This window comes from Danio aesculapii, chromosome 25 (assembly GCF_903798145.1).
Source record: "Danio aesculapii chromosome 25, fDanAes4.1, whole genome shotgun sequence".
In the NCBI taxonomy this organism is placed as follows: Eukaryota; Metazoa; Chordata; class Actinopteri; order Cypriniformes; family Danionidae; genus Danio; species Danio aesculapii.
The window spans coordinates 20,637,004-20,702,579 of NC_079459.1; the positions used below are offsets into that span (position 1 = coordinate 20,637,004).

The window sequence follows — 65,576 nt, forward strand, 5'->3', positions numbered from 1 at the left end:
GACAGAGCTGATTAATCGCATGTTGATTAAGTCTTGAGATGTGTCATCGTCATAAGCAGTCACAGAGGTGCGTCTTTTTCCAAAGGTGTGCATTTCCATGTGATGTGCTGCTGGGATATGTTAGATAAGGGAGCTCAGATCATTTGATGATATGATGGGATGAAAATTTGAGAGGTAGGATTAGTTATGTCATCAACTAAATGGCGATGATTTAATGTGGTTTTAAAAAGAGCTGTGTTTGGTTAATACAGGCCTGTCGATAGTTGTTCCAAACAGCATCATTTCGAACAAACTGAACTGGCCTTGAATATGTGGCCAGGAACAGACTGTTTCTGAAGATTTTGTGCCGTGTCTGTTACAAAGGAAGATCACCTTGTCTTCTGAATGATGTCACGTGCAGTCTCCAAGTGCCATAGACCAGTAAACAGTTTTGTAATAATACAACCTTTGGATCACATTATAACTTACATTTGGCATTGGATTACCATTTTATACAAGTTAATATAATTCTTTAGGGTCTTCCTAAAAAAATTTTAACTTACTATTTTCCAATGGTAAATAAACACCTCAGTCCAGAGTCCTGCCATTTCACTTTATGTCACTATAAATGCTAATTAGCTGCTGCTCACCCAACCTCTTTCTCAGGCGGAATCAGGAATGCCTTTGGTATCCTACTGAACCATTCTTAAGCAGCTAAACTAGAGTAACCAACTTAACTGACAAGTCCTAGCAGGCAAAATATGGCAACATGACATCAGATTGATGTTGTACCCCAATGTCGTGGTAATGAAAATTGGGTTGACGTCAGAACCCAACATCAGGCCGACATCAATGTCTAATTTTAAATCAAGCAAATATCACAACCCAGGCTCATTCTGAAAACATACCACTATATACATTTCTGGAGACTCCCAAATACGTCCCAGGAGCAGTGTTTCTTTTGCAGTTTTTCTTTTCACGAATGCACCAGAGGCCGCTGTGTACGCTTCTTGAGATCTCAAATTTCTCTCGCGAGTGCCATTCACACCTGCTGTTCTCACGTAAACCCACCAGAGGCCGCTTTCGACTGACTGAATGACTGACTGACTGACCGATCAACTGACCCACCCTCCTCTTTCCCTAAACCCAACCAATTGTATTGATTGACCCGCCCACTCACTTTCCTAAACCCAACCAACAATTTTCAAAAGCAATCCAGAAAAAGAAAAGCCCTCGCCTGATTTTTACCTCGTTTTCAGATTTTACCACATTCCGTTTATTTACCACCCTGTTATTTACTTGTTTATTAAATTTTTTTTGGATTCTGCTTTCTGGAACTTTTCTTCACTGGACTCGAACCCCATCGTCATGGTCAACTCCTCTCTGTGTCTCAAGTTTGCCGATGTACATGGCGAGCTAACAGGACAAACCCGTCTATACAGAGACAAGCAGTCAGATGGTAGGCATACTGCCCCCTAGCGTTCATTTTAAAAATTAAATGCAGCCATATGTACTTTTGGCTACATAATTCGCGATCTCCAGAAATTTATATAGGGCTACGTTTTCAGAATGAGCCTATGCTGAAATATCAACATCTAATGATATTACAGCTTGACGATGTGTAGACGTTACCACTATGACGTTAATCATACATTGGATTTTGGTTGCCATATCTGAAGAATAAATGTCAGTATTTGACGTCAATATGGCGTTGGTTTTAAGAAGTTGGCTCGATGTTGGATTTTGGTCACTTTCCATTACAACCTAAAAACCAACCAAATAAAATAACGTTTTCCATAGACCCTGGCTAGAGATTAAATTATAGTTACCTGACATCACGACCTAAATCTAAACTAATATTAACATCTTATGAAATTGTGTGCCTTCTAGGGTTTTTGAAACTGTTACCACATTATAATGACAAAATTGTAATTGTCCATCTCCCACGTATTGAATCGTTGCGTATAATTTATCATTGGTTGACATTGCAGCCCACCATTATCAATGTAAAATGTATTCAAACAAACATTTAAACATATTAAAAGTGGCAAATGCTCCACTGGACAGTGTGAACACCACAGCACCACAATGAAAACACAGCTCTGATCATGAATGAATTATATATATAAAAAAATTCAGGCAAATTATAGGTACAGCTACATCCTTTAAATGCAATTTTGATGTGAGTCTAGCTTTGTATTGCTCAAGGTCATAAGCAGTCCAGCAAATAAAGCTTTGAACCCTCTTTCTGGGAAATTGCCTTTAAAATGTGTGTATATTAAAATAATAGATTTTATCATAAAAATGCACAACATATAATGCAAAATATTTATGTAACAAATGTAAACATACACTATATGTGCTGTTTATTTATTTCTAAATCAAACTTTCAAAGTACTACGAAGATTTAGGTGTAAATAAGGTACTACGATTTACCTCTTAGCTTTTGCATCTTAGTGTAAGGTCCCAGTGGTTGTATTTTTTTAAGAGAGTGCACATCCAGGAAAAAATTGTCTGCAATAAAATTGCCACCGTGTTTACCTGAATGTGACTCTGACATTATGCAATGCGTTTCTAAAGAGCACACGAATGCGAGCGCAATATAACTGAATCTGGCGGATGGTATAAGATGAGCAATTGGAGGCCGGACTGCACCTGCTTCCATCACTCAGTGCCTTTTCGTCAGGTTCCTTGCCTGTCTGGGCCAGATATGTCAGCGCCAGCCGCCGGGCTCACTTGCTAGAGCTCCACAGCACCCAAACAGCATCTTCGCAGCCCACGCAGTAGCTGCTGTACATACTAGGACTGGATTTGTTATATAATTTGCTCCACGGATTCAGCAGAACAGTCTTGTCCTTCCTTGCCTGAGGTAAAAATGGGTCCGAGGGCAGAATCTGAAAGAGGGGAAGGAGAAAACAGAGAGAAGGTAAGACTTTGAATAGAATGATTTGGTTTGTGACGCTGTCAGACGGTTGTAATAAAATTCTGAGTTTTGATTTCTTTAGTGAATGAAAACAATAGTGTTGTTATGTACTAAGAGTGAAAGCGGGTAGTGTGTCTATTCCAAATGTGTAGCTCTCGGTTGTAGTGCCAAAATATCTGGATATTTATACCACACTAACCAATTGACTTTTTAAAAAGAAAACATAGAAAGTGCTTATTTCACATATATGCAATTCAGTTTAATATATATATACCTAATTCATGAGGGATTTTCTTTTTGCAATAACAAGACAGTCCCTTGCTTCTAGGGTATGAGGTTTCTCCCTTCTCTCAGGCAACCAGAGAACACTCAGTAACTAGTCTCTTGAGGTTAGTTAACTGATGCCCATAATCCCGTAAGATAAACATCTTTACCTGACGACTGTAAAATTTATGGCCAAACGCGAGTGTTGTTCTTGTAGCCTAAAAGTTGAAATGCAAGATCTTCACTAACATGAAATGTCTTTGAGGTTATGTCATTGCATTGAAATGGATCTGCATATTTCTTGCTTTGATTTAACGCTCAAGTTTAATCACTAGATCAAGTTCGAGATCGCTATTAGACAGCTGACTAAAACAGATGGGTTAGTTGCATTAGGATGAAATGGAGGACAGAAAGCTAGTAGATTCAACACTTTGCACCCTTCAATAACTTTAAAATTAATAAATCGAATACACTAAATGACTATATCATATTGAATCAAACAAAGAGCTTGTGTAAAAAGGCACTTGTGTAATATGTGTGCATCTCTATATATCTCATGTTTGTCTCTATAATCAAAACCTTAAACCTGTTATATTAGAAAACCTGTTATATTAGACAAATTATGCAGATTTGAGGTGCGTCTCTATCAAGTTCACAATGTAGTGGGCTGTTGCAATCGTCATTTTGGCTTCCATATTGTTGCTCTTATAGGAATCCTAGTCTTAATGTACACACAATAGTACAGATTTTGGATGTCCATGTCATCTGCCACAACCATTTCAGTTCTGGAAGTCCTAATTAATGAGCTGATGGGTTGAATCATGTATGCGCAGATTTGGTGGTATCTTTTGGGATTGGAATTGAATGGGAACTACTGGTCTAGCAGATTGCGACCAACATGAAAAATTTGGAAATGTGCTTTAGTTTCTCAAAGCGTCCTCTGTGGATTCTACATAATAATTGGAACATTCCTCATAGCAGCTAAAAATGTTTTGATAATTTTTACTTGGAAATTTAGAGCTGAAAGGCAAAGCTCTCGATTTACCGGTCAATCTACATTCCTACTCTCACCTATCGTCATGAGCTTTGGGTCATGACCGAAAGGACAAGATCTCGGATACAAGCAGCCGAAATGAGTTTCCTTCGCAGGGTGGCAGGGCGCACCCTTATAGATAGGGTGAGGAGCTCTGTCACCCAGGAGGAGCTCGGAGTAGAGCCACTGCTCCTCCACATCGAGAGAAGTCAGCTGACGTGGCTCAGGAATCTGTTTCAGATGCCTCCTAGACGTCTACCTAGGGAGGTTTTCTATGACATTTTATGTCCTACCGGGAGGAGGCCTCGGGGAAGACCTAGGACACGCTGGAGTGACTACGTCTCTTGGCTGGCCTGGGAATGCCTCGGGATTCACCCGGAGGAACTGGAGGTAGTGTCTGGGGAGAGGGAAGTCTGGGGTTCTGTCCTGAGACTGCTGCCCCCACGACCCAGCCCTGGAAAAGCAGATGAAAATGAATGAATGAATGAAATTTAGAGGTGAAAGTCGTTAATTTTGACTGTTTAATTATTGCTGTGTCATGGATAAGAAACAAAACAGACTTTTTGAAAGTTAACAAACAATGGCGTCATGTTTTTGTAACAGCTGTTTGGTCTGGAACTAACCCAATCCTTTTAACCAATTGTACAATTTCACCTACCAGCACCAATACAAACATTTGTAGTCCACTGAAACACAGTATAAGATGAAATGAAAAATTCATAAGTCTCGAAGCCCATTGTCAATTACGAATCCCCATAACACTCTATGTCCAATATTGTTTCTCGACCTAAAATAGCAATTTCAGTAAATCATGTTTTATTAGAATTAGCTTGCAGTTTCTGTTTACTGTGTTTTTAACTGAGGCATGCCACAAAATAGCAAGAAAACACATATTTGAAAGCACACAAAACAAACATGAAGCATCCATGACGTTGCTCAAAAACATGGGGTCATTTTGGCACAATCCTTGGCCTAGACAGTTTACCAGGGCATCTGTGCTCAAAGATTCGGCACATCCGAAGTCTAGGTCAAAGCCAAAATGAAATCCCTGACAACAAAAGCAGAGCTTCTCCGAGTAATTAGATGTCAGCTGCACTTGTAATTCAAACATGAATAGATGTTATCATTGCCATCTTGCCCTATCCTCTATGTGCATGCATATGGGTTTGTGTATTTGGGCATGTGATAAGGATTAGCCCGTGTGAGGCCTGTCCCAGACGGCTGACCTTGATAGATAATGTTACTCATTCTGTTCACGCTGGCATAAGTGAATGGGGCATTGTCAGTCTGTCTTTCTGCCCACTCACTGAACTACTCTAATGTTAAACATGGACATCTGTACTTCTCTAGCATCATTCATTAGGAGCAGCATTCATGAGAGATTCAAGTGTTGCTCTGATTCATTAGTTTATGTTCATTAACGGTGCTTGCAATGCTTTAAATAAAGCCCTATTCTTAAGTACTATGGTTTGACGCATTACTTGTCCCTGGTGTTAGTCCTACTGAGATGAGTCATACAGAAAAGGCTATTTTTTTGTCCACATGAACTCATAAAAACAAAATCTCAGCAGGTACAGGACGTCAACATGATGTCAGATTGACGTTGTACCCCAACGTTGTGGAGAATTTGTTTGGAAAGGAAAATCGGGTTGATGTCAGAACCCAACGTCCAACCTAAAATCAACCAAAGATAAACATCTAATGATGTTAGAGCTTGACGTTGTTGGGCCGTTACTACTATGATGTCTATCAGACATTGGAAGGTCAGTATTTAATGTCAATTTAACGTTGGTTTAAGATGTTGGCTCGACGTTGGGTTTTTGACACTTTCCAACACAACCTAAAATCAACCAAATATCAACGTCACTTTACGTCGTTATTGGACGTCAAAATAACGTTGTCCTTAGACGTTGGCTAAACAATGAATTGTGGTCACCAGCTGTCTCAACCTAAATCTAACCTAATATTAATGTCTTATGAAATTGTGTGCCTGCTAGGGTTTTTGAAGCTGTTAACACATTGTAATGAGACAATATGAGATTATGCTAGGCTGTCCTTCATGTGTTTAATCGTTGCATTTAATTTATCATTGCTTGACATTGCAGCCCACCATTATCAATCTAAAACAGATAAATCATATTTACTAACAATGATTTAATTAGCATGCTGAAATGTTTTAATGTTAGATAATCCGCAATGTTTATTGCCGGCAAAAAGTGGCAAGCCTAAATGCATCTTAAAAGCTGTGCTGTTTCAGCTAGATATATTAATGCTGACATATTTAGAATAGGCAAGAAGGCTTGTGTTATATTTTTGATCGTCATGCTGAGTGTTGCATTTTAGTATAGCATGTTACGTTAAAAATAGTTTAACATTTTAAAAGTGTCTATCATAACCCTCAAAACTTGCTAATTATCTGTCAGGGGCTTCCACAAGACATCCATTGATAAGCACATGTAGCTTTTGCTTGGTTACATTATTAAAAATGACTTGACTATTTGTCATCTAAATAACTTATGCTTATACAGTTTAATTAAAGTAGGCCAAGCACAGGCCTAAATTGGTCATCAACATAGTTGACCTGTTAAAATAGATCGCCATCTGTAGTTTCAATATGGCACACGTATATATGGTCATGTGCAAAAATAACGTCTTAGCAAAGGTGAAGACTCTACCTTATCTTTTGGCTTCGTAAATGTGTCACATGTGGTTAATCCATACAGCCTCTACACTGCAGCACCTGCTACTAGATGACCCTGTTCTCACCTGGACGACTTATATCTTGATCGCAGCATATGCTTAAGTTGCATATCTGCCAGCTAGGTCATTGGCTGTCAGTCTGTTGCATTCATTCATTTATAGATTGCTGAACATCTGTGGTTTCATGGATGATACAAACTTCATAACTACAACCATTTATACCATAAATATAAGTAGCTTGATTAGATGAGCTAGAAATATCAAGGTTAAAGTTGTAGAAGCCATTTGACTGATTATCTTCTCTAACAGTAATGCATTGTGTGGCTTAGAAGAACTTGCCATAGAAAGTTAAAATCTAGACAATGTCTATTTGCCATCATACTTCTTCAAATTATTTTTCTTTCTTGTGTATTTCTTCACTACTTGGACAACCTTAGACTAACTGCTAAACAACATGAGTGTTTTTATAAATTGAAATATAAAGATTTTTCCCAATTGTGTTTGCAACTGGTGAAACAACTAGGCATAAATCCCTTCGGTTTCGATCATACCTGCCAACAGTCTCATTTTTCCCATGGAGTCTCCAATATTTCATGCCCATCTCCCACCAACCCCTCCAAGTCTAGTTTTTAGATCCAACCATACATAAACCACGCCTAAACCAAACAATCAAAATTAAATCTCTAAATCTTCAGGCAGGTAAGTTCAACCAAGTTGCTTGAACTTTGCAAGAAGATTGATTTCTAGGACCAAAGATTATATAATGTCCCTTGTTCCATGGTCTGTTGAAATTGTTGATTCTGATTGGCTGGAGAGTTCCAGTCAGTTTTGATCACATTCAAAGACTATAGAATACACAAGACGTATAGCTTTGAATGGGGAAAAGTATAACTGTCAACATGGCGAATGAAGCCCCGCCTTTTAGTACAGGAGCCAATCAGAGATCGCTATAGACTGATACTCGATTGTTGCTAGATCGGATACAGTTGCGGCCTGAAGTTAACGAGAATTATTTATATTATTTATTGAATTTCCTATTTATTGTATTTTATTAACGTCTACCCCCACCCCAACCCTAAACCCAACGGTCACAGTAACGTAAAAACAGAAGTTTTACAGAGTATTATTTACGCTATCTATTAAAATACCCAATAAATTGTATTTTATTAATGCCTACCCCCACCCCAACCGTCACCGTTATTGGTATACAGTGTCATAAAAAATGCTGCTATATTGTTGTGCATATCGCACTACCGGCCATCCGCATATCCGATCTAGACTTTACCCTGATTCTCCAAGAGAGGAGCTCAGTCCAGCCTTTTTGTGTTTGTGTAATTCGAACGTTTAAAAATGAAACTAAAGACACAGTTGCTGTTTGATTTTATTGTTTATTACCTAATATGAAATTTAATCATAAACTTGACAAGCAATTTTGGAGAATTTGAATGCCTGAGCATACTGCCCGAGAGGCGCTTCAAGGATGGCCGCAGAGTGAAATGACTTTTCTTAAAGGGACTTTGTCACAGCTCGAAATAAATGGGCTTCCCCCAAATGTTTGTAGCTACCATAGCAACTCACACACATGCTGCACAGGAAAGCGATGAGCATGTTTAGTAATGGATGGTAAATCCGGAAAATTTGAAAAACACTCATAAATTATGCCACAAAATCAAGTTTTAAGAGGTTTTCAAGCGAGAATATGGTTATTTTAAAGTCAAATCGGCAGTTTATTTATAAGGATAGCACGTCTTTAAAAAATTTCGTAAGCTCCAGGCGGTCAGGGGCAGCGCCCTGAATGGCTCCCCCCAATCTAATTTTGTTAGATTAGTTCCATTTATTATACATGAGCGCTGACCTTTAAACTGTTATTCCTGCCAATCCAAAACAAACCATGTTCTCTTGGGTTCTGTGCGCATGTCTCAGTAAAACAAGGAGCTCTGACAGTATGCGGGGAACCAGGCACTTTTAAGTTCGGTTAGTCAATGTGTCTGCGTGAACATCTGCTCATGAAGGAGTTTACAGAGCATCAGATTCGTGGCTCATCTAGTGCACTGTTAAGACACGAAGAGCAAAACACATGTTCTCAGTCAGTCTGTTCAAGTTTTAATGTATCTGCACCAAATCTATTCTAAACCAAAGTTCTTATAGTCTCAGTCATCAGCAAAAAAAATCTAAGCAACCCCAAACCTTTTTTACAGATCTACATGATTCACATAAATGACCTATTTTAAGATGAAAATGATGAATTTTACTGAAAGGTGACAAGTTTGCACCCCTATAATTAAAGACATTTGAACCAAGACCTTTAGGATAGCTGGAAAAGACCAGGGCAGTGGGATGAAGCTTTGCAAGAAGGTTTGGACACCTCTGGGGTAGCGTATTTGTTTCAGATACTTTACAAATCTGATCCCAATCCAAATACCTCTCTGGAGAAATTTGAGAGAAGCTGTAAAGTTTTAACAATAGCTCCAGGCTGTTCTATTTTATAACCATTTTATTTCCAGAAGGCCTGTAATGTCACAGTAGATTGTCACATTGAAGACCCCAGTGGCCATGTGATTACAGGCAACACATCTGTTACATAGCCATTGAGTGACACGACTGATGTGATATGTCTAAGGTCTTCCAAATGTCACTTATAATGTAAACACTAAGTTGGTAAACACATTCCCATTCTCACAGCTGATGGCAGGTGCGCAAGATCCAATTTGTCCTCTCCTAAGTGGCGCTGAGAGATGTGGGTATACACATTAGACCCTAAGCCCCATGGATGAAACAGTCAGAAATATTATCCTCTATGGAGGCAAATGGTGGAGGTATCACTATGAAGGGCAGGGCTAGTTCTCCCACTCTCTCCGTGCTGTAGCAAGAGAAACCACAGCTTATGCGAGCATGCCGGGAGATAATATTTCCTCTCTGCACTTCACTGCTGTTTGTCAGCGTCCTGGGGGAATGTGAGCGGTGGAGGGGAGGAAATATCTCTGGCTCTGTCTCCAGGATACGGCCGCTGGGAGGGAGGAGTTACCACAGGTCCCAGCAGAATCTGCTTCTCCTGCCCCTGAGTGGAGATCCGCTGTCAGGGATCACTCCCCTGATGCTTCCCATAGAGGAAGAGGAAGATGGCACTGAGAGCCCCCGCTGCTCAGTCTCCGGCTCAGGATGGCTCCCTTGTGGAGTCTCGTCCACACGTCACCAATCTCTCCGTGTGAACCCCATGTTACCACCCATTTATCCCTGCCTGCAGCACACATCTCCGAGTAGAGATGCAGAGCTGGCATGTAAAATATGCTCCTAGATCTACTGCAAAGAGGCAAGTGTGACCACATCCTCTGTGATCTTCAATCAAGAGCTTGCACATCTGTTAGACAAGCACGTGTCTGAAGAACTTTGAGAGGGGAGGGATCCCTTTGGGTTGCTCAGTGTGAACCCTAGAGCTCTAGATCCTTGAAGAATGAAGAAGCATCTTGGGTAAATTCAGCGTTCTGTAAAGAACAGACTGAGGCCTGTGGTTACTGCAGCATGGAGAGATCCCATCATGGTTGGAGAAGGGACCACGCCATCTTGCTGTGGCTTTGAGATCCTCCAGAAATGCTGGGGTACCCGACAGAGTCACAGGAACCGGAGAGTTCAACCCAAGGTAAAGATTTCTGGAGTTCTGCCAACAGAATGTGCCGTCTCCTATAATGTCGGCCCCCTGGATTAGTTCTAATGAATCATAGATAAGTGTTTCTACAACTCTAGATCAGCTAGATTGCAATTCAACATCTTTCTAACATGTACATGTAACAGTAGATGCTTTAGAAAACACTTTGTTCACATGTCAGATTTTGTTAAAAGTTGAGAACTATGGGAATGTTGGATACATTTTGATGTAGGTCTTATTTCTTGTTTCTTAAAAGCATAGTTGTCCTGTTTTGCACCCAGTAGCTGGCAACAAGTATGGAAAAAGTGTGCAAATACTGAACTCATATACCTGTACACTAGGACTGTCCCCTTAATGGCACCCCTAAAAGGGGCACGTTGATTAGTATCCCTGCTGAAAAAAACAGCATATACTGGTAAGATATGTTTTGATGCTGGTATGCTGGTCTTGTGGGTTTAAATGCTAGTCTTGTGGGTTTAAATGCTGGTCTTGCTGGTTTCAATGCTGGTCTTGTGGGTCTCAATGCTGGTCTTGCTGGTTTCAATGCTGGTCTTGCTGGTTTCAATTCTGGTTTTGATTGTTTCAGTGCTGGTCTTTCTGGCCTCAATGCTGGCCTTGCTGGTCAGGAGCACTGCCACCAGCAAGACCTGCATTGAGACCACCATTGACAGCAGCAAAACCAGCATCAAAACATACCTTACTAGCATACAGTATGCAGTTTTGTTTCAGCAGGGATGTACCGTTAAAGACTGATTTATACTTCTGCATCGAGCAATTGGCGTGATTCATGGCACCTGCCTTGCGCATTGTCGTGCATTTATACTTTTGTGTGCTGTTTGTGTTACTCTGCAATAACACTTCCAAAATGCTAGCTGGCAGTAGGATTCTATGTTCCTCTGTCTTGCGTTTCTGAACGCTACCTTAATGTACAAGTAGCTCAAACTCGCTTCATCTGGCTCGCGGCTCTCAGCACCACCCACACTCGGCATCACTACCAAGCAACCAATCACAAGCTTGCGATATGCTTCATTTTAATATGTAGTTACATTTTTTAAGAGATGCGCGTCATTGTCGGCATCAGCTGCGGCGAGGGAGCTTGACGCACAATAATAAATCAGCCTTAAGGTACTGCTAATAAACTATGGTTTAAGTTTGTTGGACCCCTAAAATTGTAGCACTAAATGTATAATTATTTTACTTCTGCATTTGTCAACAAAACAAAAACACATTATTCTTCTGAATACTTTAAATACTGTATTGTACATGAATTACGTGGGTTACTTTTGTTTTGTATATTAGAGATCCTCAAGCAGGTCGCACACCGGAAGCGCCACTCGGCACCGCGACACAGCGCGCACATGACAGTTAAAAGTAGCACACACCAGACGCGGACATTTGCATGATATTTAACATGAAATTAATCAGATGGCGCTCTGTGGCGCGGCAGAGAAATGAACAGTGTCCTGAGTCGTGGCTGGGCGCTGCGGACAGCCGCCGACAGCCGCCAACTTGCGGCGCCGGTGTGTGTACCCTGATAGAAACCTATGTTTAGAATTCTGAACTGTATGGCGCTGCGTGCCGAGCGGTGCTTCTGGTGTGCGACCTGCTTTACACTTTCTGATAACCCTGCTACCATTTGTACTGCTTCATGTTCCATGGAAAAAGGCAACATTAAGTAGAATGGATGATCACAGTTTTCATTTTCAGATGAGTTTACTCAGCCGAGTTCACAAAATCCTGATCAGTTATTTCTATCATCTCCTTGTTCTATCTAAGCCCTTCATGGTCATATATTAAACATGTAAGCTAATGAAATAATTTCTTAAATGGTGTAAATGCTACTTCAGATGGCTCATTATTAAATGCAAATAAGAAGTCTATCGCCTTGCAATCATTACTACATCTACAGCAGTGACTGTGCGTGAATTTACCTAACATGTTTCCATGACTGGCTTCAGTCATGCAGAGTTGTTATTTACTTAATAAAGAAGCTTTGAATGGGATGCTGGCAGGCTGATGGGGATTGGGCTGGGAAAGAGGTGTCATGCGTGTGCCCTCTCTGAGCTCCATTGTGCTGAACAAGCGCTCCCATCAGAACAGTTCATCCCCATAGCTCACCATGATTACTAGAGTGGCTCTGTGTTACATAACATAACACTAATCATAATCAGGCCTCCTTCCCCACGTCCTGTCACAGCAGGTGTGTTGGTTCTTCTTCCCCACACCTTTGTGTCTATACCGATCTGTCCTTGCTTCAGTAGACAATCAAGAGTTAATTGGTTATCATGGAACTCAATAGTCCATTCATACTGAATACTCTTTAGCAATAGGGTAGGTATGTACAGAAATAAAACCCAAATATGGTTATATGACGCTCTGCCTGTTTGTTCAAATATCCCCAGGATCAAAATAAAATTCTCATCTGTATTTTGTCTAACATGTCACTCGTTTTAAGAACTAAGGGCGTTATTTGTCTTATGCCTACATTCGTATAGACACGGGCTGCCTGAGTCTGACATTTTAAAAAGATGGTTTAGTAATAAGCCTACATAGTGAGTCACGTTGTATCAGCAGCAGCACACAGCTTCTTCCTCTGCTGCGCTTGTTACATATTAACAGTGCAGTCCATAGGGAATAGGTGTGAAAAAAAGTGTTAACTTGCTACCTTCTATATTTGCCATTCATGACTGCTTGAAGATTTTTGTGTAACTAGGATAAGTCCAATCAAGTCTAGTTAAAGGGACTCTCTTGGTCATCTGGTGATCATTCAATAGATGTTACCAAATGCAATTTAAATATTGCGACTTAAATCTTTTATCGCTAGTTTACTGACTAAAGTTGACTTATGAGCTATTCGAACACATTCTTGCTATGGCCCTGTCCTCAAGGCAATGGATTTAGGTCAATATGCAAAAGTTTAATGTCATTTCGGCCTTTCATTCACACAACATCAGTGTTGTTCGAATTACATTGCAGTTGTACACGTGTACACAAATTACATTGCATTACGGGTTACAGATAGGAAAATACAACGCAATCCCATGCCAATTCGTAACCTTTTAATTTAGAGGCTAATTCATATTCATTTATATGATCTCATTCATACATTTTAGTACCATTTGATCATCCCCCAATTAGGGTTATGGGGTGGAGGTATTTGGGGTACACCTCCTTTTAAAAATCATATGTTATATACTAATTAAATTGTATTGTATTTGTATGAATTAGCCACTTTTATTAACATACATAAAATAGCTACATTTCCCAAAGAGACCAGGCTGAGAAATCTCATAATGCTTCAATTTTCATAGTCTTGTGGATAAGCAAAATGCTAGTTTTGGAAACAATGACATCACAGATATGAAGAAAAAGGAACGCCGCACGTAACAACCGATGACAACAACAATAGCGGATTACAGAGCTGCGTTTGTGCTGCAGGCGCTGCTAAGTATATTAGCACTATTAAAACAAAACCTGTTAATGTTGTCTCAACTAGACGACCAGTGAAGATGCATTAACAGTTACACTCGTTAGATATTTTTAAATCCACCATGGTGTCCAGTTTATGTCAGTATACTCATCACGCTAAAGAAGGACTTCATGCGCATGCTCACTGCATTCTTCTGTGATTTTAGTGTATACTGCAGCCTTGTCTGATGTTTACCTCCCACATAGCATATGTATTACAACCTTTTAACCCAGTTTTCTCATTTCCATGTGGACACAGACATTTATTGAAACGATAAATATAGAATATTGCAAGAGGCTAGGAGTATAATTATTATCAATAGTTTTTTGCATGTATATACTTATTTGACAGATATTTTCAAGTGATGTTACTCGCGACTTTTGTCTTGGATTTAATGCATCACCAAGACGCACAGTTTTAGCTAAGTGAACATAATCTCTGTTTAAGTTTTTAAGCATTTTAGACAGTGTTCAGACTGCTTTACAACATGTCAACTAACTCACACTATAGCATAAGTAGAGTATTAACACTTATTTTTAGATTTAGGGTTAGTAGAATAAGCCGACATGTAGTTAATCAACTTATAATCAACAGAATGGCTGTTGGGGGTCCTTTAAAATCAAGTATTTGCAGACAAACAACAAGCTGACATTTAATTGCAGTTTCTTATAGTTAGTAGAATGTCTAAAGTGGACCATTCAGTTTATTTCATTCATACAGACATGCAGTATTTCTCACCAATAATACATGTATTTTGTCAGCAAATGAGTCCTTTAATTTAATTAAGCACAGTGTTGATGTGAGTAGCTTTGGGCGATTTGACCTAAAATCAAAATCTTGATTATTTTAATATTTTAACTCGATTATGATTAATGAACGATTATTTTATTTATTTATTTTATTTCTTTGGCCTCACAGTTCACTGACAGGTTTGTATAGTAATTATGTTCACATATTACAAGTGAGAGATTTTTGAATGAAGGGTGCATTACTTGATTTTAAAAGGCTGCGGCTTACCATACCTATACGTTCGACGCAGAAGTACATTGTAAAACATAAATCTGTAAAATTTACGGTAAAAAACCTGCAGCTGTGGTTACCAGTATTTCACCGTTAAAAATACGGTACAAACCATAAAAGTAATTTCTCATTTTTACAGTAAACTACCGTATTTCATTAATTTATAGATGTAATATGTCTGTATTTTGAATTACCAACATCTTCACATCTTTTGTTACACAGTTAGACATGTTAGCACAGCCATATGCAGGTGGTGATGAGAAAGTTACATAATGAACCAAAGCTCATCACAATCAACTTTTCCCTCAAGCAGAGAAGTGAATCAGTATTAAGAAGGTGCTCAGTGTCATTCACAGAGCTACTAAACACCAGTATGGTAACATGCATAAAATTAAAGTCATGAAATAAACATTGTTAATCAACATTCGATGTAAGATAAACCTCTAATGTACATAACCGATGGGGAATCAGTTCTATAGTAATGTCAACAAAAAGCAAAAAGTGATGCAGGGAATTCTGGGAAAGTCAATTTACGGTTATTTAGCGTAAATATTAAGAAAACATACTGTTGAGCAAGTTATGGATTTTTACTGTAGCATTTTTACAGTTTTTTACCATTAAAATTATGGGCATTTTTTACAGTGTATAAATCAGCCTTAACAGAGCGGGGTCATGTGACTCCACACGTGGTAGGAAAAGTAATTGAAAAAAGTTACCTGGAAAAATTTGATCGATTTTAGGTTCTGAATGTCGATTTTAATTACTTTTCAATTAATCGCCCAGCCCTAGTTGTGAGATCTCAAAATGGTCTCTGTCACAAGAAGATACCACCTAAAGTACGCATGAAATGGATTTCTTTTACCCCTATGGTGACGTACAGTACATCTACTTGAAAGGGCATCTGAAATGAATTTTACAGATGGGATCTTACTATATTTGTTCAAACTACTGCCTCCCACTATGGCAGAAATGACATATGCAATGATAGCCCTGTTGTAAAAACTGATGTGACTGGAAGTGAAGAAAATTGTTTCGAGGGGGAGGGAAGGTTAGGATATACAGCTCAGTGGTTAGCATTGTCACCTCACAGCAAGAAGTTTGCTGGTTCGAGTCCTGGCTGGGCCAGGTGCCATATCTGTTTGGAGTTTGCATATCTTGCCTTGTTCGCATGGGTTTCCTTGTTCTGGGTTTTGTTTTCCCCACAGTCCAAGCACACGGAGTATAGTTGAATTGGGTAAACTAAATTAACTGTAGGCGACGCGGTGGCACAGTGAGTAGCACGTTCGTCTTACAGCAAAAAGGTCTCCCCTGCATGTTCTCTCCGTATTTGCGTGGGTTTCCTTCAAGTGCTCCGCTTTCCCTCACAATTCCAAAGACATGCGCTATAGGTGAATTGGGTATGCTAAAAATTGACCGTAGTGTATGTGTGTGAATGAGTGTGTATGGATGTTTCCCAGTGATGGGTTGCGGCTGGAAGGACATTCGGTGCGTAAAACATATGCTGTATAAGTTGGTGGTTCATTCCGCTGTGGCGACCCCATATTAATAAAGGGACTAAGCCAAAAAGAAAATGAATGAATGAATGAAATTAACTGTAGTGAATGCTTATGTGTGTGAATGAGAGAGTTGGGTAGTTCCCAGAGAGTTAGGTGCTGGGTTGCAGCTGAAAGGCCAACTGTTGATTCATTCCGCTGTGGCAAAGCTGATAAATAGTGAGAGAGTGAGATACGGTGCATATAAATAGAAGAAAAGTACATGTTGATTTCATGCTGACTTTAAGTGCAATCAACAGTCGAATCTTTGATTTTTCCCAGAGGAACTACACATTTTAGAATAAAATATCACTTTTTTTCCACAATTTGATTTTTCAAATCAAAGCCCACGCAATCACTGAGCTAATAATTTCAACCCAGGCTCATTCTGAGAATGCATAATTTTGAATGAGGGGCGTTTTCAGCTTTTGGCTCGCCCACTGCTCCTCTGACACTTTGAAATACACAGCGCTTTGCGAATGACGATGTACTGATAGGCGTTATTTATTAGGGTCCCGTCGTTCGTTGACAGATGGAAACTTAAAGAGAGGGCAGTAAACAGATAGTGGCAAAGGCGCTGCTGTTCATACCCAAAGCTCGTGTCAAAGCGAGGAAATTGTCAGCGAAGGCAAGTACACGCTAAAAAACTAAACTTCGCTCGTGTTATTAGAGCTCGTCTTGTACAGCTGCACATTCGGACATTGTGCCATAACTGTCCTGGATTACCACTTTAGGAGCGCCATGACTTGGCAAACAAACGCTGCGCGCTAGGATGGCAGGAATATGGGTTCAGTGATAGGTAAGCGCACGTAAACAAATCTATATAGAGTGCAGTCGAGGCTGGAAAACCTGAACAGGTGGCATATCTCGGGACATACACGTCAAGTGGAGCAGACCGACAGCTTGCCTCTTTTCGTTAATCCTCTGCTGACGACGCTTTTCAGCCCCTCTCCTCCTCGCCGGAGAAAGACTTCATTTCGTGAAGTTCTCGCCGCGGTTTAGCAGTGCTGACAGGACGGGCTCCGGTGTCTTACAGGATTCTGGAGATGCGCGTGCAAGTTTTCTGCTGGATTTAACAACAAGCGCATTCTTTCTTTCTCACTCCTTATGCCTTATGACTTGGATGTGTTGAATATACACGTGTCAAAAAGCGACATGTTTCCTGAAATTAATAACAAGGTAATGTATTATATCACTTTACGCTCTCCTACGGATGCGCTCTTGTAAATAAGTTAATTTTCTATGTGCAGCATAGTATTTGCTTGTTCTGGCTGCACTGGAGTATGAGCCTTTAATACGTTTAAATAATATGTTTAATATTTAAATGTTATTTTATATACATGACAATGTATTATACTTCACAGGTATTTGATTAATGATTCAATATTAACTATTAGTTTTAAAGTTTAACTTACACGGTGTATTTATTACCATACAGCCTATATAAAATACATACAGCTTATATATGTAAAAAAGCTTATTGTTTATTAAAAGGAAGGAATAAAGTAAGTTAACCACAAGATTGAAGTATTCAAACATAAGTCTGATACACTTATATTATTATACCTAAAAATATATCTTACTATTATTTACATATATTATAATTTAGCATATATGATGTGAGTATATAATACAGCTAAATAACTCTTTACAACTGCCAGTTTAACTGCATTTATGATTTATAGTTTGAGTAAAATTCCATTTTTGCTTTATTCTGCAAACAAATAACATGTCTTCCTAATTTAAAATAGATATGTTGTAATTTAGAGCATTGAAATAACATAAACCTGACATAATTTATAAAAATTTTAAACAAAATATCAATGTTTGAACCTTAGAATAATTATAAAAGTGAAACAATCCTGTTTTTCAATAACAACAAATAAAGGCATTTGTTATTCTGACCAATTTCTATGTGCATTGTTGACTTATTCAATTATATGTGTGTATAATCTATATAAAAGTATACTTTTCAGAAGCAGAAACTCTATTTACCATGCCAATTATTGCCGGGTACTAAACAACTGTCTCACGTTGTTTGTTTTTTGGTTGCTTTCTCAAATTTCATTGCATTTTACCTTCTAAGAAACTTAACTCACAGTAACACGAGAGCGCTTGATTGCGTTCTGTTCTGAGTATTTTCAGTTTTATTAGTATAATGCTATAGTGCAAGGTTACAAATAAATGATGTAAGTCCCAATCCTCTGTTCATCCCACCAGTCCATCATTGAGATTTTATTTTGCAGCTCTGTATAATGAAATAAACTGCACTGACAGCTGTATATTGTCAGAGATTGATGTTATTAGCACGCCTTGTAACTGCATGAGTATATTTGGTCTGAACATGTGATGGTTCGCTTGGTTTAAAATCCCCAGTGCCTAAGTATGAACTTAAGGCAATTGAACTTCAAGTTACTATGAAAGGCACAGAGAGTTCTGAGTATTAATATATATTAAAGGCATATGATGTATTTTTGATCCTTTCAGGGTGTGGTTTGAATTTTGCTCATGTCCATATTCTTTTTCAATGCAGTGACCCAAATTGGTCTGTCTTAGTATGAGCTACTAAAATGTGTAGGCATTGGCGTAGCTTAAATATCAATTAATCTGTTAAATAGCATAAGGGATGTAGGATTTGGGGAAATTCTAAAGTGAAAGTCATTTAGATATAAGTATCAGAGTAAACTAACACTAAAACCTAAAGTCAAATTTGTTTCATGAAATAAAATAAATATTTCCTGCAAAAAATAATAATAATAAAAAAAGTATGCTTTATTTTATTTAAGCTAGTTTGAAAAGTCAGTTAAAACAACAATAAATATAAAAATATACAAAAAAAATTCAAACAACAAAACACACTACTAGATTATAAACTAAAATTAAAATAAAAAATCAATGATATAAAATTTTAGAAAAATTAAGGATTCACTTGAAAACAAATAATTTTATGATGTGGCCAATATAAATTTTATATTTAGATAATAAAATAAAAATGTATTACTGTCAAAAATGTTCAAATTATATTGCAAATATAATGTATTTCATTTTTTTAGATTTGCTAAAAATTCTATTTTAGAGTATTGCATTTTAAAGCAAGTGTTTTAAATGCTAAAACATTTGTTTTAAAAGTCCCATGACAATGGGAGTCTTACTGAATTATTAGGTTTTTACATTTTTATTAGTTTATTTTGTTATCAGTTGTTAATTTTTAAAACTTTGTTAGGGATTACTAATAGAATACATTTAAGTGAGCGTTTGATAGTGAAATGATCATGCACAATTTGATATCTGATATCAACCAACACCAATAAATAAACAATAATGCAGACTGATAATCCTTTATGAAGAAGCAAACATATTTTCACCTATTTCATTGGCGAATGAACCTGACTGATTAATTTTCTTAAGAAAAGCGCTGACCCACAAATTGTAACACAAACCCTTTGGTCCCGAACATAGAAACTCAAAGGTGTTAATATTTGAATGAGTCTTTTAAAGCCAGAGGCTCACATTGCACATCTGACCGCACGCAGTCTAAATGCAACAAATTTTTACTGCCTGTTTTCTAAATACTTCTCTTTGTTGCTGTCTGTGTCCTCTCTGATCCCCCTCTAAGCCTGTACAGTGAATGAATCCAGATAAGACCCGACACATCTGCATAGCTAAACCCTCCGATTCTCTCTGCCAAAAACCACCATATGTTTTAGACTGACCCCTGTGGATTAAGGGTGTGAGAGAGCCATATTAGTTTGTATTTGGGTGTATTGTCTGTGTTTCTTGGTCAGCCTGTTTGACTTCTGCTCTATACTGTATTCACCAAATGAAACAAGTATTTTTACTCAAATATTACTTAAAGTTGGTTGTACTTGGGAAAAAAAGTTATGGGAACTCAGTAACTCAATTCATTAAGCAGAATCCAAATAGAATGAGTTAACGCTAATGCACAGTTCCAATCATGCTTTTATTTGGACTCTTACAGGAGATCAAATGTTAAAATTAAGTGTATTTTCTTGTGTTTTAGAGGGAGTGTTATATAGGGAGTTTTTTAGTGTTTAACAGTGTTATGTTGACACTAAAGGGATTTTGTTTGAGTTTTAAAGGTTTCCATTGTGCAGATGAGGAGAGCTTGTGGTGACAGTTGACCGAAGATCATTAGGATCATTTTTACTTCATTTTGAGGGCAATGAATGTGCACACATTAGCACAATTATAGTCTATTTTATGAGTAATTTAATGGAGTTTTATAAAACGAAACTAAGATCCAGAAACTCAATTCAATTAAATGTAAAAATGTACTTCGACATGCATTTCTAGGTCAAATGAATGCTACGGTGCAGTAGGATGGCAACAACTTTTGTTCCTTTTCACATCAATGATATTTACAGGAACATATTTTGGACGAATATAGGATTATTTCTGTGTAGCTTTTTTGCACATCACCAAATAAATACCACAAATCAACTAAACATTAGCTATGTTTAAAAAAACATGATGGAAACGCCAACATGCGGATCAATTTTGAAAATGCGCATAACAAACACACATGATGAAAACACACACTTTTTATTTGATAAGCACAGATGTGCATAAACTACGACGGAAACACTTTTACCTAACAAAATTCCAGTATGCGCATTACAGTTTTGTGACTTTTGTTATAAGAAGTCATGTAATGATAAAAATGTGTGTGAATGGACAAACCAGCAGGCTGAGCACATTGTAAAACATCTAAAATATTGTTTTGGTCATCCTAAAACGCCTGAACCATTGTTATTATATTATTAATTACCTCCAGAATTGTTAAGAGCCTCTGCTCCATGTCTCACGCCTTCAAACGCCACCATGCGTTCATTATGTGTCCGCATTGTCTTTTGAGGCATTGTCTTCTGAGGCTTCAAATCATTTAGCAAATAAGAAAAAGATTCACAGATTCGCTGTAAATTCCATTTTACTTTTGATATTTGGCGCCAGTAAATCAGAAAGTGACGATTTTGTTCTTTTTGACTCGGATGGAAACGCTGCTTTATTCGAATGTCCTTTATGTGATATTCCAGTTTTGCGCATAAATTTAATTAGCATTTTCGGATGGAAACATAGCTAGTGTCTATGATTTGTAATGAAATATGTTTGTCTCACCTATCCATCAACATATGGACAACTTTTCCAGCATTCTCAGATTGCCCAGTAGCTCACTTACTTGTGATGCAGAGCACTCGGATTCAATCCAGTGAAGCAATGTTCCACAAAACAGCTAAAATCAATGTAAAATCAAGGTGAATCTATGTGGCTGAGATTGACTTTCTCTAATGTTTGCTTTTTAAAACACTGTAGTAAAGAGTTTGTCAATCGTTAGCAAGGTGATCTGTAGGACAAGTCTCGCCTTCTCATGGATTTGCACAAAAAGGATGTGTATCTGACACGTATAACAAAACGTAGCCTAAGTAACGTATTTCAGATTCGCAAAAATGTAAACAGCACCCTCTAGTGGATTTGTAATCTGAAACGTGCAGTGAAACATACCCAGAGCATTGTTTTTTCCGGAAAAAAATGTAAGCTGAGGCATGTATTTGTATTTTATTTAAGTTTCATATGTGCATTTGATTGTAATTATAATTTAACATAATATTTTGTGAAGTTCACATTACTCATAAATATTAGTTTTTAGATTTAAATGGTTTGTTCAGTTTCCTTAACTTGTTCTGTTTTACAGTGTACCGCTATGCGTTTAACATGCTCTGTTTGTATGGCAGCCCATACCGAGAGGCGCTAAGTTTAGCTGGGGCTTTTCATCTGTCCTTATGTTGTCTGTCAGCGCTATTGACGCAAGCTCAGACCTGATTAAGATGGATGTGGGCCCGTTTACTCGCGGGTCCGCAATCATGAGTGATTGTAGTCATCGCTGATATCCTTGATGGCTCGAGGGGGAATATTAGTTGGGAGATGATTGCTGTGAAGTGTGAAGCATCAAGTCAAGGAGTCTAGACGTCACTGATGCCCTTTGCAAGAAAAAGAAATTCAGAAATAAAAGAAGAAAAAAACTGGCAGATTTGCTTGCCAAATCACTTAAAAATACAGTAAAAATGTAAACATCTACAGAACAACCTATGAAAATAATGAATAATATTTACACTAATACATTTTCTTTTCAGCTTAGTCCCTTTATTAATCGTCGCCACAGCAGAATTAACTGTCAACTTATCCAGCACATGTTTTACTCAGCGGATGCCCTACCAGCAGCAACCCACCACTGGGAAAAATTAAACTAATATAAACTATGAACATAAAAGTATACATATATATTTAAAAACTTACTGAAAATGAGAAAACACAACTAAATTACCAAACTAAAATGAACATTATAGAAACTACTATACTAAAATAACATAACTACGCTGTAAAAAAAATCCTGGTTGCCTTAAATTCTTAAGGCAATTTTTAATCAAATTAACCTTATTAGTCCATTGAACTTATTTTATGTTAAACTGACTTAAAACAGCTTGCATATTTTATAAAATTAAGTTAGAACATGATTAACATCATATACTAACATTTAATAAGTTACAATGAATTAATGGCTAATTATTCATAATTTTTTTACAGTGTAATAACATTTTAATTTTTAAATATATTATAATTATAAAAATATATATAATTATAATTATAAACAACATGTACTGTAAAAAATGCTGGGTTCCACACTATTCCTTGTCCCAACAGAAATTAAGTTAGAATGATTGTTTTTTTTACAAATTTAAGTGGATTGAATGTAAAACAATTAAGTTGAAAAAAAATTAAGTTAAAAAAAAAAAACAACTCAAAAATTGTGTTGTTTCTGCTGATTTTTATTAATTAATTTAGAAAAACTGCAAAAATCATTTATAGAGTATGCACTGAAAAAAAAAGTTCTTTAAAATTGTTGCAAACTATTTATACGTTTTGAATTTAAACAAACAAATTAAATTTAGTGATGTTCAACCTAATTTGTTTGTTTAAATTCTGCCCATATAAACTGTTTAAAACCACTTAACTTAAAAGTAAATTAGTAAATCCAAGGAGTCATCTTTGAATAAATTTTTCACTGTTTTTTTTTTTACAAAAAGAGAAAGAAATCAAACAATAAATCTACCAAAATTGAGTAAAATTGTGAACTTATTTTCAGATTATTCTGTAAACTTTCCTATTTAATTTAACTGACAAAAAATTTAATTAGTGGTCGTAAACAGGTTTACATTATAAATAACTTTCTACTATATACTTAAAACTAATTTACAAAAGAAATCCTGTTTTTAATCCCTCCAAAATGTTAAAATGTTGATCTTTTACTGTTTATCCTTATAAATAATATAAAAACGTATTGAATACCTATTGAAATCATGCACTTTAACTTCTTTACTGTAGCTTTTTCACAGTTATCACAATCATATTTACAGTGTGATGTGAGGCCAAACTGATCATCTGTCGTGAACGAGGGCGTCATCGAAATAGCTTTTGAATTGAAATCAAGAAAGCTCAGTGTACTGAAGATGAGTCATTGGGCTGTGTTGAATAACAGAAATGATTCGCACAGTTATATAGGCATCATCCCACACGTACGACTGCGGATGTTCATGACGTCTCTCCTCCGCTCTCTTTCACAGTCAGCCAGACCCGAGGCTTTCCCTCACCCACACAGGGCACAGGCCGACAACACTAAAATAGGATCCAACTGCACCTACACACAGGTGAGCCCATGGTCATGGAGAAAAAACATAAGCGCTGATGATTTGATCGAGATGATGCACAAAGGGAGGAAATCTATGAGGAGGCGCAGAGGAATTTTGTTCAACTGATGAATTGAAATGTCAAGGACGCAAAGCAGTCCAACAAGGCTGGAAGAACTTTAACTAGCTATTGAATTTAATTTGGGGTCAGTACATTGCTTGCATTGATGGTTGCATGAAAATACTTCAAACTCACATCAAAAGGTGCTTTATTGTGGTTTAGGTTATTAAAATGTTGAAAGACTGTTCAATGTATGGTGCTTTTATGGTATTTTGCGTATTTGTAGACACTAAATTGAGCTAACGTGAGAGTAACAGCATGTTAAAGGGATAGTTCACCCAAACATTTACTCACTATTTACTCAAACCTTTTATGAATTTCTTTATTCTTAAACACAACAGTAGTTCATTTGAAGAAAGATGAAAATCAGTAACCATTGACTTGTTAAAGGGATAGTTCACACAAAAATGCACTCACTAGTTACTCAAATCTTTTATGAGTTTCTTTTTAGTTAACTACAAAGTAGATACTTTGAAGAAAGATGAAATTCAGTAACCATTGACTTGTTAAAGGGATAGTACACACAAAAATTCTCTCACTAGTTACTCAAATCTTTTATGAGTTTCTTTTTAGTTAAATACAAAGTAGATACTTTGAAGAAAGATGAAAATCAGTAACCATTGACTTGTTAAAACAACTGTTCACCCAAAAAATCACTCACAGTTACTCAAATCTTTAATTCTGTTGAAACAAAGTAGATATTTTGAAGAAAGATGAAAATCAGTAACCATTGACTTGTTAAAAGGATTGTTCACCTAAAAATTCACTCACAGTTACTCAAATCTTTAATTCTGTTGAAACAAAGTAGATATTTTGAAGAAGGGTGAAAATCAGTAACCATTGACTTGTTAAAGGGATAGTTCACCCAAACATTTACTCACTATTTACGCAAACCTTTTATGAATTTCTTTATTCTTAAACACAACAGTAGATCATTTGAAGAAAGATGAAAATCGGTAACCATTGACTTGTTAAAGGGATAGTTTACACAAAAATTCACTTACTAGTAACTCAAATCTTTTATGAGTTTCTTTTTAGTTAAATACAAAGTAGATACTTTGAAGAAAGATGAAAATCAGTAACCATTGACTTGTTAAAAGGATTGCTCACCCAAAAATTCACTCACTATTTACTCAAACCATTTTTATGAATTTCTAAATTCTGTTAAACACACAAAAAAAGATATTTTGAAGAAAGATGAAAATCAGTCACTATTGACTTGTTTAACAAAGGAAGTCGAAGGTTACAGGTTTCCACCCTTCTTCAAAATATCTTCTTTTGTGTTCGATATTAAAAAAGAAAGGTTTGTGACAAGTTAAGTATAAGCAAATGAGGATGTTTTGGGTGAACTGTCCCTTTGAGAAAGAAGTCTGTTTAAAATAAATTTGTTTTTTTTTTTACTTCCTTTACATCAAATAATAAAAATGAATCTCTTTTAAGCAGAGATGCCCAAACTAGGGCCTGCAGGCCAAAGTTAGCCCTTTGTATCATTTGATTTGACCCGCCAGAGGGAAAATGATTGCGAAGGATTGGGGAATGCCTTTAACAGAGATTCTCATTTATATTTTAATGTAACTTTTTGTTTGTTTGTTTGATTGTTGAGCTACAAAAAAAGCAAACTTGAAATTAAATGTTTCAATAAATGTTGTAAATGAATCAGATTTTTTTTTTTAAATGTACATACTGTCACTTAACGAATAAGGGACAAAGCAGAAGACATGAGTGTGCAAATTACTGGCAAAGGCAGGTTCAGCAGAGTGTATTTGGCATTGCACTCCATTGTTTAATAAATGGGTTTTTAAAAATGGTTTTATTGTAATAAGTTCATTAAAATAATATACATTTTCCAAAAAACTGAATGCATTTGTAAATACTATGGAAGTATTTTTTCTATTTATTTATAAATATTATGGAAGTGACAAACTACAAGCTTTACATGTTTATATCAGTTTTATATCTTCTAAACGCAAATTTTGGAGCCCACTAGCTTATAGATATCTTAAAAACTAACAATACTGATACTAACATCTAAAAAACTTTATCTTAATATTATGGGACCTTTAAATCTGCACATTTTCATTCACCTGATGCTTTAGCATGAATAGGTTCTTCCGTTGTATCTCCGCTATCTATAGATGACAATAGACGATCCCTCCAAGCACCTATGGAAAGCATTTGTGTTAAATCTTTAATGTTGAGGGTGATCTCTTCACACGCACCTCTAATAAAGCACCTGGCATGGATTCAGCTGTGGGTTTTAATGCTCAGCTGCTGTACCTGAATTGTTTACGTGGAGCCTACTGTATTCTTGTAGGTCTCTGCAGGTTCCCCCAAAGCTATATTTAGCTTCTGTTTCTATGCGTCACGATCAAGTTGGCAGATGCCGCAGTATCACCGGAACATATGAAATTGAATATCGCATCTATCTATAGACACACATGCTCTTTTTTCAGCCCAGAAGTTTGTCGAGCGTTGGCTTTGAACCGTGAGATGGGGGAAAACCTGCGAGCTACGAATGAGCCCCTCCCTTGTGCGGTGCCCTACATTCGCTTCACAGCAAACCTTTCGTTAAAATCCTTCCAAAAGAACATACTGACAAAATGAAGAAGCGTGCAAGAGAAACCCTGTATACCTTATTCTTATTATGTATCAGATTTATAATATATAGTGTGATTCTGAAAGCCTGCCCAATCGCTGCTTTTGTCCCCACCTCAGTCTAAAGCTGAAATTCCATCCTCCACGCAGGGGGTCGGTTCACTGGGGCCGTTGGCCACGCAGCTTGTGTGAAGCTCACGTATCTTTCCCCCCGTTGGCCCTTGTTACTGATTTGTAGAGTTTTTAATGTTAAACGGTGCTCAGTGTATTGTATTCTTTTCTTTTCTAGAAGTGTGGGACAGGCGTTGGTACTTTGCCCCAACTAGAGGCTCCTGTCAAGCAAGTTTTGGTGACCAATGGCAAACTTCTGCATTCGAATGGAACCTTACCAAGCATTGTCAAACAGTTGGTGCAAAGCACTCAGGGGAATCAGGTAAGATAACACCTGCTGTAAAACATAACACAACCTTTTTAGAATTCGAAAAAAATGGTAAACACTAGGCATCATTTAATATATCAAAGTTAGAATCTCAGACTGACTGCAAAAGGTTTGGAGTGCTTTGGAGTTTTTAATGGTCAAGGGCACAACAAGAGGTTAAATGACTGACATTGTAAACCAGTCACAGTTCATTTTGTTTAGTTAACTCTAACTACAGTAACCCATACAAAACTGTGCAGGAACCCTATAGATGTCATCCAATATTAAAAACACTTCAAAACTACTGAGGTGTTTTCAATGCCAGTGGTCCACTGGTATGGCATCTGATGCAATTGAGTGTGTCAGATTATTTTTGAGTATCTACTGTATACAGAGTATAAATGCAACCACAATTATTTACCTCTCAAGCTGTAAGACACTCTGCATCCCAAATTGCATACTTATGCACTATTCTAAATCATTTTTCAGTATAAATAGTGTAAGTAGTTTGTTCACACTGAAAACTCTACGAATAAAAATAATAAGTGCACTTTAATTACCCTGATGATGCACTCATTCAACCGGTAAAATTAAGTGTGGAATGATGGACACTTCACCAAAGAGCATAAAATCAGATGCTAAGCTTTTTTACTTCACGCACTCAACAGCTGCTGCTCTGCTCATGTAGCGGAAGGGGTGGAGCTTTCAGGCACTCATGTAGTATCCACTTGTTAAATCATGACGTATGGGTGACGTATGGAATACTGTTTCAGGGTCCATGCCGCTACTCATTTGAAATGAAAAAATATTCGTTTATGGCTTTTTAGTCCATTAAAGTGATTTTTATATAAAATCATAGTGTACACAACAGTCTTTGGACTTGCTGCACCACAAATACCAAATTTTTAACAATTATATAAAATTGATCACTTTCTAGCCATCTGATATTAGGCATGGATATATATATTGTGATCGTGATTTTCGACAGTATTACAGCACTGTAAATGTTTATTATTACCATTTGATGAGTCTCTCCATACAGTTTGATAGAGAGCTTGGACCCGGAAGCTGCTTCGCGTGACGTCACACTTGACAAGTTATAGAGCCTCCCGGTGGTGAATACGGTTATAGTCATGGCAGGTATTATTTGGTAGTTTGGTCATTTATTTCACTAATTTTGGCAACCGACAAACGTCATCAGGGAAACGGTTTGAATTTCCACTTAGTGAAAAAACCATTAGTGTTCTATTTGGGACAACACTAAATACATATACTATGCTGTTGAGTGTGTAAGTGCAAAAGTACATAGTGCATAGTGTGCCATTTGGGATGCAGCTAGAGTGTTGCTTATTTACATTGTAATATACATACAGTGATTTTTAAAACATAACGTTGATTTTTTTTGTCCTTTATAACATTCGATAAATGTAACCTCTGGTCATTTATAAGCTTCTATCACTTCTTTACTGGAATCCTCACCTACATCTCATTTAAGATCTCTGGTAATCTTTGCTTTTCACAACTTCATGACTTTCTTTAATCTGAAGAATGAACAGGTCACTCAAGAATATTACACAGCACTTCTTTAATTAAGCTTCAGTTGATTTGGATTTCTTCATTGGAATGATTGTGCTGTTGGAAGGTGAAATGATCTTCACTCTATAGACTATAGAGTAAGATTCACCATACATTTCCCAACTTTGTAAATCAGGAGTGCACAAACCCGTTCCTGACGGGTCACAAACCTGCAGAGTTTATCTTCAACTCTAATTAAACTCGCCTCCCCCATTTCTCTATTTGGGGGACCAGCCATTTGTAATGTCCAAAATCATTGTGAATTTCATTGATTGCTCTCATTCTATCCCATAGTGCACCAACATCACAAGTCCAAGTTATTATAGTCTCGACAGCTCAACCCATAATGCATTATAATGGTCATGCTGATTTAATTCCTGTTTGTCAATTGAAGATGACACTTGCAGCTGAGTCATCCATCCATCTTTGGACTCTTGCAATCTGGAGAGTTCAAGTATAATGAACAGTGTGACAGAGTGAATGAGTCAAATGAAGAGCTACAGCCTTTCTGGCGCAACCAGTGTTGGAATTACTAATATTCACTCATTTTCATTTACTCATTCGAGTGGACTAATTTAGGGAATGGTGAACAAATAATATCAGGGCCATTACAAGGTTTTTTAGGCTTGTTGAAGCTAAACATAAGGACGCTGGCACTCCAGGATCAGGATTACAATAGAAAAACTGGGCGTTATGCTCTAAATCAGGGGTCTCCGAATCTTGTTCCTAGGCAGTTCAGCTCCATTCCTAATTTAAAATCCGAACTATGAGAGTCATGATTTTCAGACACACTGTAAGCTTCCTGATAGGTATGTTGGAGGTAAAATCTTCATGAGCAGGATTGGACACCGCTGTGGTAAATTGCTAAGCATCAAATGCTACCAGGCTTTCAAGTATTTCGTGGAGTTACTTGGAGATGCAAAGTCTCAGACTAACACAGGGGTCACCAAACTAGTTTATGGAGGGCTGGTGTCCTGCAGAGTTTAACTCCTACCCTAATCAAACACACCTAAACAAGCTAATTAAGGTCTTACTAGGTATACTTGAAACATCCAGGCAGATGAGTTGAGGCAAATTGGAGCTAAACTCTACATGGACACTGACTGGCCCTTCAGGACTGAGATTGGTGACCCCTGGCCTAACACATCATGTCCACAGATTTACATGCATTCATGCATTTGGTAGAAATTGTTTACAACTATGAGAAAGAGCGCTAGTTAGGACCAAAAGGAAAAGCAGAAGACTTTTGTAGAGACTGTTTGTATTGTAGATATGTTACAAACAAGAAGCTGAACAAATATGAACTGTGACTAGTTTCTTTAATTGTCAGATGACCTCTTGAGTGGTTCTTGATCAATGAAAACTGTCAACGCAAAAGTCAACATAGGCTCATTGTGAATACCAACCCCTGTATACATTTCTGGAGGGCACGAATTATGTAGCCAGAGCTACGTATAGCTGCATTTCGTCTTTAAAATGAATGATACAAGGGGTTATAATGCCGCAGATAGCTTCTGTTTCTTTTTGCGCTACCAGCTGACTGCTTACCTCGACTTTTACACTGTTACCAGTTTGCCTAGTAACTCGCCACATACATTGGCGGACTTGAGACTCAGAGCGGAGTTGACCGCGACGATTGGGTTTGAGTCTGGCAAAGAGCGGTTCCAGAAAGCAGGTAAAACAAAAACAAAAAAAGGAAAAAAAAGAAATAAAGAAAAAATAAACAAATAAATAACAGGGTGAGAACGTGGTAAGATCTGAAAATGTGGTAAAAATCAGGTGAGGGCTTTTCTTTTTCTACATTGCTTTTGAAAACACTATAGGTTGGGTTTAAGGAAAGGGGTGGGTGGGGGGATCGTTTGGTAGGTCAGTCAATCAGTCGACAGCGGCTTCTGGAGGATTTACTCAAGAATAGCAGGCGCAAATGGCACTCGAGAGAAATTTGAGATCTGAAAAAGTGTGCACAGAAGCCTCTGGAGGATTTGCGAAAAACAAAAACTGCAAAAAAACGTACCTCCTGGGACATATTTGGTGCTCTCCAGATATGCATAAAGGGGTACGTATCAATAATGAGCCTGGGTTGGATAAAGTTCAGACCTTCTGCCATGTGTCTGTGCAAGGCTAATGTTGGGTGTGTTTCCCAAATAACAACATAAGTCACAGCTGGACTACCAAAGTACAATATCAATATCATTCTATAAATAAACTATGTAGTGCAGGGGTGCCCAATCCTGTTCCTGGAGATCTACTTTCCTGCAGAGTTCAGCTCAAACCCTGATCAAACACAACTAAACCAACTAAGTAGGTGACGGAGCACTTGTCTATTAAAGACAGGTGTGTTTAAACAAAGGTTGCAGCTGAACTCTGCAGGGAGGTAGATCTCCAGGAACAGGGTTGGGCACCCCTGATGTATTGACCAGTGTTTTCCAAACTGTCCACTACTTAAGGCCACTACTGAAGGGGCTTTTTGGTGATTTTTTTATATGATTAAATAAATTAATATAATTATTTTTAGATAATTGTTCCATGCACTATATATACACTGTAAAAAAGTGATTAGTTACTTTACTTTAAATAAGTAAGCAAGCCCGTTGCCTTAAAAGCAACATTTTATAATTGCACACATTTGTTTACTTAATAATTATAAGGTAACTAGTTTACTCTCTTTTATTTTAAGTAAAGTCAACTAATCGCTTTTTACAGTGTATACATGTTATGTATGTTATTATCATGTATGTAAAAATGACATAAAGTAGAATAAAATGCAGGTTAGTTAATAAAGACAGTTTCTGAGTGTACAATCCATATAGTATAATAGTCTAAACGTCTGCATAATTCATCCTTGCTTCATTTCTTATAACACAGGAGGAGAGACCAAGGCCGCAGTTTCCCAATCGCTTTGGTTCATCAGTGGAAAACCTGTCTGAATCCTTAACCAGGAGCATTATTAATAAGTTCGAGAAGATCAGAACATATGAAGGACAGAGGCTGCCAATGTCTCCAACAAGTACGACATGCATTTCTTAAAATTAATAAATCAATATAGTCAACATTTGCTCCTAAAATAACTAAAAATGGCATTGGTCTGTTTTGCTTTTTCAGATATTTCTCTGGTTAATTGGATCATGTAGTTTATAACATATTATGTTATATACAGTTAAAGGCAGAATTATTAGCCCCCTCTGAATTATTAGCCCCCCTGTTTTCCTCAATTTATGTTTAACGGAGAGAAGATTTTTTTAACACATTTCTAAACATAATAGTTTTAATAACTCATCTCTAATAACTGATTTATTTTATCTTTGCCATGATGACAGTAAATAATATTTTACTAGATATTTTTCAAGACACTTCTATACAGCTTAAAGTGACATTTAAAGGCTTAACTAGGTTAATTAGGCTAACTGGGCAGGTTAGGGTAATTAGGCAAGTTATTGTATAACGATGGTTTGTTCTGTATCGAAAAAATAGGCGAATAATTTTGACCTTAAAATGGATCATAAAATATTAAAAACTGCTTTTATCCTAGCCAAAATAAAACAAATAAGACTTTCTCCAGAAGAAAAAATATTATCAGACATACTGTGAAAATTTCCTTGCTCTGTTAAACATCATTTGGGAAATATTTCAAAAAGAAAAAATGTAAAGTGGGGGTAATATTTCTGACATCAACTATATATATGTGTATTATATTAATGTATGTTGTTTATCATCCTCAAAACAGCGGCACTGAAACACTTCCAGAACCAGTTAACAGAATATGAGCGGGAAGAGATCATGGATTACTCTGAGATCTGGTATCTGGGTTTGGACACAAAGAAGATTGAAGGCTCCCAGGGATCCCCACAGAATGCCGGCTATGATGATGAACATGGCAGCTACTTAAAGGTTAGATATTATATGTCATATCTTTTTTCCTGTCCTGTTATTTTGGTAACACTTTACAATAAGGTTGTATTAGTTAATGCATTTACTAACATGAACAATTAACAATATATTTCAGTATTTGTTCATGTTATTTAACGTTAGTTGATGCAAATACAGTTGTTCATTGTTAGTTCATGTTAACTCACGGTGCATTGACTCATGTTTACAAGCATGAATTTGGACGTTAATAAGGCATTAGTAAATGTTGAACTATAATTAATAAATGCTGAACAAGTTTTGTTCATAATTAGTTAATGTTAGTAAATACATTAACTAATGAAAACCTATTGTAAAGTGTGACCGTTATTTTAATATCATCAGTTTCTATAGTTTTACAGAATTGAATAATAATATGTAGAAATATTTTTGTTAGTCATTTTCATTAGCTTTTGTTTTTTAAAATGTGTATATGTTTTTGGTTGTTTGATTGGCATGCTATAAAAATTTAGCATAAAAAATATCTTATTTTGTGTGTGTGCGTGTGTGTGTGTGTGTGTGTGTGTGTGCGTGCGTGCGTGTTTTAAAACATCATTTATATGATTGGGATTATGTTAATTTCCTGGCAGTGTTATATTAGAATGATTGAGAATGTGATTTAGAATTTATTAATATAAATACATTTTATTTTATTATGTTTTTGTAAATTGTTTTAATTTAATTTTTTATTAGGTGTTTAATCATGGGAATAAATATGCCAACTACTTAAATCAAGGTCATGATTGTCATGGATTGGTCAGGCTCTCACGACCCCCACTCACGAAGATCACCATCACCTGACTTCTAATGAGCACACAGCTGCATCACATTCACGAGCACCAGATAAAAGCACAGCACTCCAGTCGCTCATTGTCCGGGCTCGTCTCGACGAAAGCGGACAACTGAGCGACCACTCAGCGTAGTCATCCTCAGCTAAAACAAACGATTTACTTACCTGTTCTCTTTGTATTCCTCCTAGTCTTCCTGGTCCTCCCGAATCGTCCTGTCTTCCAGTCCTTCCAAGTCTGTGTCATCCTCTGTCAGCTGTATCTGGTGTGTGCTGTCCATCCTCGTGTATTCCTGTTACCCAGCCACGGAGGAAAAGACCCCAACATCATTCCTGATCCTCCTGGCTATCCTTCATGTGCTCCTTGTTGTCATTTAATAAACACCCTAACGTTTCCTTACCTCTGTCTCCTGTCCGCTTCATAACAGAAGCCCGGACCATTAACGACGACAACATGAGCACCCCCGATCACCTTCAAGAGCTGGTGGACCAGTTGAAGCGGATTCTACAGCCACCAGCTCCACTTTCCAACGCACCACCAGCACCGAGCACTTCCGCCTCCACAGTTTCTTCTTCGGCCCTTCCTTCCAGTCCCATGGCCCGACCAGCGCCCTACTCAGGCGGAGCGGGGGAGTGCAATGGTTTTCTGTTACAATGTTCCCTCATATTCGAAATGCAACCTTCTCTATATCCCACAGATAAGTCGAAGATCGCCTACATCGTATCTCTACTCTCTGGACCTGCACTTAAATGGGCTGAGACGATCTGGAACCAAGCCGGGCCGGTCATGAATTCCATCACTACCTTCACGGAGTATTTCAAAGAGGTGTTTGGACGTTCTGATGGGGAAGTAGCCGCTGGAGAGCAGCTGTATCATCTAAAGCAAGGTACTCTATCTACACAGGAATATGCTCTCCGGTTTCGCACTCTAGCAGCTGCAAGTGGATGGAATGAGAGATCGTTGTTGACCACGTACCGGCTCGGCTTGGAACCCACTCTCCGAATCCAACTGGCCACATTAGATGATACAATGGGTCTGGAGAGATTCATCCAACATTCTCTCCGATGTTCCGATCGTCTCCGTTCCTATCAACAGGACACCATCACCCCCTCGTCTGCACTCCTCCAATCGCCTGAGTCAACAGCCTCTCCAGAACCAGAACCCATGATAATAGAGTCTGGAAGACTGACATCAGCGGAACGACAGAGGAGGCTGACCCGGGGTCTGTGTCTATACTGCGGTGTCAGTGGACACACCCGTATGGAGTGTCCCCTTCGTCCCATTCGGACTTCAGTGAGTGTATTCAGTACGAATATTGAACAATGTAAACCACTTACTACCACCGTACAAATAACTACTGCCTCTATTTCTCTCCTTGTCACAGCCCTCATCGACTCCGGGTCAGCAGGGAACTTCATCTCCCAATCCCTCTGTCGTCAACTCCACCTCCGTACTGAGGCGTCCTCGCATATATACCAGATACAACCGATAACCCAGTGCACTCGATCTTCGACCCGTATCCATCGACAATGCGAAGACATCCTTCTTCAAGTGGGGTTGTTACATCAAGAGAGGATTCAATTTCTGGTTCTGGAGGGTGCAAATATGGACATCATTCTAGGGCGCCCGTGGCTGGTGAAGCACGATCCCATCATCTCTTGGGGCACAGGAGAGATAAAGAAATGGGGATCTGGATGTACACCTGCCTGTTTTCCAAATCTCCCTCTTCAAGGTCGGAACCCCATTTCTTTGTTTGCAACATCGGTCGAGAGCCCTCCTGAGAAGCAGTCTATCCACATTCCTAAGGAGTACAGCTCCTTTCATGATGTCTTCTGCCCCAAGAGAGCTTCCCAGCTACCGCCGCATCGGCCATGGGACTGCGCGATCGACCTAGTTCCAGATGCCCAGTTGCCAAGAGGTAGGATCTACCCGCTCTCGCTTCCAGAGAATCAGGCAATGGAAGATTACATAAGGGAAGCTCTGAGTCAGGGGTACATACGTCACTCAAAATCACCAGCCGCCTCAAGCTTCTTCTTTGTGGCCAAGAAGGACGGAGGGCTGCGTCCATGCATCGACTACAGGGTCCTAAATAACGGTACAGTAAAATACCGATATCCCCTTCCTCTGGTACCAGCCGCTTTGGAACAGCTCCGAGAAGCTAAAGTCTTCACTAAATTGGACCTCCGCAGCGCGTATAATCTGATAAGAATACGTGAGGGGGACCAATGGAAGACAGCATTCGTGACCCCTACTGGCCACTATGAATATGAGGTCATGCCTTACGGTCTGGTCAACGCCCCCTCCGTATTCCAAAACTTCATTCATGAAGTCCTCCGGGAGTTTCTTCACCACTTTGTAATAGTGTACATAGATGACATCCTCATTTACTCCCGGAGTGAGGCCGAACATCGCCAACACGTTGCGGAGGTCCTACACACATTGAGAGAACATCACCTCTACCTCAAAGCGGAGAAATGCTCATTCCACCAGAAGTCGATTCATTTCTTGGGATACATCATTGACCAAACCGGTATACGTATGGATGGGAGAAAATTGAGGCTGTTCTATCCTGGTCAGAACCCACTTCCATTAAGGAGCTCCAGAGGTTTCTTGGGTTTGCTAACTTTTATAGACGGTTTATCAAGGACTACAGCAGGATTACATCACCTCTCACTAATCTCCTCAAGGGTAAACCCAAAGGACTGGAGTGGACCAAAGAAGCAGCCGCAGCCTTCCGCCTTCTTAAGAAGGAGTTCACAAGGGCCCCACTCCTGACTCATCCTGACCCAAATCTTCCTTTCGTGGTGGAAGTGGACGCATCCACCACCGGCGTCGGGGCAGTATTATCTCAACATCATGATACACCGCCCCGACTGCATCCCTGTGCCTATTTCTCTCGGAAGTTGAGCCCGGCGGAGCAGAATTACAGCATAGGAGACAGGGAGCTTCTAGCAATCAAGCTAGCCTTGGAGGAGTGGCGTCACTGGTTGGAGGGAGCCAAACATCCGTTCCAGGTGATCACAGATCACAAAAACCTCCAATACATCAAAGAGGCCAAGAGACTATGTCCACGTCAAGCCAGATGGTCACTTTTCTTCTCACGTTTTGATTTCTCCATTTCCTATCGTCCAGGACCCAAGAATCTAAGAGCAGACGCTCTCTCTCGTTTACACGAGCATCACGATCATGAAGAACTCCCAACGAAGATTCTTCCCGAACACATCTCCATTTGTCCGATCACCTGGAACGCTCCTCCAGTCGTTGCCACTCCGGAAGCCCCTGCTCCGCCGGGATGCCCTCCTCATCGGCAGTTCATACCACCTGAACACCGGGTAGATCTGATCCACTCCTTACATACCTCGCTAGGCACTGGACATCCAGGGATCAACAATACTCTCTCGCTAGTATCCCAACGATTCTGGTGGCCAAACATGGCAAGGGATGTGAGGCAATATGTTCAGGGCTGTAAGGACTGTGCCCAATCCAAGAGCCCACGTCATCTACCCGCTGGAAAGCTCCATCCCTTGCCGATTCCGAACCGTCCCTGGTCACACCTAGGAGTGGACTTTATCACTGACCTCCCTTCGTCAGAAGGTAATACCTGTATTCTAGTCATAGTAGATAGATTCTCAAAGTTTGTCAAACTAATCCCTCTGAAAGGTCTTCCCACAGCCTTTGAAACTGCCGACAATATCTTTAATCAAGTCTTCAGGTCATTTGGTATTCCAGAAGATATTGTGTCGGACAGAGGTCCACAGTTCATCTCACGTCTATGGAAAGCCTTCTTCAAGCTCCTAGGTGTGGCCGTCAGCCTCTCTTCTGGATATCATCCCCAAACCAACGGGCAGACAGAGAGGAAGATTCAGGAGGTGGGACGGTTCCTGAGGACCTTCTGCAGTGGTCACCAGAACTCCTGGAGCCAGTATTTGGGCTGGGCAGAATATGCCCAAAATTCACTGCGGCAACCCTCCACCGGACTCACGCCATTCCAGTGCGTCCTGGGCTTCCAACCACCGCTCTTTCCCTGGGATGGCGAACCATCTGATGTCCCCGCAGTGGATCACTGGTTCCGGGAGAGCGAGAGAGTCTGGGACGAGGCTCATCAACATCTGCAGAGGGCAGTCCGTCGAAGCAAGGTAACCGCCGATAGGAGAAGGTCTGAAGAACCCAGATACACACCCGGACAAAAGGTGTGGCTATCCACCCGGGACATACGCATGCGACTGCCCTCTCGCAAGTTAAGTCCCCGATTTGTTGGTCCCTTCACCATCGTGGAACAGGTTAACCCCGTCACCTACAAACTACAATTACCCTCTCACTACCGTATTCACCCTACATTCCACGTATCACTCCTGAAACCCTATCACGATCCTGTTCTTCCCTCCACAGAGCCTGACCACGAAGAGGAACCCCCTCCTCCACTGCTCCTAGAAGAAGGAGCCGTCTACGCAGTGAAGGAGATCTTGCGTTCCCGACGTCGTGGTGGCCAGTTGGAGTACCTGGTGGACTGGGAAGGGTACGGCCCCGAAGAAAGGACATGGGTTCCCAGAGCTGATATTCTCGATCCTAGTCTCATGGTGGAGTTTCATGAGAGCCACCCTGAGTTCCCAGCGCCTAGAGGCAGAGGGAGACCACCACGGCGTCGGAGGTGTTGGCCCTCAGGAGCGGGCCCTGGGGAGGGGGGTACTGTCATGGATTGGTCAGGCTCTCACGACCCCCACTCACGAAGATCACCATCACCTGACTTCTAATGAGCACACAGCTGCATCACATTCACGAGCACCAGATAAAAGCACAGCACTCCAGTCGCTCATTGTCCGGGCTCGTCTCGACGAAAGCGGACAACTGAGCGACCACTCAGCGTAGTCATCCTCAGCTAAAACAAACGATTTACTTACCTGTTCTCTTTGTATTCCTCCTAGTCTTCCTGGTCCTCCCGAATCGTCCTGTCTTCCAGTCCTTCCAAGTCTGTGTCATCCTCTGTCAGCTGTATCTGGTGTGTGCTGTCCATCCTCGTGTATTCCTGTTACCCAGCCACGGAGGAAAAGACCCCAACATCATTCCTGATCCTCCTGGCTATCCTTCATGTGCTCCTTGTTGTCATTTAATAAACACCCTAACGTTTCCTTACCTCTGTCTCCTGTCCGCTTCATAACAATGATGTATCATATATCTTTTGTGATTATATTACTTGCCTGGAAATGTTATTTTAGAATCACAGAGCTCTTGTTACTATTTCTATAAATAGCTTTAAAAGTTTATTAATAATTTATTCATATATATTTTCATTTTTTATTTGACCATAAAATAGTTTTAGTAATTTTGTTATTTTTCACCATGTTTATTCTTTTTATTTCTATGCATAACATATTATTATTTAGTATTGATTAAATAATAATAAAAAAATTTGAAATATATTTATTTTTTTCGTCAGTTAACTTTAATAACCCTGTATACATTCTAAGACTGCTGTCAGATTACTGGCTGACATACTGACCTCATTTTCAATTTATAAATCATGAACTCAACTCAACTCGATAACTGATGAAATTGCATTACAGCACGAGTTTGGATAATTCATCCACAGGCAGTCTGCCGTCAGCACCGTCAATGTGCCTTTTCACAAAACGCTTACTGGCTATTAGATTGAATTCCTTCAGCCTCGGCCATTTAAAGACTCACAGCGCTGGCATTCGCAGTCGAAACATGTAAACAAAGTCACAGGTCAGATGGTCCAGATGTGCTTTCCTTCTGAAATCTATCAGGAAAAAAAAAACAGGTAGTAACAGGAAGTCTATTACTGATCATTTAATCGTAATTAATCGTCTGTAAAATGTCATGTCTAATAAATATTTATAATTTATTGTTAATCATGATTAGCCCAATTTTAGAAAGGAATCAGTTGATTGCACTGTTTTCTATCATATATTATATGTATTACCTTGTATAATCACACTTAATTATCTGTTTCTAATTAATGTTTGTTATGATTTAATACTATTAATATTGATTATCCAATTAAAAACAATTTTGAAAATCAACCAATTAGCTGCACATTTTTGTAATGAATTGCAATGAACCATAATTACTCACACCTGTTATTAACATATTATATATTTGCATATACTAACATTACATTATATATATTTAGGCTATATATTATTGTCATTCCCAGTACTGGGTTACAGCTGGAAGGGCATCCGCTGTGTAAAACATATGCTGGAATAATTGGCGGTTCATTCCGCTGTGGTGACCCCCGATGAATAAAGGGACTAAGCCAAAGGAAAATGAATGAATTATTGTCGTTAGTAATGATTAATCAGATTGAATATAAGATTGTCTGCTTTACATGTATGTTAGTGCTGTTAGTTTAATTAAAACCATTTAAAAAGTAACTAATAACAATTTCTATAGTTAATTAATCATATATAGTGATTGTGTGTGTGTCTTTGTGTGTGTGTGTCTGTGTGTGTGTGTGTATACATATAGTTAAAGTCAACAATATAAGTCCTCTTGTTATGGAGCTTAAAATATGCCAAAACAATCTGAATTTGAATTGTGTTCATTTGAATGTTTAATAACTGTAATGTTATAAAACTGAATATTATATGCCATTTAATAATGTTTTATATTTGAATTTCCAAATTTGAGTTTGAATTTGAGTTTGAACATCTGAAATTTAAAACAACCAATTTTTTAAAGTCTTTTTTAAACTTGAGATTTTTTTTGTTCTGAATTCATAGACTGCAGATATCCAGTTTGTAAAAATACGCTTTCGTCAGCACCAATAGCTTAGTTGTTAAGTGTGCTGACATATAGCATTGTGGTGCTCACGGCGACCCGAGTTCAATTCCCGGCTCGAGGTCCTTTGCTGACCCTTCCCCTCTCTCTGCTCCCAATACTTTCCTGTCCATAACCTCCACTATCCTAATAAAAGGTGAAAAAAAACTTGTAAAAATTATATATATATATATATATATATATATATATATATATATATATATATATATATATATATATATATATATATATATATATATATATATATATATATATAAATACACTTTCAAGTTTTCAAGATGAAGAAAATCGTAAAATTCAATATCCTAAAATTCAAAACCATAAATTCTGATTGTGAATTTCAGATTCAGCGGCCAGGAGTGATCAACAGGAAAGAGTAAATTAATTTAATTTAATTAAAATAGGAATATCAAAACAATATTTAATGGCATATAATATTCGGTTTTATTAAATTACAATTGTTAAAAATTCAAATGAACGCAATTCAAATTCAAATTGTTTTGGCATATTTTAAGCTCCATCTCTTGTGAAATTTGGATGTTTAAAAATATTTCCTAAGTGCTGTTTAACAGATATTTTCAACACATTTTTATACATACTAGTTTTATTTACACATTCTAATATCTAATTTGTCATGATGACTGAACATAATAATTTTCTTTAATAATTTAGCATTTTGCAAGGCTTTTTTAAACATTATTATTTAAAAATATATATTTCTTAAGGGGGGTAATAAAATTGATGCAATAAAATTGTGTTATTAATCATAATTACCTACACAAAACTAATAAAAAAACGCATTTTGCAATCGAAACGTAAACCAAAGTCACATATAGTCCAGCCCAGATGTGCATAACTTCAGAAATCCACAAAAGAGAAAGGTTTCTGCATCTCAATATTACCATTGCGATGTTTCTCTAAGTAACAGGAAGTCTGGCACTGTAAAAAGAGACATAAATAATCCTGCTGAGCTGTTCGTCAGCTGACTCTGTCCTCTAAATACTCTGTGCAGGTCCTGCATGACCATATAGGCTATCGCTATGAAGTGCTGGAGGTGATTGGGAAAGGATCGTTTGGCCAAGTCTTGAAGTGTTTGGATCACAAGACAAATGAGTTGGTGGCCATCAAGATCATTCGAAATAAGAAGAGGTAAAGTGAACCGCAGTCTTAAGTGTTCATTCTCATTTTCAGTACAATCGTGGTCAGCGACCACTAGGGGACCTCAGTGGTGCTGCAGCTCTCTTTTATTGTGAAATTCAACAATACTATACTATTAAGACACTGAAGGTGAATACGGTAAAACAATTATTAACAGTATACTTCCCATATTGATTGATTACATTATAAATCACCAAAAAATATATTACAAGTTTTCAAAAATATTATGTTTAAATATGCAAATAAGAAAAAATTAATCCATAAAATTGAGTTTGAAATTCCTGTTAACTATTATTTTCTAATAGAGTCAAAAGAGGAGATTTTGAGTATGTTTTAATCACTTTCTAATTCAGAAAATATACTGCAAAAACCCAGTAAAAAACAACATTTTGGCAATAATTTGTAGAATAAAATGTTGTATTCTAATTCAAAAATATATACTGCAAAAAGCCAGTAAAAACTACATTTTGGCTATTTTTTTATAGAATAAAATATATGTAATATTGCAAATGATGGATATAGATATGGACCAAACTTTGAGGTTTGGCATATGGGCTGCTGTAGTGGAGATTTATGGATTTATGGCCAGAGAAATAATCGTTTTGAGAAAACAAACTATTAAACATGGATTATAATCCATCTGAAATTGAGTGAGAAAGAATTAAAAGTGTATTTTGGATGTTTTCTTTTCATTATACTGAGAAAAAAAAGCTATTTATGAAAAGCAAAAAAGCCTTAAAAACTTAAATAGTACTGAAATAATGTACTATAAGTAAAAAAAATATTACATTTGTTTAATTAATTGAAATGAAATTAAATCAAACCCTTTTCCCACTCTTTTCTTTTTTGTAAGGCTATGAGAAGCTCTTCGGCGAGCTTTTATCTGGGTCAGTGTTTACAATGAAGCTGATACAGTGAAGGGTGTTAAAAGGTGTCAGTTGTGTATCTCATTACACGCTTGAGCAGATCTGATCTCCTGGCCTTTGACTGCCATCGCACCTGCTTTGACTGATGCTTTTACAGTACTTAAAGCCCTCTCAAAATGCAAAGCCCTGTTCAACTGTAGAGCTGCTCTCTATATTTGGGCTGTTTAATGTGGTCAGTAAGTTTTCATGTCATTAATTGTGATTAATCATGATTAATCGCACCAAATGTTAAAATTTGAAATGTATATTTAGTGGTGTTAATAATGACAGACTATTTAAAACAAATTGAAATTACTAATTAATTACACATTTTTAATGTAATTCATCAGGATTATTTTTTTAAAACCAATAAAAAATGTTCTGTAATTCATCATGATTAATAATGATTATTATTTATTGTTATGAATTGATTGTTATTAATACTTCTAATATAAATATTATTTTATTAGTTGATCTATTTGTTGATTATTATTAGTTGATATGTTAATTATAAAATGAAAAATACAAAAATCTGAAATTAATTATGATTAACCATAAGTAATCAAGCATTGATTGTTGATTAGCTATATTTTTAATTAACTAAAATATTTTGTTTTTGTTTTTATCAATTTTACAAAATATTAACATTTCAAATACTTATATATTAGCACTGTAAACCATGAATATTTTAAACTAGTTTAAACATTAAATTAATTGTGATCAATTGAATCTAACATCAACATTACTAATAATAATATATCATATAATCTTCAATACATACATCAATGCATACATTAATCATAATCAGCTGACAAAATTGGTTAGTTAATAAACTATTGTTACACTTCTTCTGTAAATCATGGTAAAAAATGTATATTTCAAAAATAAAGGTACGAAATCTGTCATTGGGGCGGTACATTTTCAATAGATACATTTTTGTTCCTTACAGATCCTTAAAAATTACAGATTAATACCTACAAATGTGTACTTCACAGTACACCTTAAAACCTTTTACCTTCACCTTAAAAGTAAAAATGTGAACCTTAAAGGTACAAAAGTGTACTCTAAAGGTACTAATGTCCACCAGTATGGTACAAAAGTGAACCCTAAAGGTAATGTCTACCAATATGGTACAAAAGTGTACCCTAAAGGTACTAATGTCCACCAGTATGGTACAAAAGTGAACCCTAAAGGTACTAATGCCCACCAATATGGTACAAAAGTGAACCCTAAAGGTACTAATGCCCATCAATATGGTACAAAAGTGTACCCTAAAGGTACTAATGCCCACCAATATGGTACAAAAGTGAACCCTAAAGGTACTAATGCCCATCAATATGGTACAAAAGTGAACCCTAAAGGTACTAATGCCCATCAATATGGTACAAAAGTGTACCCTAAAGGTACTAATGCCCACCAATATGGTACAAAAGTTAACCCTAAAGGTACTAATGCCCATCAATATGGTACAAAAGTGTACCCTAAAGGTACTAATGTCCACCAGTATGGTATAAAATTGTACCCTAAAGGTACTAATGCCCACCAATATGGTACAAAAGTGAACCCTAAAGTTACTAATGCCCATCAATATGGTACAAAAGTGTACCCTAAAGGTACTAATGTCCACCAGTATGGTACAAAAGTAAACCCTAAAGGTACTAATGCCCATCAATATGGTACAAAAGTGTACCCTAAAGGTACTAATGCCCACCAGTATGGTACAAAAGTGAACCCTAAAGGCACTAATGCCCACCAATATGGTACAAAAGTGAACCCTAAAGGTACTAATGCCCATCAATATGGTACAAAAGTGTACCCTAAAGGTACTAATGTCCACCAGTGTGGTACAAAATGTACCCTAAAGGTACTAATGCCCATCAATATGGTACAAAAGTGTACCCTAAAGGTACTAATGTCCACCAGTATGGTACAAAATGTACCCTAAAGGTACTAATGCCCACCAGTATGGTACAAAATGTACCCTAAAGGTTCTAATGCCCATCAATATGGTACAAAAGTGTACCCTAAAGGTACTAATATCTACCAATATGGTACAAAAGTGAGCGTTAAAGGTACAAAAGTTTACCCTAAAGGTACTAAAGTCCACAAGTATTGTAAAAAAGTGAACCTTTTAAAAAGGTACCACCCCAGTGACAGATTTTGTATCTTTTTTCTGAGAGTATGTATGTATAATATTTTTTTAATTGATATTACTGCATAATATTATAATAATAATACAGGAGTCATTCTAATGTACTCATTCTAATGAACACAAGAAATTAACATCAAAAATGTAGTAATCATCATTTACAATTTTTTTTATAACACTGATCATTAAAAACCATGAAAATGTGGGGAAAATATTCTAATGAGCTGCATATTGATTACTACTTCACAATAATAATGATTTCTTTTTTCCCCGGCAGGTTTCATCATCAGGCTCTGGTAGAGTTAAAGATCCTGGATGCTGTACGGAGAAGAGACAGAGATAACTGCCACAACGTTATTCATATGAAGGAGTATTTCTACTTCCGCAACCACCTGTGCATCTCCTTCGAGCTGCTCGGGTGAGTGAAGATTCATTGACATGCTCTCCATTTAAACTGTCTTAAACCTGTCTAGTAACTCGCGTTAAACAGGGAGTCACAGAGCTTACTAAAATAGAAGACTTCTCTGTTACTTCAGCTTATTATAGAGAGCTATTTCAAGAGAATATCAACACATATTTTGCTTTCATATTTATGAGTGAAACAGTATATTCATTTCAAAATAATTATCTAAATCTATCTCTCAATAGACAAATATAACCAGTACAAATATAACCAGTACAGATCCTCTTATCAGTTACATTCGGTTACTTATCAGTTTATTTAAAACAAATTCATATTGAATATTTGTGCAGTAAAAAAATATTTATATTATATTATATTATATTATATTATTTTATATTATATTATTTTATTTTATATTATATTATATTATATTATATTATATTATATTATATTATATTATATTATATTATATTATTTTATATTATATTATATTATATTATTTTATATTATATTATATTATATTATATTATATTATATTATATTATATTATATTATATTATATTATATTATTTTATTTTATATTATATTATATTATATTTTATTATATTATATTATATTATTTTATTTTATATTATATTATATTATATTATATTATAATTTTTATCTCATGTTGACTAGAAAGACAAGACAGATAAAAACAGTAACAATTACCAACATGGTAATTCAATTACTCTATGGATATTTAAGATATCCATTATATAAGATATAACATTATTTATTTATTTTTATATTTATTTAAAATATATTTCAAGTATGTATTTATTTTAATAATAATTTAACATTACAATGTTAATAGATTTTTTTGTAAGAAGTAATAATTAAGCAGATCATCACATTAGTTTTGATTTTAAAAGCATGTGTTGTTTCTTTCTTATTTGTTTAAGGAATAATAATTTTAATCATTTAGGTTTTGAATTTGTAAAATCTTTTTGTTGTTCAATAAATAATTGTATCATAACATTTATGATTAAAAATATTTACAATTATTTTATTTATTTTGTTTTGTTTTATTTTAAAATTTGTGTCAACTTTGACACAAAATTTTACCAACACGGTAATTCAATTATTTTATGGATATTTAGGAAAAACAATTTCTTTGACCTGTCTTGGCATTGATTATTAGACTATTATTAAGTGTACTATTTATCCTTAACTGTGCACACTGCAATATTGTAGTATTGTTTTGAATTAGACCACACTGCTGTTTTTTTGTGTTTTCTTTTCTTTTCTCCCTTAAAGTTACTGTATACTGTGTATGTTCAACTCATTCCTGTGTATACAACTCATTCTGAAAAGTTCAATAAAAAAACATTTTATTTATTTATTTAATTTTGTATATTAATTATGTATTTATTTTAAAGATAATTTAACATTACAGTGTAAATAGATTTTTTTTGCAAGAAGTAATAGTTATTAAGCAGATCATGGCATTAGTTTTGATTTTAAAATGATGTATTATTTCTTTCTTATTTGTTTTAGAAATAATCATTTTAATAATTTATAATTTAATAATTTGTAAAATCTTGTTGTTCAATAAATAATTGTATCATATCATTTATGATTAAACAATTATTACAAATTATTATTATTATTATTATTATTTTAGTTGTTTTGTTTTGTTTTATTTTTCAATTTGGGTCAATTTTAATTTCATGTTGACAAGATAGAAAACTTTTTTTATACAACCAGTACAGAGTACCATGTTAGTTATTCAATTAATATTCAATGGTTATTCAATTTAAAAATATATTTATATATTTATTTACAATTTGATTTCATGTTGATGTTTCAGTAGTCCACTGTTAAAAAACAAAAAAGTCTAAAACTATATAATTTTTGGAGAAAAAACATGCGTAATGCGGTTCATTAAATTATATCTGATTCCCTAGTTAGTTTGTCACATTAGTAGTAATTTATCACCCATGCCGCTGGTTCATCCCATCACTTATATCCGCGAAGTGAGAGTTTCCTCCCTCAGGACCTTCAGGACTCTGGCTAAAGTGCGCAATTAAGTCTCTTCGCAGGAAAAGCAGCTTCATCTCTGACAGAGCCTGACCTTTAGAGATGCGTCGCTCCCTATCTAGGGTTACCGTCACTGAATCCTTTACTTAATGCCTTGATTAGACCCCTATCTCTTTCTCTGCCCACTCGTGGTGTGAAGTCTCTGGTTACATGAAGCTGTTCACAGCTGCTGTTTTAGGCCTCCTCACTGCCAAACATAATGACTTTCATGAGTTTCTCTCTAAGGGCTCTTTAGCATAATGCTTAGCGGTTAACAGACTAACAGTGAGATTTTCTTTTATGGAAGCGTTTAAAGAAGGGAGCTCGTTGAGTGACAATGGATGTGTTTGTGTTAAGGTTTGGCATGAGGTTGCGCTAAAAGTGACTGTGCTGCCATCTTGAGGCATTCAGAGAACATTTACTTCATGTTTCACATGATTTATTTAGCAGACCCTTTATCCAAACTAGCTTACAAATGAGGGAAATAGAAGCAAGTCACTAGAACAGCAACAATACAGTATGTGGATGCTGTGACAAGTCTCAGTCTACACTGCAAAACCTCCACTGCAAAAACTTTATTTCATCAAAACATTTGAGTAAGCAACCACATTTTTATGTTAGTAGAACTACAATTCCATTTTTGTGATGATAACTGTGGTACATGGAGTCTCTAAACCTCAGTTCTCACATCTTTTCACCACTCCCAACTCATCACTATAGCTGGGCTTCAATCACCGAGTGTTAATGCACATTTTGAAGTATCATATGAGAAACGATTGATGGAAATAGCAAAATTTTAATACAAATCTCTTAATTTACCAGGAAAAGGTTATTACGCTAGATCTGGTTTGCGAATAAAGGTAGATGGAAACGCATTTGCCATTAAACTCTGATGTAGCAAACACTGAAAAAATTATTTTGGCTAGTTGTTCAAACTTCTTATTTAAAATGAGCTGAATCAACACAATTCTTAAATTTTTTGAGGACAACTTAATTGTTTTATGTTCAATCCACTTAAATGCACAAAAAAATGATAAAAAATCTCACTCAATTTGTGGGACATGTGAAGGAATTGTGTGTGGAAACCAGCATTTTTACAGTGAAGATTACACTCATGTGACACTCATGTCAGCCATTCAGCAATCTGCATTATGCTTGCTTGGTTTGTTGTTGGTTTCTAGGTTACCAATACTACAGTCAGCCACTCTAACAACTTGATTGAAAGCACTTAATTTACATTAGTGATCTTTCCTCTTTTGATGAGAACTTTGAAAATGTTCGCTTCATTTTATAATGAAGTTAATAGTGCAATTACCATTTCGTAAACATTTTGAATAAACTCATGTAGTTACGTAGTGAATAACTCATGCAATTATTTGCATTAACATCACATAAACAATCTATACGATTAGATGTTAGTTGTCATTTTGAAGTATCACATGACAAATGTGATGTAAACACAACATTTTGAATAAAAAACCTTTTTTTCCCAGTAATCTTTGGGTGGTTTTGGACTAAATAAAAGTCCAAATGTGAATAATGGGATCATATGAATAACCAATTCCTAATAATGGGAGTAATATCAATAGCATGTTTAATGTGACCATCAAAGAGACATTTTACTTGAATTATTGTTGTGGATCATACAGTATAAACTTTAAAAGTTGTTTTTGTTAGCCCTTTCTCAGCCAAACAACGTACTTTTCTACTCTCGTTGCACCCTTTACTATAATGGTAACAGATGAAGAACAAACAATTAAATCGATTTAGAAGTCTTTTTAGTGTCTTGGAGGGGAGAGGTGTCCAACCTACAGCATCTAAACACTGGGTTACCTCAGGGCTCTGTTCTTGGGCCATTTCTCTTCTCCATCTACACGACATCTTTAAGACCAGTCATCCAGAAACATGGATTTTCCTACCACTGCTATGCTGATGATACCCAGCTATACCTCTCTTTTCACCCTGATGATCCCTCGGTTCTAGCTCGCATCTCAGCCTGCCTGTCAGACATTTCACACTGGATGAAAGATCATCATCTTCAGCTTAACCTCGCGAAAACAGAAATGCTTGAAGTTTCTGCCAACCCGACTCTACACCATAACTTTTCAATCCAGATGGATGGGGCAACCATTACTGCATCCAAAATGGTAAAAAGCCTTGGAGTAATGATTGATGACCAAGTAAACTTCTCTGACCACATTTCTAGAACTGCTCGATCTTGCAGATTCGCACTCTATAACATCAGAAAGGTCCGACCCTTACTATCTGAACATACAGCTCAACTCATTGTTCAAGCTCTTGTTCTCTCTAAACTGGATTATTGCAACTCTCTACTAGCCGGGCTTCCAGCTAACTCTATCAAACCTCTTCAGCTGCTTCAGAATGCAGCAGCACGAGTGGTCTTTGATGAACTCAAAAGAGCACATGTCACTCCGCTACTCACCCGTTTGCACTGGCTGCCAGTTGCTGCTCGCATCAAATTCAAAGCTCTGATGTTTGCTTACAAAGCGACCTCTGGCTTTGCTCCTTCTTATCTGCTCTCACTTCTGCAGATTTATGTGCCCTCCAGAAACCTCCAGAACTCTCGCATTCAATCTGCCCAGTTGGTGGAATGAACTCCCTAACTGCATCAGAACAGCAGAGTCACTTGCTGTCTTCAAGAAACGACTAAAAACTCAACTATTTAGTCTCCACTTTCCTTCCTAATCTGCAACTGCCTCTCTGGCTATACCACTAACTGTACTCTCTCAAAAAAAAAACTTGCATCACTAATTCTTTGCTTCTTAGACTTTACACACCTGAAACTTGTCTATAGCACTTGTTCACTGTTGCTCTCATAGTTGTGTGAATTGCTTCCTTGTCCTCATTTGTAAGTCGCTTTGGATAAAAGCGTCTGCTAAATGACTAAATGTAATTGTAAATGAATAAAATTGAAACTGCCGGAGTTGGAGGATCAAATGTTGACTAAACAGATGCGTCCTTAGTCTTTTCTTTAAAAATGGTTATTTTCGTGTAGATTTGAAGACAGTTAATTTAATGATGCAAGGATTTCATATACTATAAGCCTGAAGTGTTGAATTCAGATGACGGGGTACAGACTGAGCCAGAAGATATTTTCTAAGTAGACTACACTTGAATTTCATGCAAGTGTCAATTGGCAACCAGAGTAAATGGAAGAATGAATGTCTAAAATGTGCACTGTTGCACTTTCGATCAGTCTGGCTGCCATATTCTGGATAAGTTGAAGAGGCTTGATAGTGCTAGATGGGAGGGCTAAGAAGGATGCATTCCACTAACCCATCATTCTGCTTTGAGTCAATGCTGTTTATGCTGAATTAATGTCAATCAACAGAGAGCTAATTGAACAATTATTTGTCTGCTTTCTTAACAGGGCAAACCTGTATGAGCTGATCAAGAAGAACAACTTCCAGGGCTTCAGTCTGGGTCTGATTCGCCGTTTCGCTCATTCACTGCTCAAGTGCCTCCAGATGCTGCACAAAGAGAAGATCATCCACTGTGACCTTAAACCGGTAAGCCTCAGCACTGCCCGTGTGTAAATAAGAAAAGGAATAATATGGAATATGGAATGATAGTTTTGTGTACTTTTAGGAACACAAAAATTCATCACAGCCAAAACATTTTGAATTAATTTGTATTTTTGACCAGCACTGTGATCCTAAAATAGAGTCTTTTTATATGTCATCAAATGATGCTTGTTCTGAATATGCCTGACGGGACTTTTGACACATATATTAAATATGTTTTTGAGTGATATTGTCCACACAATGAAGAAAGTTTGGAAATAAGCAGATTCAAACATCTTACATTGTTTTCAGTTTCATTTTAAACAATTTTATCTGTTCAACAAAGACCATCTTGCTAATAAATACTGATTTTCCTCATAATAGGAGAACATACTGCTTTCCCAAAGGGGGCAAGGAAACATCAAGGTGGTCGACTTTGGATCAAGCTGCTATGAGCAACAGAGAGGTAAAGTAAACCCTTTTATATTGAACAATACATAACAGAATCTGCAATCCTTTGATTAGGTGTATTGATGTGGGGAATCTTGTTCAAATCGATGTATTATCATTTGCATTTATAACTGTTTTCCCTTTTAAGGGATAGTTCATCAAGAAATGAAAATGTGACATCTACTCTTCCTTAAGTAGATTCTTTTTTTAGTATTTAGACAATGGTATCCGCGCTAGGCAAGAAAACAATAGGAAATAATAAATCCATACTTGATTTTCATTTTTAAAACAAACCTGTGACATAACAAATGAAAACCAATGATTTGATGCATTAAAGCAAGACATTGCATGTGAATAGGGTTAAGAATGAACTGATAGTTTACCATACGTCCAGCTAATTGATTACATAAAAAATGTACAAATATTTTGGTATTACATTTATGATACAATTTAAATTACAATACTTCAATATAATAATATGATAGTGCCATTCAAGAGTAAGTGTTGGTAAAGATTTGTGGTCAGTGCAATATATATGCACATGCAGCCTTTAAAAAAATGTCAAAATTGAAAACAAAAGAAACACTTTAAAATATATTTTGGATGTTTTTTTTTTCTGTTAGACTGAAAAAAGCTCAATATTGAGAGCATTTTCACCTGCAGTGTCTTGTATTAAAAGTACAGTTTACCCAAAACTGAAAATTCTGTCATCATTTACTTCCGCTTTACATGTTTCAATACTGTATGGCTTTCCTTTTCCTGTTAAACCCAAAAGAAGATATTCTGAAGAATACTGGAAACCTGTAACCACTGACTTTCTTATGAAAATCAATGGTTTCCAGTTTCCAACGCTCTTCCAAATGTCTACTTAAGTGTTCAACAGATTAAAGAAACTCATAAAGGTTTAGAAACACTTGAGAGTGCGTGAATACTTTGCACATTTTCATTTTTGAGTGAACTATCCCTTTAATCTGATTCATTTAGTTAAATGTCTGTATCTCTAACCGAGCTCTTGTTTTCCTCTCTGCAGTGTACACTTACATCCAGAGCCGCTTCTACCGCTCACCAGAGGTGATTCTGGGTCATCCGTACAGCATGGCTATAGACATGTGGAGTCTGGGCTGTATTTTGGCGGAGCTTTACACCGGTTATCCGCTCTTTCCAGGAGAGAGTGAGGTGGAGCAGATCGCCTGTATCATGGAGGTCAGAGACTGTGCTAATAATAGTTTAAAAAAGTTCTGTTTACATGTGGTATAAAAGAAACTGTTCACCCCCAAAATAAATATTTCCTCACCATTCCGTCACACTTAAGTGTTTATAAACATTTATGATTTTCTTTTTACTGATGAACGCAAAAACAAGGTATTCTAAAGAAAGTTGGAAAAAGCAGACATTGACATCCATAGTAGGAAATAAAAAATATTACGGAAGTGAATGGCTGTTTTTTTCCAACATCCTTCAGTGTATCTTTCTTTGTGTTTAGCACAGGGGTGGGCAAACTCGGTCCTGGAGGGCCGGTGTCCTGCACAGTTTAGCTCCAACACTACTCAAACACACCTGAACATGCTAATCAGTGTCTTCAAGATCACTAGAAATCTATAAGCAGGTGTGTTTGATTAGAGTTGGAGTTAAACTGTGCAGGACACCGGCCCTCCAGGACCGAGTTTGCCCACCCCTGGTTTAGCAGAAGCAAGAAACTCAAATAGGTTTAGATCAAGTGGAGGATGAGGAAATGATGACAGAATTTACATTTTTAAGTGAACTGCTCCTTTAAGATACGTTTTTCCTTTAATACTAATCCCTAAACCATTTTTTGAACACTTTCAGAAGTAATTGAAAACACATTAGATCAGATTGATTTCAATAGTATAAATGCTCAAATGCATTTAAACATTCAATTCAAGTCAATGTGTACAGCGCTTTTCACATTAGTTATTACTTCAAAGAAGCTTTACAAGAGGTGCGAATATTACATTACATAGTCAAAGCTATGGTGTTGTGTATACTGTACGTTGTAAAAAAATATCTGGAAATTAGTAGTTTTCTATATTTTGTGATTCATGTTTTTATGTTTTATTTATACTTTTGAATTGCATTCTAGGACCTTAATCTTTCTTTCAACAACTTTTTACCTTGACAAGTTAGAAAATGTGGCTTTTATTAACATTTTTAATAGTTTAGAGTGATATATTGGCTGGGTTGGTGTTGTGTATTATGCTACAAAAACCTTGCGATAAACTGCCAGTACATTTTCTGCTATTTTAAAGCCTTATTGCTCTAGATTTTATTTCTTATACATCATTCTTATACAACCACACTGAACTGAGTTAAACTGAACTGAACTTAAACACTAAAAACTGAACTACACTGTTACAATTTACTATGACCTTTTATGTGAAGCTGCTTTGACACAATCTACATTGTAAAAGCGCTATAGAAATAAAGGTGAATTGAATTGAATTGAATCATATTATTTCAAACTACTGAAATGTCAATAAAAGTCACTTTGTTTAACTGTAGGGTTGGATTTTCAACATCAAAAATTGACAGAGCAGAGATATAAACAGAAAAGACTGAATATTCTGAATAACAAAATACTGGAAAATGTTATTAAACAGTTACAATAGTTAAATAGTTAACCTGCAGTTCTATAGTTTATACTATAGTGTCCTATGCAAAAAAGCGATGTCTATGTGTATAATACATTTTCCATGAAGTGTAAATCCACAAGTGTACAAACATCCATTAAAGACTAAGTGATTGTTATTTTTTTCACACTTTTACAGTTAATGGTGTATTAGAGCTTTAAAGCTTTAAAAATCTGATAGATAAATGTAAAATAAAACCATTAATAGTTGATTGTCATCACATGAAAGATGTTATAGTAAAGAATCTTCAAATTGCCTTTGTGTTCTGTATCTGAAATAAAGTCCTTTATGCCTGTTAATGATTTTTCTATAGTTCTTGGTTACTAATAGACTGTTTATATTTTTAATTCTGCAGATCATGGGACTTCCTCCAAATGACTTTGTTCAGACTGCATCGAGACGGAGGTTATTTTTTGGTAAGCTTACTAATTAGGAAGTGATTTCTTAATGCTGGTTTATTTTGGTTACTGTATAAACTCATGGAACTTTTTTCTAAAGTGTTACCCAAGTAACACTGAGGTTTCATTTTACTGTTCAAATGTTCCAATCAGATTCGAAAGGAAATCCAAGGAACATCACCAACAGCAAAGGAAAGAAACGTCGACCCAGCTCTAAAGATCTGGCCAGTGTGCTGAAGACCAACGATCCTCTCTTTCTTGACTTCATTCAGCGTTGCCTTGTGTATGTAGAAGTAAATTATTTTAGATTCTATTTTTGATATTTTAATATTTGTTATGCATCTAATGTTTAACATAACTGTATAACTAATTATTGAATATAACTATATATATATATATCATTGTAATTATTTATATTTTATTTGTATTTATTTAATATCTTATATTATGTTAATAAATATAATTAATATAACATGTTAATAAAATGTTATAATGGATATTTTTGAGATAAAATATATTTTTTATATTATTTAAACTCTTCTTTTTTATTTATTTTGTTTTATTATTTAGTATTTTAATATTTATTTTAATATAGGTTTAGAATATTTAATATATAATTTTGTTATTATATTTTATATAATAATTTAAACTAATAATTTGAATGAGGCTATATATCTTTGTAATTTGTTATGTTAATATCCAGCATATGTTTTCCAATATCCGACTTATCCAGCATATGTTTTACTCAGCGGATGCCTATCCAACCGCAACCCATCACTGGGAAACATCCATGCATACTCATTCACACACACACACACATACACGGTCAACTTTTAGCCTACCCAATTCACCTATAGTACATATCTTTGGACTTGTGGGGGAAACCGGAGCATCCGAAGGAAATCCACGTGAACATAGGGAGAACATGCAAACTCCACACAAAAACAACAACTGACCCAGCAGAGGCTCGAACCAGCGACCTTCTTGCTGTAAGGCGACTTACTACCCGCTGCGCCACCGCGTCACCCTATATAACAATTAATAAAATTATATTATTGTCATTTAAGATAAAATATGATATACATTTTTATATTGTAATTTAATCCTAGTTTATTTATTCAGTTTTATTGCTTATTATTGTAGTTTTCTAATAAATAAAATGATATAATTAATAATTTAAGCCAAAATATATATTTTTATTTTGTTATGTACATTATTCTGTTTTATTTATTTTCTTTTATTCTTTTAATATTTGTTCTAATATAGGTTTAGAATGGGTTTTATAGGTTTTATAATGTTTTCTTACCTGGTGTTGTGTTGTTGTAGGTGGGATCCCACAAAGCGCATGACGCCTGATGAAGCGATGCAGCATGAGTGGATCACAGAAGGACGCCTCAACAGACTCCATCCGAAACCTCGCCCGCTACGGAAAGACAGTGACAACAATTATGAATTTACCTACCGCAAAGCCACAGGAAACAGGACAGGTGAGGGCCAATACATGTGCCATTACAGAAATATACAGGGATGTCAAAAATATTCTGATACTTGGGTTCTGTCTAAAAATGCACAAATGTTTTAAAAGAATGAATGTATGAATGAGTTAGAAAATGAAATTAAATGTTGTATAATTATATAACATAAAAATGTAATAAAACTATTAGTTATATTCATATTATATATTAATATTCATTACAATAAGAAGTTAAATTTGCTATAATTATAATATCAAAATCTAAACAAATATTATATATAAATGTTCTGAATTAATAATTAGAGTAAAAATGAAATCTTAGAAAAGTATAAGACATTGTGGATTATTTTAATGTATCAATAAATATAATATTAAATAATATTTCATATAATTACAGAAGCAAAATCGAATTACAAAAAAATGGAAATAAAATTATAATGTGAATTATATTTATTTATTATTATTAAATTAACTTTAATATTAAATAAAATGATGTTATATAGTAGTGTTATGTTATAATTGTCATATAATAAAATTAAAATGCATTTATAATGTGAAATAAAATAATAATTAAAATATTAATATTAATGGCGGTTCATTGCGCTGTGGCGACCCCGGATTAATAAAGGGACTAAGCCGAAAAGAAAATGAATGAATGAATATTAATATTAATTATAATTGTAATAATAATGCAATAATTTGTTAATTGTTATTAATAATTTTATATTATAAATGTTTAAAACTAATTATTTATTGTAATATGCTATATATATTTTTTTATTATAATACAATAATATAATCTAAATTATTTATAATAAAAAAATATTTTATATTGTTATTTATGTTTATATTGTTATATTTTATGAGTTATTTATTATTATTATTATTTATTATAATATAAAGTAAAACATTCTATAATTATATTGTGTTATTATAGAATACTAAACAAAGGAAATATAGTTATAATAAGTGTGTGAATGTTTGAAATTAAATTATTGGTTAAAATATGAAGCTAAAGGTGTTGTGATTACAGTATAAATATATAATTAAAGTAGATTCATAAATTAAATAATTTCATTTTACTCTTTTTAATTTTAGTTATGATATGAAGCAACATGTTACGTACTTGCTATATAATTAAACTATTATAATGTTAAATTACTGTGACTCGAATGGCATCCGCTGCATAAAACATCTGCCAGAGTAATTGGCGCTTCATTCCTCTGTGGTGACACCTAATAAATCAGGACTAAGCCGAAAGATAGTAAGTGAGTAATGTAAATCCATTACATTATGCAAAGTCGACACAATTCCTTTATGTTGTCCCAGCACATATCGATTTAGTTAACTTAATTTAAAGTGGTTTAAACATTAAAAAATTAAGTTGTCCAAAATGTAAAGAATTACATTGATTCAGCTCTTTTTAAATAGGTAGTTTGCACGACAGCAAACATCTTTTTTAATGAGTGTCGAAATAATCTCTTTTCTCTCTCCACAGCTGATAAATCAGGATCCGACGAGAAACTGAAGAGGGTCAGTGACGCCTCAAGCAAAGGAGGAAAGACAGTCTCAGAAGAGCGTCTGCGTCCTATAGGAGCCTCAGCCGAGGAAGAAACCAGCGAGGATTCAAGCAAAGGCCTGAGCAAAGACAGCAAGACGGACTCGAGTGGTGAACGATCCGTTCAGATCATCATCAAACCTCAGACGGGCTCCAGCTCTGATTCCTCGTCCTCTGAAGGACCAGAGCCTCAGTTTCTGCCCCCCATTGTATAACAGCCACAGCAAGGTGTTTCTTACTGCAGCCGCTTGGTCTGGATTTACCGTTTGTGCGGCTTATTAGAGAGAGTTTGACTTTGAGTTTTGAAATGTCCAAGAAAGTCAGACTAATGATTTATTTATTTATTTTTAGCAGTTATTCATTGTGGTATGAAAAGGTGCCATCATACTAGAGTCTGAAAACTGTTTAGCCACAAATTTTGAAGATGTGATGCCGGATGTTGTTTTTATTAGTTAATAATTTGCTAAATAATATTTTTAATAATAAAATCAATTATTTAAAATACATCAAATGAAATAATTATTGAATTGATGTACAAAAATTATTTTTAAATTAAAGTATTTAAATTAAACGCATATAATAAAATGTTTAATTAATTAAAATAATAAGGATTTCAAACTAATTAATAATTGAAAAAATCAATTAAACAAATTATTATTGAACTAATTTTAATTTACAAAAGGATTTTTCAAATAAAGGATTTAAATTAAACACATTTAACAAAATATTTGAAATAAGAATGAAGAAATTCCAATTGAATGTTTAAAAAAAATTATTAAATCAAATAATTATTGAACAAATTTTTGAATAAAATATTTTAATTAAACACCTTAAATAGAATATTTACTTAATTAAAATAAGGATCAATAAAATCTAATTAAATGTTTAAAAATGTAACTATATCAAATAATTAATTTACAAAATAATTAAAAATATATAAAATATTTTAATTAAGCACATTTATTAAATTATTTAATTAATTAAAATATTAATTAATAAAATCTAATCAAACATTGAAAGAATTAAATGAAAGAATATTAAATAATTTACCAAATAATTTGAAAAATAAAATATTTAATCCATTAAAATAGTAATTAATAAAATCTAATCAAATATTGAACTATTTTAATTAAATAATTATTATTAATTAATTTACAATATCATTTTTAAATATAACATTTAATTAATTTAAATAATAATGAATAAAACCTAATCAAACATTGAAAGAACTTAATAAATATTTATTAATTTACCAAAGTAATTAAAAAAATACCAAAATTTACTTAATTAAAATAATAATGAATAAAATCTAATCAAATATTGAACATTTTTAATTACATAATGATCAATTAATTTATAAAATAATTTTAAAAATTAAACATTTAATTACATAAAGTAATAACGAACCAATCAAACTTTTAAAAACATCATTCAATTCAATTAATCATCTGCAGCCTAGTGTGATCGCACCTTCACTTTCCAGTCTAGAACAATTACATTAGCTGAAGAGCATTCGATTGTGTTTTCACCATTAAAACCCGTCTTGTTGATTTGGAAGTAAAGTGAATATCATTTTGGTGCTTGTGATGTATTTGGAAAAGATTATTGTTTGTGACACTGGCATATTTTGCTGAGCATCATGCTATGTGCATGTTTATTGGGTCTAGTGTGCTTTTTCATTTTCCTTTTTTTAAGCATCAAAGCTTTTAGCAACGTCATTAATAGAGCTCAAGCAAACCTTGAGTACCAAAGCTGCTTTATTGTGCAATATTTACTGCATGGATTAACAGTGTTTGTATATTTTCTTGTCGTTTGCCAGATTTAATTTTTTTTAATGAGTTAGTATGCTTGTCAGTGCAATAATAACTGAGCCAAAGAGATTTATCGTACATGTTTTTACTCTAGAAGAACAAATCCTCAGACTAAATCTGACGGAAAGCACACTAGATCATCAAAATGTGCACAGGAATTGCGTGATTTTTATTGATGATTGTTATGATTTCGATTTCGAGGGAGGTCAAGAATGCTGTTTAGAGTAAAAGTACAACGTTTTATGGATTGTAATAGTTTCTTTTCTTGTAAATAGAGTTCTTGAGGTACAGTAAATACCATGCACCCTATGCGGATGCCATCAAGTCATGTAAACATTAGACAAGGTTTTACTTGTTCTTGTTATCGTTTTATCTGTTATAATTGATACAAATGGAGATTTTTACTACCATATGCTCTCTTTTTCCCCCTTGTTGTTTTGTTTATGGGGTTTTAGAAGAAAGTCTTGGACGGAGGGTGTTAGGTAGTGCCTTTCAGTATTAGAATAATCGTCATTTTAATCGTCTCTTGAATAATGTCTGTACTGTCATAACTATGACAATAAAGATTTAATATGGAACTAAATGTGAATTTTTAAATGCAAACACGGTCTGGACTTGATTTAGTGGAAATGGCTTTTATATGTTCATCAAGGGGATGTGTATGCATTAAAATAAAGCACTTTTGGTAAATGTGAAAATGTTTTCTCAATTTTTATGTTATTGTTTTTTTAACTAGATAGATATTTTTAAGAATTAATCACTTTAAAACATTATAAGTGACTAAAAAGTGATATAAATAACATGGAGCATAACTTATTTTCTGCCAATGCCTGTTAACGTAGTAGAGCAATTCCAGCATTATGGATGTGACATTTGCAGTAAAATCTCAAAACATAAGTTCACAGAGAAAGTATATGTTAACATTATATTGAAACATCTGTTTATATTTTACAAAACTACTAACCACGGAGTTATGGGAGCAGAAAAATATCAATCGGTACATTTTTTTAAATATTTTAAATGAGGAAAATAAACATGCGTTATGGATGTGACCAAAAATGTCTGCGAGTTCACAGTCTACTACAGACTTTGTAGATATTCCGTGGATTAAACTGCACAACTCAAAAGAAGCAATTGCTCATCAGCAGGATAAGAGTTGGCTCTCTTTAGAACAAAAATGATTGATTTTATTTTATATTTTTGCATTTATGAGGAAAAAAACTTCGTTATGGATGTGACATCTCTGTTATGGATGTGACAGTGTGAAATTGGCACTTGTGTAAATCAAATATAATTGTTGGAGAACATTGACAGAGACATTTTTGAGTATTTTTGTAAAATACAAGCCAAAGCAAAAAACTTAGAAAGGGTTTCGCTATTTTGGTTAAAAAAAAAAAAAAGTCATTCGTTTCATGGCAAGGTTGACATTTGCATGGAATTGCTTAGTTTGTAGTTTAAAGTTTGACTATGAAACGTTTTTGTCCACTTTATATTTTTATCACAATAATGTATTGTAGAGAAGTAAAGACTTGAAAGATATGAAAGTTACATTTAAAAACAATATAAACAATCAAATAAGAAAAAAAATCGATGTTATTATATAAATAACTCATAAATCAAGTGTGGGAAGAATACAGTGTCTGAAGCTTTCTATTACAATGTATCTATACTATATTATACATTTATATATAAATAATTCTATTACCCCATTAAAATGCTTTTTACATATCGGTCTTTGTCAGTCACGTGCGTTTGTTGTGTGTGACGTCACACCTGCGCCATGGTATCGCTTTCCGAGACAACTTGAGAGACACATAATAACGCGAGAGATCCATGCCAAAAAAAGGTCAAGCTGGAGAAGTACAAGAAAATCGAGAGTACACGGGACCGCAATAAACTAAACAAAGATGCCAGGGATCGTAATTTTGATAAACTGTCTTACATTCAGGATATAGATCCGTTTAAACTAATTGCAAACCAACGGAGCGCGCTGCCGCCTACCCATTGCTGACATGCCATACTGTATATCATCAATGTCTTAATATACGTTGTTTTAGTTTAAACACCATTAAATCACAGTAAGTATTTTTAATTATTTATTGCAGTTTTTCGTTTTATTTCATTAGTTACATCTAATATTTACATTAACAAACTATTGGAAAGATGTTTGTATCCAAAGTATTGTACAAATATGAACAATAAATGTAATGAAAGCAACAGAACAAAACATGTAAATACTATTATGATTTTATGTAGTCAAATACACTGAGTGCACAGAGAACAACAACAAAAAAAACATTAAATGAATACACCCAAATATTAAGATATGTTGAACACAAATACAGATATTATGATGAAAGCTGAAAACCTGTAACCATTGACTTCCGTTGTATTTGTTGGTTTTCCTACTGTGGAGTCAGTAGTTACAGATTTTCAGCCTTCGTCATATCTTTATTAGTGTAAAGAGAAAAAATTTGTGGGTGAAATATCTATTCAGCTCAAACTACTGATTGATCTAATGTTTAACTTTGAGCAAAAGCACTCGTCCCAAGTTCTTTAAAGGGTTATTCAGTTTAAGTAATAACTGCTTATCTTGTGTTTTGATGTACCAGTTTTGTTATTGTGAAGAACAATAAATGAGTTAACAACAAACTTTAAGTCATCCTCCATTTATTTACAGTTATACAAATGATGTTTTTATTCAGGCACTGAGGGAAAATTCATTTCTGGAGTAATGCATCATATTGTTTACATGAGACAGGATGAAACAGCAGCAAAACACACTCATACACACAGTGAAAGAAACAAAGCTACAAAAATTGGAAGAAATATGCAAAGAATGCATCAATTAAGCACATAATGCATTTATACACCTGGGCTTTTAACTCTTATTGACTACTACAGCTCTTCTACACTACAGTTGGACATTAGTTTGTTGAGCACAACAGACAGTTACAATCCTATACAGTAATGTGACATCTTCACCTTCACAAGGGAGTATCATGTTGATGGGTCAGTGCTTGTTATTAAGATTGTGTTTTTTTTACTGTTTGGTACTTGAGCATCATTCTTGTCACAAAATCCATCAGACATCCTGTATTCTTCAAGTTCACACAGCAGCTGTCAGTTCTCCTCCAACAGGCGGTTTACTTCTACACATCTGTCCATACACCATTTACACTCAGTTTGTCTCGGCTACCTCCTTAATGTTGTGTGTCTCCTCATCTGTGTCTCTCACCATCTTCAACCTCACGTGTCTCCTTCTCTGCACGTTGTTCATCCACATCTTCAGCTGACTGCAGTGTTGGTTTTATTTCCTTCTCTTAGTTTGTATTGCAGAGTGTGCAGTGTCTGTCTGTGTAGTAGGCATGTGCCGGTATCACATTTTCATGCTGCGATTAATTGATTGAGCTTTTATCACGGTATACGGTATTATCACGATATTGTAATTTTACTAGAGAAACAGGTAAAAAAACACAAAAAACTTCAGTTTCTTCAACTTAGTAACTTTAATAACTTTTTAATTAACTAAAAGTACTTCAAACATTTAAATACAAATAAATATAAATAAAACAATACACAATATATAAGTAAACTTGAGCAATTATATCCAAGTGAATGTGCAAAGGGAAACCGTCTTCGATCAGCAATCGTGGAATGAACTGCCAACTATTCCAGCATGTTTTATGCAGCAGATGCCTTTCCAGCCACAACCCAATATTGGAAATCACCCATACACACTCATACACTACAGTCAATTTAGCTTATTCAATACACTATTCACTCAGCCTATATTCAATAATAAACATAACAAAAACTGCCTGCTAATGCATGGGTAAATCTTCAAAGGGAACAGTGTTACGTTTTAACCTCTTTCACCTCATCCTGCTTGCTGTTTCACTATCTAAACAATGAAAACATAAGTCAAATTTGTTTCATTTTGATATTTGATTTACACTGTCTCTTTTGCAGAATATCAGTTTTAATAACCAATAATGGCCATTATAACAGTATAACGTACATTAAATTTAAACGATAAAGGTAAGCAATCAGTCAATGTGCAGAATCAGTGTATGTGGTTACATAAATTAATATATTAGCTTTGCACTCAGCCAAAACAGTTAACTGAGAACAAGTTATTCAAAAGACATAAGAATTGTTAGATAGAGACAACAAGATGAATTCAATATCACGTTTAACAACTATAGTGAGATGAGATCATCCAGCAGATGAACTGTCTGACATGCACTATACTCTCACCTGGGGTTTATGCTCACCCGCTGAACTAGTGGCTGCAGCTCTGGGCAGAGAGTGTGTGGTCACGTGATTCGCGTTTTTAGCCGTGTACTAGAATGAACAGAGAACTTTTCAGAATCGCTAAATGAAACGCCGGTGTATTTCTCGCGATTTCTCTGCGCCTCCCTTGCGTTTCTTCTCTCTGACTCTCGACTATTTTGACAAATACACACAGACGACGCACGCTCACACGGAGTCCAAAATAGGAGTTTGTGATTGGGCCAGCCCAATGTCAATACCGAAAAGAGCCAATGGGCTGCAGAGTGTCACATGGACCGGCCCGGTCTGTCTGTCCGGGAAAAAAAGCATCTACTTTCAGAGAGTCACAGATCACAGCAGCGTCAATCAATAAGGCAGAAAAAAACGATAGGCTGCTGAGCCTTTTATGGGCCGATTAAATCATAAGACGATGATCAGCCCGGCCCAAAAAGTACGTCGGCCCACCGGGTGGCCGGTCCGGTCCGCCCCTGCGTGTGACGATTATAGTGTGGTGGCAGCGGCGGCGCACACACAGGGCTTCTACATGTGGGGATTGTTTACATCAGAGTGCGCATCAGTTATGCGCAGCATATACGCAGTGTTTCTTCAAGCGGTTGATGGAAAATAAGCTAAGGCACGTTCTAAGAATATAAATTCGGATCTATTATTTTTCACGGTATTTTGAAGTGCCCGCGATAACAATATCGTGCATATTCATTACCGTGATTTATCGCATTACCGAATACCGGCACAAGCCTAGTCATCCAATATATTTATTTTGATAAACTGCAGTTTTATGAAGCTACAGTCTGAAAGTTTAAAATTTTTCATGTAACGTTTTCAACAAAAACCTTTATTTGTTTTAGAAAAGAAGTCGAAAATGTACTTTTTGACAGGGGGTGAGTAAATCAGCAAATGTAAGTTGTAACTAAGATTTCAAAAGTATTTTACAACATTTTAACAATCAATTACTTCATAATCTTAAATCCATATGCACAAAGTTGATTTGTTAAGATTTAAATGCAGTTCTACCCACAATACTAAAGTGTTACACTGAATTAAAATAAGTATTAGAGGCTCAATGGCAGTTGTAAAGTTACTTAAATATTCTTACGTACTTACCTTTGTGAAAATGTCGAGAGCATAAACGGAGCTATGCCAGCAAAAGATATATTTTGCGTCTCAATGCTGCAGGCCAGGGCACTCGATGCACCGCTACAGTCTGTCAATATCATAAGTCAATATCCTTTCTTCTGAGTGGGAAATTTAATATATCTGTCGTCGTGATAATTTGTTTACCTTTTTGATCGCGTGATTTGCTATTAACTTACAGCCCTTAACACAAAAAGAACGTAACACTGTATTTACTCTGCGAAAGACGCTAAACATACAACAGCTCACGTTAACTCGGATACAACACAAATGGCGGCTATGTCCCATGATGCAATTCGGTGTTTACGAGGGTGACGTCACCTGACAAAGACCGATTATCAAACTCTCAGAATTATGATGTAGTAGATATTATACAATTAATACAAGTATTATATAATTAAAATTAAATGTAAAAATCTAATGTATTTCTTAAAGTGCAAATTAAGTCTGGACTTAATTAATTTAGTTATTTGTTTGTATAGGCCTATAAATCAAGTGCATGTGTTCTAAATTAAATGAATTCTGATACATTTGAGCTAATATCTACGCTTTATGAATCGTTATAAAACATTAATTAAAACTAGAATGTCTTTCAGAAATTTCTAGAATAAATTTCACAATTTACAAACAATATGAGACTGAAGACAGTTTCTGTAATAAGCCGTAACTTCACACCACAATTACGAACCATAAAAAAAGACTTTAAACAAACGAAAATGATATGACTTACAGATTAAGAAATAAATAATAGAAAGGGACTTTGAGAAAACATTAATGCATAACATTAATATATAAGCGTGTAACCATCAAATAAATGTTTACCGCTGAGGTTAAAAAACTGTTTGAAGTGTTCGTACAACTGTGGAAAGAATCCTTTATAGCGTCGTAAATGTTCGGTCTTCCCTTCATAGTGTACTTATAACTACGTTGTGTTTCGTTGACTCACAAATAAACGACAAAACTGCGATAAACTAAAACGTTTTATAGCCTCTTACCTTAACGTCCATAAAATTTCACGTTTCGCGGTTTTTATTTCGCGTTTGAGCCTCCTCAGCTTCCGTCTCCGTTCTGACGGCCATAATCATGGCGGCTGTCGCTCTGATTTGCCGTCCTGCGGGTGTCCTTCCCAAGCTTTCGGGTGAGTTT

General features: G+C 35.8%; 2 protein-coding genes across 5 annotated transcripts in view; both read left to right on the top strand.

The window, feature by feature from the left end:
• The first annotated feature begins 2,649 nt into the window (after positions 1-2,649).
• Positions 2,650-59,701, top strand: dyrk4 (dual-specificity tyrosine-(Y)-phosphorylation regulated kinase 4). 4 transcript variants are annotated; one of them, XM_056451519.1, is made up of 14 exons: positions 2,650-2,905; positions 24,201-24,284; positions 27,269-27,412; positions 31,838-31,979; positions 32,697-32,860; positions 41,477-41,613; positions 44,954-45,094; positions 50,532-50,670; positions 51,049-51,130; positions 52,145-52,317; positions 54,118-54,178; positions 54,314-54,443; positions 55,487-55,647; positions 57,133-59,701. In XM_056451519.1, exons 1-14 carry the CDS (start codon positions 2,855-2,857, stop codon positions 57,405-57,407), a joined length of 1,884 nt encoding a protein of 627 aa, XP_056307494.1. In that variant the 5' UTR covers positions 2,650-2,854; the 3' UTR covers positions 57,408-59,701. The 4 variants fall into 4 exon arrangements, with proteins under 4 accessions (XP_056307494.1, XP_056307496.1, XP_056307493.1 ...); XM_056451518.1 differs by lacking the exon at positions 2,650-2,905 and adding an exon at positions 17,112-17,742; XM_056451521.1 differs by lacking the exon at positions 24,201-24,284 and having other exon boundaries at positions 2,651-2,905.
• A 5,784-nt stretch (positions 59,702-65,485) lies between these two features.
• ndufa9a (NADH:ubiquinone oxidoreductase subunit A9a) overlaps positions 65,486-65,576 on the top strand; it is an 11,512-nt gene continuing 11,421 nt past the window's right edge. The window contains exon 1 of the mRNA XM_056452119.1: positions 65,486-65,568. Within this exon, the coding sequence (XP_056308094.1) occupies positions 65,514-65,568 (55 nt within the window). The 5' untranslated portion in view covers positions 65,486-65,513. The remainder of the gene's footprint in view (positions 65,569-65,576) is intronic.

Bases quoted from the DNA above. Each gene is read 5' to 3' on its own strand.
- dyrk4 (XM_056451518.1), top strand. From the start codon at position 17,671: ATGCCTTATGACTTGGATGTGTTGAATATACACGTGTCAAAAAGCGAC. The intron at 24,285-27,268 runs GTGAGCCCATGG...TTTCTTTTCTAG, and splicing joins CCAACTGCACCTACACACAG to AAGTGTGGGACAGGCGTTGG. The intron at 52,318-54,117 runs GTCAGAGACTGT...TTAATTCTGCAG, and splicing joins AGATCGCCTGTATCATGGAG to ATCATGGGACTTCCTCCAAA.